Source organism: Ictalurus furcatus, chromosome 14 (genome assembly GCF_023375685.1).
Source record: "Ictalurus furcatus strain D&B chromosome 14, Billie_1.0, whole genome shotgun sequence".
NCBI lineage: Eukaryota > Metazoa > Chordata > Actinopteri > Siluriformes > Ictaluridae > Ictalurus > Ictalurus furcatus.
In genome coordinates, this window is record NC_071268.1 from 9,503,732 (window position 1) to 9,564,679 (window position 60,948).

Here is a 60,948-nt window from a genome sequence, read left to right on the forward strand (position 1 = left end):
AAAAAAAAAAAAAAAAAACAATGAAAAGAAAAACCTTGACAGCCATGTGAATACACGGACAAGGTCAGTATAGTAATACATTACTTGATATGGTAATTATGTGTGTCAGACATTAATACTGGTTTCAAAGAGAAATAGATATATACTAAATATCTAGTATATTCTGTCTTTCACAAATCAGGCAGAACGATCAACACAAACTAATGAAATATTATTGCAGTCCAAAGCTGAAAAAAGGAAATCCATGAATTAAACAACTGAAGAATGTTGACTATAATAGAGTTGATGCACTGACAACCCGGCCTATAAACCTGGCTGTTCTTTAAAAAAAAATATCAATCCATCCAGTACTGTTGAATGGTATGAATGGACATTTATTACAATAAACATAAATCAGAATAATTTTCTATTTTAAAACATATTATATTATAATCAGTAGTTCCTAGGTACAAATCTACAGTATCCAGTGAGATTATTCATTGAAGCAAGGGTGAGACTTTCTTTGAGAGGTGCAAATCATTAGAGTATTTATGTAAGACCATCCACAGCAGCAGAATGTGAGTCACAATAAGTAAAGTGTCAGGATCAGGTAAACCAATAGGTTGAGATGAGTCACAGCAGGGAAAGTGTGTCAGGATCACACACTGCCATCATATCAGGCAGCGTGAGTACATATAATGCAGCTCAATAGAGAGAAAGAGCAGATTATTAAGTGTGCTCTTATATTACAGTGGGTGTACACTGTGATCAGAGTGCAAGTGGCTAGATATAGGTGGTAGATGGATTGCTTACACTAAATTGCCCATAATTGCTATGTGCTAAATTTCCCTGATGTGAATGTGTGAGCAAATGTGTATGTGACTGGTGGTACATGGTTTTTAAAATGGAGGAAGCACAGGTGTCTGTTATTGAAGTGTATAATATCTGTGTATATTATGTCTTATCTGTTTCATCTGTTGGTCTGGCCTCCTGTTTAATTCTAAGTCTCTCTCAGAAGCAAGTGCATCAAAAGGCTTTTCTGAATTCGGGTTGAGAAAATTAGTAATGTCTGTCATGTCAAGCTAAAAAGTAGTCAAGCTGCTTAATCACTAGCTAATTTCACTAAATAGGGTAGGGACCACTATTGAAATACGTTGAGCTGTCAGCCATGTTCATTACTGTTTCAATGACTGGCAAGTGGTGACGAGGTTCAAATATCAAATAAAACCAAATAAGAGATGAGTGCATTGTCCTGTACACATAGGGATTTTTTTTCTATGCAAAACAACCCACACAATGATTATTAATATTTGCTTCATTAAAACAAAGTGCACTTGAATCTGCCATAGAATCCCATTGAAGCCATACACTAATGGAGTTCTATTAATGCTGCTTCTATGGGCTTAAAAGGAGATTTTCCTGCAGGCTGTACTGTCCACCAAAGAAAAAGAAAAAAACAGTCTGCATTAAATAAATGAACAGCATCTTATTCCAGTGAGACATTTATTATGATTCACGGAAATACTGAATTCATCAAGAGTGTTGAATAATATAGACACATTGGTAAACATTGATGCATTTTAATGACATTTTAGGGGGGGTGTCCTTTCCATGTAGTTTTAAAGTCATTGCTTATGGGGTGTGTCTGTGTGTGCATACTGTACTGTGTTGGACTGGTATCTCATATGGGATGTGTTCTTGCACAGCAACACTGAACAAGATAAAGCATATGCAGTACTTTCGATGGAAAACTTATTAAAACTAAATCAACCATTCTGTTATGTAATACAGTGACATCATATGAACTGAATTAGTTTGTAATCTGGTTAAAAATGAAATTTCATATATTCAATAATAATTAAGGTAGAATGTTGCCAGGGAAACAGAATGGAGGTGTACATATGAGTGCCTATGAGTCATTACTCGATTCTGGCTTTGATCAACGCTTGAATAACTCAAAAATCTTTGCAGAAAAAAAATGTGACAATGATGTCTAATGAGAACAGCGAGAATGGTACTAAAGATTTCAGTCAGAAGCCCATACGCTCCAGTGTCTCCCAAGTCTTCTCATCCAGCTAAACCAAGCGTTTAATCTTCAGCCAGACTTTCACATAACAGAAAGGCAGAAATGCTGTAACAGATCATGTGAACACGATCAAATATATAAAACCCAACAATGATTAGTTCCCCCAAAACAGTATAGAAAACAGGATTATTCATCAGCTTGGAGACTATAATAGGGGACCATAAAAGATTCTATTGAACCTTACAAAACAAATTTTTATGTCCAAATCCACCTTTTGTTTACTATTTAAAGAACCCATGAGGAACTATTTTTATTATGAGTGCACTCTATAAAAAGCTTTATCTTGAATATTTGAAAGGATAGAATTAAAATCAACGCAAAGCATGAAGGATTATTCGATACAATACTTATACAAAATGAAACCTGTTCAATGTTTATATCCTGAACATGAACAAGAGATAGAGAGAAAAAGGGAGAGAAAGAGAGAGAGAACTGTTTGCCTCCAGATTATGTAAATGAATTTAGAATGTAAGTAAATTTGAATAAATTCATTTTAATGAATTCATACAGTAGCATGTGGAATTACAGAACATATCATACTTGATCAAATGAGATGAACAAGAAGAACAAGACAAATTAAGACTCATGGCTAATTTGGAAAGACATTAAGCCTATGCTATGTTAGGGCTCTTCAGTTTATCCCTCAGTAGGAATTCAAAGCAGTGCATGAGCAAGAAATGCAAGAGAAAGAAGGACGAGCTCTGAAAGCAGAAATAAGATTGTAAGCATTATGATTGTGTAGCTTCTTAGCCAGAACATTAAAAATAAATCATTCTGAGCAAGATGTGAATGTCATTTAACACATTATTTGGGGAAAAATCAAGAGAGGAAGTAATAAATGAGGGGCATCTCTGAGGAGATAAACAATCATACACATTCTCTCCTTATCTCAAGCATCACATAGTCTTAATTTAGGTTGAGATAAAGTCTGTCAGCTGAAGTTTTGCCTTTTCTAATCACTGCAGAAACAACACAGTAAATGTGCTGTTATCAGTCAATGTGCTGTATTAGTAATGTTTGTAAAACAGCATATTCGTAACATCTTTAAAGTACGTGATATTCTCTCCCCCACAGATCGTGAGAAACTCATACATGCATATGTTACATCTAGAGTCCCCTAGAGCAAGAGTATTTTGGTTGGCTTACCAAAGAGCTCCATTAAACACTTACAAAGCGTTCAGAATGCAGCTGCAAGAATGTGGAAACGTATTAGACTGAAGAATCTTATCACTCTGGCACTTAAATCACTTCACTGGGTACCTGTGTCTTACAGAATGGATTTTAAAATTCTGTTATTCATTTTCAAATGTCTTCATGGTGGCGCTCCTATATACCTTTTGATCACTTAGATCATCCAAGTGCAACCTGCTGGTTGTACACAAAATGTGGCTGAAAAGCGGGGAGTCGACCTTTAGTCACTGTGGGCATAAACCATGGAATGCTCTCCCTGACAACCTACGTGCAGTCGATTAATTTGGCATTTTTAAAAAGTATCTTAAAGCACGTTTGTTCACTGGGGGCTTTCCTCAGACCGGTTAATTTTCCATGCTTGCTTTTATTTGTATTCTTTTATTTATTCTATTTTATTTGCTTAGCCTTTTATTTATTTAATTTTATTTCTTACTACTGATTTTTCCCCCCGTATCTACTGTAAAGCAACATTGTTTTAAAAAGTGCAATATAAATAAAGCTTTACTTACTTACTAGTCTAGGTTACAATATGCATCTGAGAGTTATTCCCACATCCGCGATCATGCACTGCTGTGAAATTAGCCATTATATAAACATCTATCTGTCCATCTCTATCAAATATTGGGCACAACAGTACACTTATTCACACCATCACTTAATTTGGACAACACGGACAAAATGGAAAGTAATTAAACCAGGTATTCATGATAGAAAGGTCACTGACCCTCTGCTGCTCCACTGTGTAATTAGAAAAAAGCAAAATGACCTCTGATTACATATAAACAGCTATTCATCAGCTCATTCTGCATGCTCCTCTTCCTCTTCCCCCCCCCCCCACCGTATATATATAAGTATATATATATATATATATAAATCATGTTGCATTACAAAACATTTGCATATGAATGATGGAAATTGGGACGAAGGGCGCGTCTCGTTATCCATGACATTGTTAAATGTCCGGCTCTCACACACTTACTGAACAGAGCAGACACAGAGAGAGATGAGAGTGCAGTAGGAAAGCAAGACCTCGCGCTTGCAGGACACTACTGGCCACATTTGGAAAGTTGCTAAGGTTTGTCCAAAAAGTCGCTAGATTTGTCGCTAGGCACTTTTTTTGCTAAATACAGTTGCTAAAGGGGTCTGAAAAGTCGCTAAGTTGGCAACACTGGCCTGCACTGACTAGTGATGTGTCGTTTATGAACGGAACAAATCTTTAATGTGACTCGGGAACAACGAGTTGTCTCAGAGAGTGATTAGTTCCTTTTTGACCGCACTGCAGCTCGAGACGTGAATTAATCCTTTCTGTTTCCACAGAACAGACGTGACAAATGTGACGTGACAAAAGAGAACAACTCGGATCGAGCGGTGAGGTAAACAAACAGACTGCATAGCCTGAAGACCTAATGCTAAGCTATTAGTTAATCATTTCTGTTTCTCATAATTTGGACTTGGTTGCATTAGCCTTTAGCCTTGCATTAGCCTTGCATTAGCCTTGCATTAGCCTTGGTTACATTGCATTAGTTGTTTATTTTTTTATTTTTTATTTATATATATATATATATATATATATATATATATATATATATATATATATATATATATATATATATATATAGTTTATTAAGTACTAGTTTTGTTGGGGAATTTAACATGTAACATTTTAATTATATTCTGCTGAAATGAACGAACTGATTCGAAAAAAAGTTTTGTTAATTTTGCTGAACAAGATTCAAAGATCCAGGTCAGTAAAATTATCCAAACTTCTCATCACTAGCACTGAGAGCTAGATAAAAGGCAGGCTAAGCTCTGCCTCTCCCCAGCAAAAAGAAAATACAGAGGGAGAGGGAACGCTGGGTTTTTCTTTTATGCACATTCTATTTGAAAAGGAATAAAATACACTGAGTACCCAAATTATGACCTGTCTGTTTTTTTTTTTTTTTTTCTTGAAAACAATTTGCACCCCCCTTCCGATCTCTCTGGGATCTGCTCTATAACAAACCTGCTTTTAATTTGCATGTGCTACTAGGATACAAAATGCATCCGGTGAATCACTGTGGATGTGATGTTTCAATAAATCCTGAAACTGACAAATTTACAATAAATCGTGATTAATCACAGCCCATGACTGTGATTAACTCGATTAAATTTTTTAATCGATTGACAGCACTAATTAATATACATGTACAGTACATTGTGTGTATGTGACAGAATCTTGACATTCATTGTGTGTATATAAGATAAGGCAAATATGTTTTGCGACTTGGTGTGACTTGAAAAACTAAAAATCCAGCAATACGTTGAATACGTTTGTATGCAAACAGAAAACAATAGGAGATGGCTCAGATCTCAGTGAAGTTCAGGCAACAGCCTGGATCAAGACAGGGAGAGATTCACATAGTGAAACAGAGACTGGGCCAGGAGAAGAGAAAGGAGATAGAACTAGGAACATAGATGGCCTGAGCCAGGGAATAGTGGCTAGATTATTTTACTTGCAAGGCCTTTTGTTAGCTTCTTTACATGAATGAATGCGATGGCACACAACTGTCTAAGAAACAATTCATCAGCCAGCTGTTCATTTATTTTTAGTCCATAAAATTCTGTATTATGTATAGAAAGGAAAAGAAATTATATAGTATTTCTGTAAATTATATACAAGTGCACCTCAAAAAACAGAATATCGCGGGACAGTAAATTTTTTCCTGTAATTTAATTAAAAAAGTGGAACTTTCATATATTCTAGATTCATTACACTGGTTAACGAACACTTGTGTATCGTGACCGATTTCCATGAGCTGTAAGTCGTCATCATCAAGATTAAAACAAAAAAAGGTTTGAAATATTTCAAGTGTGGCTTAGTGGTTAGCAAGTTCGCCTCACATTTCCAGGGTTGGGGGTTTGATTCCCACTGTGGCCCTGTGTATGTGGTGTTTGCATGTTCTCCCCATGCATGGTAGGCTGATTGGCATGTCCAAAGTGTCCATAGTCTTTGAAGGGGTGTGTGAATGTGTGTGTAATAATAATAATAAAATAAATACAATGTGGACTCTGGAATAAAATTTAAAAAATAAAAACATTTTCTCACAGACAAAAAATTGTACGACTGACAAATCACTAATGGATTAAAGTGTATGTTTATACTCACTGCATGCTGATTAACCTCTTGGGGAAAATTTACAAAATTATTTTAGAGTTTTATCTTGTTTTGACTGATTCAAATTACCTGCTAATTTTCAAATCTGTCATGTGTGGAACTGGGTGCTTTAGAGAATGCAAAAAAGGTGCAGTGCAGGGCTTCTCTACAAAAAGGATTGCGCAACACTGGGCTTCACACACACACACACACACACAGACAGAGAGAATAATAATAATTAAAAAAACATTTTACTCTTTATTTAAACTTTTTTTTTTTTTTTTTTTCCATTTTATGACTTGGCCCACTACATTATACTCAAGCTGAGTTAACTACCAGTACAGTGGTAGTTACAATTGTACGTCATTAATACAGCTAAAAAGATATAGACCAATATTTCCGATATTCTCAAACAATTGTATAATCCCATTTATTCCACATCATTTGAATTCTTGATTCAGTCAGAAGATGGACAAATCACAGGTTTATATCAACATGCTCATTCTAATACATGAATCCGAGCATTGTTTTTTATTGAGTAAATAAATTAATTGTATAATTGCTAATATGTTAAAGCTTGTAAAGAGACGGTTAGGTGATATTTATTGATGTTTCTCACCTAGAAAGTTATTTTTTAACTTATTAACTTAGAGAAAAAAACATGAGGGACCCACTATGTATGGCTGCTATAATGAGTGATAACAAGAAATAATTTGTTTTGTGGACATTCCACAACATTAATTGTAACCATAAACTGCTAAAAGTTAGGATGTGTTGTTTTTTGGTAAAATGAAAAGTGTAATTGTTGGCAATCTGCTGTGGTTTAAGAGGAATAAACACTTCATAATGCACTGTTATAAGGAAAATATATATATTTTTTAATCAAGCTATTTAATTCAATTATTTAATCAAGTTTTTTTTTTATTATTATTATTTCCATTTGTTTCTTGTGGATAAAAACACAACAATTTCAAGCCAAAGACAAAACCACAGCACAAACTTAGGTCTCCCAGAGTATTCACGTTATAATCATAATATTAGTTCCCTACATTGTTGATTTCAGTCCATTGGTTCGAAGAATTAGATCCTCATTCATACGGCAAAAGGCATTTAAGTCAACCAAGGCAAGGCCATCGATTTGTATAAACTCAGCTAATTGCATTTTGCAATGTGAAACAGATCAATTGAGGAATAAATAAATCAACCTGTCAGTTTATTATATGAATCAATTCCACAGAAATTTAGAAGATAGAGTGATGGAAATAAGTATTGAACGCGTCAACATTTGTTTCAGTAAATATATTTACAATAAGGCACATCAAATTTTCACCAGACTTGTTATTTAACTCAAGAATCCACACATATAAAGAAATCCAAACATTAATGTCCATAAATAAAGTTATGTGTAGTAAAGAGGAATGACACAGGAAAAAAAGTTTTGAACATGCTAAATGAAATGTATTTAATACTTAGTGGAGAAGCCAATTGAGTAGTCTCAATTGGATTCAAGTCAGGTGATTGACTGGGCCATTCTAACACCTTGATTTATTTCTCTGAAACCAGTTGAGAGTTTCATTTGCTGTATGCTTTGGATCGTTGTCCTGCTGGAAGGTCCACCCACGTCTCAGCTTCATCATCCTGGTGGATGGCAGCAGATTCTTCTCAAGAATCTCCCGGTAAAGGGATCCATTCATCGTTCCTTCAATTATATGAAGTCTGCCAGTACCATGCGATGAAAAACAGCACCACACTATGATGCTTCCACCTCCAAACTTCACTGTAGGTATAGTGCTTTAAGGGTTATGTGCAGTATGACAGCCAAAAAGTTAAATTTTGCTCTCGTCTGACCAGACTACATTCTCCCAGTATTTCATAGGCTTGTCCAAATGAGTTGTAGTAAACTTTAAACGAGCTTTGACATGCCTTTTCTTTAGTAATGGAGTCTGCAGGGTGAGTGTGAGCAGTGGAGTGGATTGCCTATTGTTTTCTCTGTGACGATGGCACCTGCTGCCTCCAAGTGTTTCTGGAGCTCTTTCCGAGTGGTCCTTGGCTCTTGGGCTACTCTTCTGACTATTCTTCTGACTTCCTGGTCAGAAATCTTGCAAGGAGCTCCTGTGCATGGCCAGTTGTTGACGGAGTAATGTTGCTTCCACTTGTGGATAATGGCCCTAATGGTGCTTACTGGAAGATTCGGAAGTTTTGAAATACGTCTGTATCCGATTCCATCAATATGTTTTGCAACAATAAGGTTGTGAAGATCTTGGGAGAGCGCTTTGCTTTTACCCATCATGAGATGTTTCTTTGTGATACATTGGTAATGAAAAGCCTTTTTATAGACCATCAATTTACTAACCCAGCTGATATTAATTTGGTAGGGGGTATAATTACTTACAGATTTCAGTTGGTTCCTTGCCTTACCTTGCCTTGGAGAACTGCGTTTTTCATAACTTCAATACTTTTTCATAACTTCAAAAAGTATTGAACTTTCATGTTCAATACTTTTTTCCTGTGCCATTTCTCTTTATTACACATAACTTTATTCATGGACTTTAATGTTGTGAATTCTTTATATTTCTGGATTTCTTGAGTTAATACTGATGGCGGCGCGTGCATAACGCGAGGCTCAGCATTTTTCCAGATTTCAGATAATAGTGATAATTTACCTGGTTATTACTCACATGCTCGCTAGTTTCAGTTCTGCGAGCTTCATTTACAACAGACAGACACTTTTGGACATCAACTCTCTGTGTTCCAACATAACTTTGGACTATCCTTTTGATTTCAGCGATCTCCCTCCGGACCTACAGAGAACACCACGGTCTAGCATTTCACTCATACCGGGCGGAAGTGCACGTCAGTGGTGTAAAGACAGTAAACAAAGGCAGGGGAAGCGCAGAGGGTTGCATGCTAAGCTAACTCTGCCTCCCTCCTTGATGAGCTCAACCAATTCTATGCTCGCTTCGACAGAGTCAACAAGGAGACCCCCCTCAAAGTGGTTCTCCCACCAGGTAATCGGCCTCTCACACTCTCCATCACAGATGTTTGCACTACTCTGAGCAAGGTGAATGCACGGACGGCAGCTGGCCCAGATGGAATACCTAAGCGAGTGCTCAGAGCCTGTGTGGTGCAGCTGGCTGGGGTCTTTACGGACATTTTCAATCTGTCCCTGGCTCAGGCAACGGTCCCCAACAGTTTGAAGACTGCCACCATTGTGCCAGTACCAAAGCACTCCACTGCCTCGGCCCTCAATGACTTCCGTCCGGTTGCACTCACCTCCATCATTGCAAAGTGCTTCGAGAAACTGGTTCAATCACACTTAAAATCCTGTCTACCTGCCACATTGGATCCACATCAGTTTGCCTATCGCCGCAATAGGTCAACAGAGGACGCCATCTCTACGGCACTCCACTCTGCATTGACCCATATAGACAGTTGGAACTCATGTTCACCCATGAGTGCGCTACTGTTTATGGCTCCAACTCCATAATCAAGTTCGCAGATGACACCACGGTAATAGACCTGATCAAGGACGACAATGAGACAGCCTATAGGGATGAGGTTCAGCACTTATAATAACCTGGAACTTAACATCAAGAAGACAAAAGAGATCATCGTGGACTTCAGGCGGACTGGAAGCCAGGCACTCACCCCCATCTACATCAATGGAGCTGTGGTGGAGCGTGTGCCTGGTTTCAAGTTAATTGGCATCCACATCTCAGATGATCTCACCTGATCCCTTAACACCTCCACCATAGTCAAAAAGGTGCTGCAGCACCTTTACTTCCTAAGGAGCCTCAAGAAAGCACACCTGTGTCCTAGGATCCTGGTGGACTTCAATCGCTGTACCACTGAGAGCATACTCACTAACTGCATCTCAGTCTGGTACGGCAACTGCTCCGCTTCTGATCGCAAAGCGCTCCAGCGGGAAGTTAAAACTGCCAGCTTGACCTTTACAGACCACATCTCAACAACTGCACGGTCCTGTAGATTCATCCTGTACAGCATCAAGAAAATCAGACCCTACCTCACCAAACAGGCTACACAGATACTAGTCCAGGCTCTTGTAATCTCAAAATTGGACTACTGCAACTCACTACTCTCGAGCTTCCCGGCCAGCTCCATCAAACCCCTTTAAATGATTCAGAATGCAGCAACATGCCTCGTCTTCAACCAGCCCAAGAGAACCTATGTCACACCCCTCTTCATCTCCCTCCACTGGCTTCCTGTAGCTGCCCAAATTCAAATTCAAAGCCTTGATGCTCACCTACAAGAACTTGTCTGGAACAGCACCATCCTACCTCAACTCTCTCCTGAAGGCTTACGTTCCCTCACGCAATCTGCGATCAATCAATGACCGACACTTGGTAGCACCTACTCAGCGTGGCTCAAGGTCCCTTTCAAGAACATTTAAACTAACTGTTCCCCAGTGGTGGAATGAACTTCCGACCTCAATCTGGACCACATAATCTCTTACCATCTTCAAAAAAAAGCTAAAGACCCACCTCTTACGTCAACACCTAACCAACCCATAAAAAATAAATTAAAAATAAATAAATAAATAAAAAATTCTACTCTGGCACTTACACCTCTACTCTGCACACTTTGCTTCTTCTGGAACTCAATTAACAGATCTTGTATGGTAGCACTACTTGTATTGTTGTTACGCCACGGCTGGCAGAGGGCACTGCGGCGCAGCTTCCAACAAGACACGTGACACTATTGTTTTGGTTTCGTTCTCTTCCTGCTTGGACATTGGCTGGATGTGCGAGGGTGTAGCTTAATTAGAGCCAGGTGTTTATGTTTAGTGTAATTATGTTGGCTATTTAAAACCCTTGTGTGGCTGTGCACTTCGCGCAGTATTATCAGTTGCATCGTTAGTAACGTTTGTAGTGTTTAGCGCGTGTGTTAGTTCAGTCGTGAATGCGGGTAGCATGCTAGCAGTCTCATGTCTCTGTTTCGTTCCCGAGTAATGCCTAGACCATAGTCCTGTTCAACCTAGACCGCATTTCTTGTGTTTGTTTGTTTGTTTCTTTGTTTATTAATAAAGACAGCGCTCCTGCGCTTACTTCCTGTCCATCCCTGTGTTTCGTTACAGAATACTGCGCCCAGAAATGGAAGTAGCAGGAGAGCCCGGAGTCCGAAAATTTCTTTATTTTTGGAACTTCCCGACAATGGAGGAGTACTATGCCTGGCAGCGCAAGCAGCAGGAGGAACACCAAGCTGCGCTATGGAGGCAGCAGGAAGATTTGCGGCAGAAGCAGCGGTTGGAAGAAGCAGATCGGCTGCTCCGGGGCGTGGAGGAAGCGCTTCGCTCCCGTCTTGAGGAGCAGAACAACGCACCACCATGCTGCCCTGCTAAAGATCCAGTCACGCTGCCCAGTCCAGAATTGAAGGCTGGCCCAGAACTTTTTTTGGGGGGGGGACAACGACGACCGTAGACCACAGAGCTCCAGCCTGAGACCTACGGGGAGGTCTCCAGCCGTGGAGCTCCAGCCAGAGGTTAACATGGCAACCTCTGGGCCCTCGTCTCAAGTCAACATGACAGCTGCAGAGCTCCTGCCTGAGACCTATGGGGATGTCTCAGCTGTGGAGCTCCAGCCGGAGGTTAACATGGCAACCTCTGGGCCCCCATGTCAAGTCAACATGACAGCCGCAGAGCTCCAGCCTGAGACCTACGGGGAGGTCTCAGCCGTGGAGCTCCAGCCAGAGGGTAACATGGCAACCTCTGGCCCCCCGTCTGAGGTCAACTTGGTGGCCTCAGAGCTCCAGCGTGAGACCTGCGGGGAGGTCTCAGCTGTCAAGGAAGCCGTCCTGCTGTCCTGCCCAGGCGAGGAAGCTGTCCCGCTGTCCAGCCCAGCTGAGGAGGCCGTCCTGCTGCCCTGCCCAGCCAAGGAAGCTGTCCTGCTGTCCAGCCCAGCTGAGGAGGCCGTCCTGCTGCCCTGCACGGCCGAGGAAGCTGTCCTGCTGTCCAGCCCGGCCGAGGAGGCCGTCCTGCTGCCCTGCCCGGCCGAGGAAGCTACCCTGAGCTCCAGCCCTGCTGAGGACGCCCCTCAGAGTTCCAGTCCCGCTGGGGACGCCGCCCAGCCTTCCAGTCCTTCCGGGGATGTTGCCCATCGTTCCAGTGCCGTCGGGGGCGGCGCCCAGAGTTCCAGTGCCGTCTGAGGCGGCGCCCAGTGTTCTCATGCCACCCAGGGTGATGCTCTGCCAGTCTGCTGCCCAGCAGAGGCCACCTCGTTTTCTGTGGCAGCGAAAGACAGCTTTCCCAGGGGCCCAGGACCCCCGTTGGAGGGGGGTGTTTGGCGCTCCGGGAGAGGCGACTTTGGAGGGGGGTTCTGTTACACCATGGCCGGCAGAGGGCACTGCAGCGCAGCTTCTAACAAGACACGAGACACTATTGTTTTGGTTTCACTCTCTTCCAGCTTGGACATTGGCTGGATGTGCGAGGGTATAGCTTAATTAGAGCCAGGTGTTTATGTTTAGTGTAATTATGTTGGCTATTTAAACCCCTTGTGTGGCTGTGCACTTCGCACAGTATTATCAGTTGCATCGTTAGTAACGTTTGTAGTGTTTAGCGCGTGTGTTAGTTCAGTAGTGAATGCGGGTAGCATGCTAGCGGTCCCTGTTCCGTTCCCGAGTAATGCCTAGACCATAGTCCTGTTCAACCTAGACCGCGTTTCTTGTGTTTGTCTGTTTGTTTCTTTGTTTATTAATAAAGACAGTGCTCAGTTCCTGTCCATCCATGTGTTTCGTTACAATTGTTCTCTGCTTGATATATCGCTTTGCTTGTATTTTCTCATTTGTAAATCGGTTTGGATAAAAGCGTCTGCTAAATGAATATATGTAAATGCAATGGCATTGAAAAAGCCAGAAATTATACAGTAGATTAATTATCAGCACCACTGCTCCTAGTTTGGTGTCACTTATACAGATGTGTGTGTGTGTGTGTGTTTTTTTTGTGCTCCCTTTTTTGTATCTCAGTTAGTCTTTGCATACAGCATGTTGAGTGTCTATGGTGTCCAAGAACTCTGCTTCAATAATCTTTGGCAGCAAATTGTTCCTAAAAAAGACAAGTGTCATAACGAATCATCATCTCACTGGCACTGTACACAGTACACAGCCTGAGTCACAAAATGAAATATCACACCTTTGCTTTCCTTTGCTGTCCTGTCAAGAATTATTACTTAAACATATTTCCTGGGCATCATAATACAGATTTAATAAAGGGTGACTCATGCAGTCTTGTAAATAATAAACTAAGTAATAAGAAGAGCTGGCTCAAACCTGACAGGAATGAGCAGAATTATTTTCCTCTAAGGCAAAGGAACCTTTCCAAAGGCATATAAAATGATAAGCTGGATCAGCTGTAAGCTTGTGAAGTAGTGAACGTTTCTCTGTGGCCCTTAGCAAATGTAATGTGTGGGTGGATATGACGTCTAGGGAATGAACCAAGGACAGAGAGAGACATGAGATTATTTCTATACATAAATCCTGGCAAATAAAACCTTTTAGATTACACATATAATGGGATTGATAACAGAGAAAGCAAGAGCAAGACCATCTTTACTTAGTAAATATAATTAAGTAAGTGTACACTTCTCACAAGTAAGAAGACAAATAATAGCAAAAAGAAGAGATATCTTACACTCAGAACACTAAATAAGCTCAAGGTTGGACACGTTGAAATTTTGTGGATTCTGCAAAGGATTTATCACTTTACATGCCCTGATGAAGATTTCAGGCAGATCCAATGAGAATAGTGCCTATTTGCTGTTTTTAAAAAATATAGGAGATACAGATTATAAAGAAAAGTGCAGAAATTCTTTGGAAAGCAAAAAGATCTGAAAACAGGATTTCTTATAAGTTTCTTATAATAGTTTTTTCTATCTACAGTACTGTGCAGTAAAGTCTTAGGCACCCTTTTTTTTAGTACAAACTTTGTTAGATTTTTATGAAGATTTTTATTTTATGACGTCTACATTCGTCAGGGGCAGTGGTGGCTTGGGGTTGAGGCTATGAGTTGCTGATTGGAAGGTCGGGGGTTCGGGCCCTAGCACTGCCAAACTGTCACTGCTGGGCCCTTGAGCAAGGCCCTTGACCCTCTCTGCTCCAGGGGCGCTGTATCATGGCTGACCCTGCACTCTGACCCCAGCTTCCTGACATGCTGGGGTATACAAAGAAAAGAATTTCACTGTGCATGTGTATATGTGACCAATAAAGACTCATTATCATTATCATTACATTATCGAATCAGTACAAAACATTTTAGATTTCCAAACATCAGTTTTCCAGCACAAAATTAAATGTTACAGAAAATTTTGTGTATGCCAGTTAAGAAAGCAGCATATTATGTAAGATACACTTTTCAGAGAAAAAAAAAAAAACATAATGAAGACTGCTGGGTTTTGCTGCAAAAATCAGAAGCGAGTGTGACAGTCAAAGTCTCCAGAAGAACCATGGCTGGTTCTGTATGATGAAACTTACATGCTCATTTCCTTATAAAACAGCACAAATTGTACCTGAGACTTCTATATATTTTTTTAATCAAAGTGTCATCACACCAAATATTGACATGTTTTCACTAATGTGTATGAGGATGACATATTTATGGACTTCCTCAAATGTCTGTCAGTTCTTCACTAAACTGCTATTAGCTAGGATATTAGCTTGACATTAACTTGTAGATGTCCCATGGGTTTCCCCACTAAAATATTTGAATGTATAGTGCCACACTGAACATACGTTTATTAACACTTTGGTTGAACTTAAAGACATAGGTTCATGTTATATACTCTAGAATTAGAAAATCTATGTGAGACAGATATGGGTGGATTGGGAATGCATGAGACTTTCTATTATTGTAAAAGAAAAAAATCTAGAAAAGGCCTTTCTGGCTCACTCTGTAGCACACAGAATACTGTATATTTGTGTTACAGCTAATACTATCACTGTCTAATAACAACAAATCTATGATTACTGTAACTTACAGTCTTACTGTAACTGCTCTAATTATTTAGAGTCTGAGCGTGGACAATGAACAAGTCCTTAAAGATTTGGGTATTTGATGAAACAGATTTTAATTTTTTGTCTTTTGTGTCAAAGTAAATGCCTTTGAAAACAGCACTATAAATAAAATCTATAATTATTATTACTTGTATTAAATGATTTGTTTAATATAAATACACACAAATGAAAGAACCAATCTACGCACTGATTTATTAAGTGAAGATGTTATTAGGTTAAAATACTATCTTCCTTGTTCCATGGTCCTGTACTCAGCAAAGATGTGTGCATTTGTTCAGCACTTGGGGCACGGTGAAAAAGAAGGAGGGAACTAGCAAATATTGAGAAATAGAATGGTTTGGATCTGTGTGTTGTTAATGGCAGAGTATTTTGGGAGGAAACCATACACGCATCAACGTCAGCCCAAGATCTGACATCACGATGTTGATAAATGATGTTGATAAACTCAGATAGCATGAGATGGCATATTATTCCTCTAAGCAATCTAAAACCCAAACATACACAGATGCAAAGATACACAAACAGAAATGCAAATTCTGACACTTTACCAGGTATCTCCAGTGTTAAGTAAATTTCCGGATATTTTTAATAAATACTTTATCCTGGTCATTGTATCAGTGAATCCAGAACTGGGAATAATTGGTGCAAGGCATGAGAATTCACCTCGGATGGGACACCAGTCTATAACAGGCACAATGCGCACACATTCACACAGTTATACACAGCTAGGAGAAATGTTAGAGTAGCCAATCTATGCATGTTATTTGACAGTGATCTCCACATATGACCAAAGCTTAGGATCCAACCAGGGAGCCTGGAGCTGTTATTTCTGAACATCCATCCATCCATCCATTTTCTGTACCACTTATCCTACACAAGGTCGCGGGGAGCCTGGAGACTTTCGCAGGGAACTCGGGGCACAAGGTGGGGGACACCCTGGACAGGGTGCCAATCAATCACAGGGCACAATCACACACACACTCACAGACCCATTCACACACTATGGACAATTTAGAGATGCCAATCAGCCTACAACACATGTATTTGGACTGGGGGAGGAAACCGGCATACCCAGAGGAAACCACCAAAGCTCAGGGAGAGCATGCAAACCCTGGAGGTGTGAGGCAAATGTGCTAAGTGCAGCTCTATTTCTGAACATCAAAGATCTATCTATCTATCTATCTATCTATCTATCTATCTATCTATCTATCTATCTGTTGGTTTGTCTGTCTGTCTGTTTATTTGCTATGATGAATATGGAGCCATTGTGGTATTTACACACTGTAAGTGTGAGTCATGAGGGAGGAGGTGAGGATAAAAGATATATGTAACGAAGTAGCACAGATTCAGATTCTCTCATGGCTCGTAGAAGCAGAATGATTTAATAATATGCTTATAATATTAGTTTTGGGAATTACACAGGAGCAGCCAACCTCAGAGAATGCATTATGGGAGAATGAAAAATAGAGAGACATTTAATCGAGTGTCTCTTATGTAATAAGTAAGTACTCAATTTTAGTGTTGGGTCCGAGTACACCTTTGTCGAGTTCAATTCGAGACCAAGTCCTTAACCAATCAAGTATGAGTCCAAGTCCAAAAGGGGCTGAGTCAGACTAAAGCCTGAGTCCTTAATGGCCGAGTCCGAGTCTAGCCCGGCCGAGTCCAGAAAGTATTAAATTGAAAAAAGAGTTGAAGTTGCAATTGTAAACTCAACAGTAAGCTGTTAAATTAATATTTTAATTAAATCAATGGCAATATAAATGTAGCAAAAAATACCACTATTACATCTTCCCATTGCCATTTAATATTTTTATTTCACGCACCTCAACTAGTTTCCTTTTTATTATATTACAAGTTTATGAAAATACAATTTACCTGTTTTGTTATTGTATCACACTATATTGTGTCCTCCAGTTTGTTTAGTTAGGTAGTGACAAACCGCTCCAAGTGGAGAATTATTTGTGGCTAAAGAAAAAATCTTCGGGGCTACAGCTGCCAATGCCCAAGCCAGGTTATGCCCCTGGTATTGACACACCTTCGATTTTTTTCCCAACTCTTTTCGCCACGGGGGAGGGAGAGCGGCACCGAGTGTGAGCAGGCTTGAGTGTTGTCGAGGCTGGGGCTTGAACTTGGGTCAGCGATGTGAGAGCTGAGTGCAGAAGGAGCCACGAGGGAGGCAGGTGGTGCTGGGCGTAGCAGGAAGTGAGCTGAGGGTGAGAAGCCAGAAGCGTGAGTGGTGGACCTGGAACAAGAGGAAAACACAGTGAGGACAGGATAACAAGACAGCGGAAAACACTACACACTAATAGCTGGTGTGTGGTGGGCGTTCTGGCACACTATGGCTGCCGTCGCATCATCCAGGTGGATGCTACACACTAGTGGTGGTTGAGGAGATTCTAAAACCCCCCACCCCATGTCATCCAGTGGATGCTACACACTAGTGGTGGTTGAGGAGATTCTAAAACCCCCCACCCCATGTCATCCAGGTGAATACTACACACTAGTTGTGGTTGAGGGGATTTTAACATCCCCCGCCCCTACATAATCCAGGTGGATACTACACACTAGTGGTGGTTGAGGAGATTCTAACATCTCCCACCCCGCATCATCCAGGTGGATGCTACACACTAGTGGTGTTTGAGGAGATTCCACAGATTGCACTGTGAATGCAAGGTAAGTGTTAATCCCACAAAGCTATAGAAATTTGAAATCTAACACAGTCTACCATATTGAGAACCTATATATGTATTGTTTTTTGGCATGAAGAAATCCTGATATTCAATTTGATTCAAAAGCACTTCCAAAAACAGAGCTCACAAAGCAGCTTTACAGAAATCCTAGAGAAATTCATTTTATAATCATCTCACATTGCATGAGTGGTTCTTGACTCCAATTTGTCAGATGTGAAGAAATGTGAAGAAATGCTGACCTTTGAAGAAACATCCGCAATACATGTAAATTACCATGAGATAATGAATGCTATGGTTAATTACCCTGGAGTTACCTCCTGTTGATGAGGAAAAAAAGTTGCTGGCATGAGCAGCAGGGAGAGGATAGGGTGCTCCCTGGTGCACAGAGTCAGTACTGCAGGCTCATGGTGGTATTTCTGAAAAATATGAGAGAAGGGAGAAAATAAGGAACACCTCTTTTTGCTAGGCAGGTGCACACAGCTGATAAGACACAAAGCAGTGTTATAGTGAATATGTGGTGCTCTCATTTCAGAAATATTGTGTATTAATTGTGATGTGTATTTAAGAATACATTATTATCTAGTAGTAACAAGTATGTAGTAATAGTAGTAGTAGCAGAAGGTGGCTAGACTTGTGATTATAATCCTAAAGTTATTTCATGTCCACTCTGCTTGGTGTCGGGCTGCATCACACCACCCCATAGTTTATCATTTTCCTATAACAGAACACCCTGTTAATATAAGTCAAATAATCTTATGTTTTATCACAATCTTATCATGTGAAACATTAGATAAATTTACTTATATTCAAGATACTTATAAGCATTATTTGTATTTTGTACCTTCTAACACTGATACTGAAACGTTTTCTGCAGAGGCTCCCATAAATATTTGCCACAAATCTCACAAAAGGGATACATATACATATATTTTTCCTTGCTTACATATTACAACTAAGTTAGATGTACATTATTCATACACTAACCTCTTTGACAAAGTTGTACGGTTTAATTACAGGAACACTGTAAATTCTCCATTTTTTTTTTTTGGAATGGCTTCAAAATGTCAACATATGAAAAATACTGCATTATATGCTGTGAATAGGGTGCCATTTCAGACATAGAGTGTTTGTGCTTCGATTCAAGACTAAGAGGCTTGCTGTGATCAGAGCCTGCATTGTTATTAATCCATAAAAGAAGAAGCCAACTATCAGAAAAACATGATTTGAAGTTACTTTTGATGGCTCCTTTTTCATCGCACACAAAAGCAACCAAACCAAACTCTCTTTTCCTCTGTAGAGCTAAACGCTTATAGTACACACACTGATTAATCATATTCTTTCAACAAAGCAGCCAATCACATAAATACATCGCTAGGCACTCAAAGCTCACCGAGAACAGGTATTATGTGAATGACAGAACAGAGTAGATAAAGCTAGAGAGATCCTGTATACAACAGATCAACAAGTGGCTGTCATGGTCCTGGCTGGAGCCCTGTGTGTTCCCCTGTTTTTCCCTACCCCAATTACCAGTGTTTTCTCTCCCACTTGTTTATGTGTGTGCCTGTGTCCTTGGGGTCAGAGTTCCACCTCCCATGCTTCTTTAGACTCACCTGCTTCTCATCTACTCACCTCATCAACAGCGTATATAAACCCCAGTTCTTCAGCCACTCATCACCAGATCGTTCTGGCTTTCAGTCTACTGCTCACGCTTCCTGCTGTTCACTCCCGGCTCAGTTCCTACTACGCCCAGCCCAGCCTTCCCTGGGGCGCTCCTGCTCTGCACTCAGCTCACGGTCAGCCCTGTGCTCCCTTCACAAGGCGTGTCAGCTGTGCACTCAACTCTCATGCTTTGGACCCGAGTTTGAATCCTGACCCCGACTATACATAATCACACTCCTTTCCCCATACACCCCAGTGTTCTTCAATAAATCCTGCTTACCTTCAGTCCTCCTGTGTTCTGCATTTGGGTCCCCTCATCTCTGTGTTCTCCATAACAGTGGTGGTCTGTGCAAACACTTCACATGGTCAAATTGACATTTTCCTTTATATACATATAGGTCATATAGTTCCATACATATACATATAGTTCCGAAAACTACAGACTTTCCTTGAACTGGAACGTTTTTCTTTTGTATGGATCTCAATAAGAAGTTCTAACATTTTAGCAGATGCTTACACCCAGATGTGAAAAGGGGGAACATTGCATTTAAAGATTTCATTCGGACTGAGGCATAGAAACAGACACTGATTATAAATTGAAATGATTAGGCTTATGTCCATTTCACTCTGGCATGTATCCAACACTTAATCAAAGCTTGACATTCAGCGTGTGAGAAAATCACACTTAACTAGCAAAGCTTTATCTTTATGCAGTAGAATTATGTAGACCAACTGTAGAATTCACTATATCACATTGAAAAACCCTCCCCCACTATATAGAGTAACAACAAACTGCTAGATTAACAACTATATAATTTCTAGATTTCCTTCTATGTAATGTATTCTTACTCACCATTTGAAATGCTTCACAAATAAGATGACATTGAAGACTTCATGGAACAAGCTGTTCCAGAGGCAGATGAAAGCGTGAAACATAAAAAAGTATAGTCTAGGCCATCATCATCACAAATACCTTAGATAACTGCAAAGGCAATTAAAAAGCAGAACAACAAACTGATGCAACACTGTAAAGAGATTGATGATGAAGATGATGAAAGGTTCAATGGTAAGAACTTCTGTATAACTACAGGAAAGCCAGCAAACAGGGAATAGATCATGCCTCCTATACCCCAGCCCCAGAATCACAACTCCTATACCCCAGCCCCAGAATCACACCTCATATACCCCAGCCCCACAATCACACCTCCTATACCTCAGCCCCACAATCACACCTCCTATACCTCAGCCCCAGAATCACACCTCCTATACCCCAGCCCCACAAGCACTCCTCCTATACCTCAGCCCCAGAATCACACCTCCTATACCCCAGCCCCACAAGCACTCCTCCTATACCTCAGCCCCAGAATCACACCTCCTATACCCCAGCCCCAGAATCACACCTCCTACACCCCAGCCTAGAATCACATCTTCTATACCCCAGCCCCACACGCACTCGTCCTATACCTCAGCCCCAGACTCACACCTCCTATACCCCAGCCCCAGAATCACACCTCCTTTACCCCAGCCCAGAATCACACCTCCTATATCCCAGCCCCACAATCACACCTCCTATACCCCAGCCCAGAATCACACCTCCTATACCTCAGCCCCACTAGACTCCTCCTATACCCCAGCCCAGAATCACACCTCCTATACCCCAGCCCAGAATCACACCTCCTATACCCCAGCCCAGAATCACACCTCCTGTACTCCAGCCCCACAAGCACTCCTCCTATACCCCAGCCCCAGAATCACACCTCCTATACCCCAGCCCAGAATCACACCTCCTATACCCCAGCCCAGAATCACACCTCCTGTACTCCAGCCCCACAAGCACTCCTCCTATACCCCAGCCCCAGAATCACACCTCCTATACCCCAGCCCAGAATCACACCTCCTATACCCCAGCCCCACAAGCACTCCTCCTATACCTCAGCCCCAGAATCACACCTCCTATACCCCAGCCCCAGAATCATGCCTGCTATACCCCAGCCCCACATGCACACTTCCTATACCCCAGCCCCACAAACACACCTCCTATACTCCAGCCCCACAAGCACTCCTCCTATACTCCAGCCCCACAAGCACACCTCCTATATCTCAGCCCTACAATGGTCTTCTAGACATCTGTGATACAATATTACATGCCACTTTAGAAACAAAATCATATGAAAATTTTATGTAAGAGCTATCTCCAGTCCTGGAGGGCCATAGCACTGCATAGTTGAGCATTCTGCTCTGTTTAATACAGCTGAATCAACATTTCATCTCATTATCAAGAGTTGAATTTGGCTTATTAGAAGAGGGAAAACATTAATCAGTTTTTGGGCTGTAGCCCTGTAGGACATTAGATTAACACCTTTGCTTTAGACAAATGCACACTCAGTGGCAGTTTCACAAATAAACATAGCAGATGAGGTTAAGGATTTTTAAGTTTAACTACTTGTAATTTAAACCTGAATGCAAAAGTTTGGATACCCTTAGGACAAAATGCTGAAGACATACAGTACTGCATATCTTCTCAGGAACATATATCTTTTCAAGAGCACAAAAACCTTTTTAAATATGGAGTATTATACAAAACAAATCCGAACTAACACAATTTAGACACATTTTAGCTTATATACGAAAGATTATATAAAAAAGTTTAGACTGTCATTGTACATTTAAATGTTTCAAATGAACTGATGTGGTTGAGTTTTCTTATGATGGATTCCAAAGCGTTATGGTTAACACAAAGTATATTCATAAACCTTGACAATAAAGTCACAATAGTGCCAGTAAGGACCTATTTTTCTTTTCGGGATTTTGTGTTGTCATGAAAGTTGTGTTTTTGTGCACAGTGAAAGCCATTTAGAAATGTTCCTCTGGTAAATGTTTTAGCATTTGTTCCTGTGGATAGCTGAATTACTTTGCAAATCCTCGACACAGCACTGTATCTTAAAACAATAGAACCTCTTGTCTCCTGAATATGCAATTCAGGGAACCAGCTCTGCTCTCACAGGAAAAAAAATGGATAGATTGTAATAGAGTTTTTCCTACTGAAAGAATACATCTATGCAGCAGGCAAGGGGGTTGTGAATGAAGAGCAAATCAACAGACTTGGCTGAGTTGCTGCAGAGGTGCTCTTAAAAATGCAGCTGCTTGCTATTCCTTTTTTAATGGGTAAAGAACATTATGGAATAAGTATCTTTTGGATTCTATAAGTAAAGAAATCTTGTAGTTATGCTATTGAAGCATCAAATAATCAACATAGTACTCACCAAGGATGAATGAAGCACTTTTTTGGATATAAGGGTAAATGAAAACCATGGTGCTATCTATAGAGCTCTGTCTGACATTGACCCTCACTCACTAAACCATGAGGTTTACTACACTTAAGCACTATTTAAGGAAGCTTAATAGCAGTTACAGTAATATATAATATGTCAATACCTGCCAGAATACATTTCACATTTAACTGTCATTTTGCTGGCAAATTGAAGCCACATAAAATACAATAATGTTAAGTGTGATTTCTTCATAAAATACAGAACTAATAGTAGTCCTCATTAAACAACACTTACAATATAACACAGTGCTGTTGTTCCCCAAGTCTGATTGCTCAGAAAATTTTAACTTTCTATAACATTAAAAGTAGTTCTTTTGCTGTCCTTCTGGGAAAACCCTTTCAGGAACACTTTTGGGAAGCAAAGACCTTTAACCTTAAAAAAAAAAAAAAACTCTCAAACCTCTCTTCTTTTTTGTATGAGCATATGATTGTGAATTCGTTAGTGTCATGACAATACAGTAATTATATTCATTGCACCAACATTGGGAACCAGAATAAACCCAAAATATGCTGTTTATTCTCTGTCTCAATGTTTCAGACCATGTTTTAGGTGTACTGTATAGGCGTATTGTTGTATATGTAATATTTTAATAAAGCATAGTATATAATTGAACACATTTTATATTAAAGATGACTGCCAGAGGTGACCACATACAGGTGGTCATTCAGAACACAAAGCCATGACTGGTGATAGTTCACTCCCCTAACAGAGGATGTGAGGTCCCTGACTCTCTTCTCACTCTGCACTACATGGACACTCTGCACACTGCACTTTGCCTTTGTATCTTTACTACACTTAACATACTGCATATTTTGTCCATCCATTTTTGGTACATTCCCTGCTTATTTTGTACATCCCTTTTTTGCACATTCCTGTATATATAGTTCTTATTTCTTATCTTATTTATTATTTTTTTTACTATTTTTTATTTCTATTTATTCTGATCTTTTTAAAAATTATTTTCAGTACAATTCAGTATCTAATGCACAGTCTAAAGAAGAGTAGGACAGGTTTTCATTTCATTGCAAGTTATATACTGTATATAATTGTGCACGTGACAAATAAAATCTTGAATCTTGGTCTTAAATCTTGAATGGTCTGGTTGAGATATGTATGAGATACAGAAGGAGTGTAAACCAGCAAGCACACACAAGCTACTGTGGAGTATGCAAGAAGTAACAATCCATTTAAAAAGAAATATCCCTCTTAACAAAATCAATTTAACCCATGAGTGATCCTTAATTGAAATCCATTTAATTCTTTTAAAAGTCTGTCTGAGCTTCCATTAACAAACCCCAAATCAAATGTTGAGAGGTAATAGTATGTTTTGGCACAGCTTTTTTTCAGCCTTTGCTTAATATTACAAGTTGCTTGGCCTGCCCCTCAGCATTAGTGAACAAACTTCCTGTGACCGCATACTGATTGCAGATGCCTTGGCCATCATGGACTATATGCTCCAACGTGCTTCAGAACCTTGTCCAGGCAAACAGCCTTCTTGTACAGCAGGATTCTGGCCTGTGCAAGGAAGATGTCCACATCCACATAGGCTTGAACCGCCTCCTGAAAATTCTATATTGAAGGGAGAGCATTTACAATAAAAAAAAATCAATGCCTGAATTAGATATGTACTGTATACATGTAAACATCACTTATTTGGAATGAATAGATAATCGACACAAATACAGATACAGTATTATTATTTAGAAAGCTTGACAGTTGAGGCTAAACTAGAGGTGTGCATTGAGATTAGGATGGTTCAAGTTGGCATGAACCAAAAAAACTTAATTACCAATTCAAATAACCACTCTTTACAACTGTGGTGAGCAGAAAAGCATCTCAGAATGCACATAAACCTTGAGGTGAATGGGCTACAACAGCAGGAGACCACATCAGTCTCCAGTCCTGTCAACCAAGGACAGGAATCTGAGGCTACAGTGGGCACAGGCTCACTGAAACTGGATGTGATGTTTTTGTTCCAAGTTTCCACTGTCCAGTTGAAGATTGTCTAGTTCACTTATATATTACTGCATATATTTCTTTCTGAGCCCAGAATACATCGGAAACTGTCAGATCATCGAACCATAGCATATCCAGTTGAAGTGCTATGTTTCTCACATTTGCCCAATGCTAGGAGTGCCCTTCACTGTGTTTTTCTGGTTATAAATAGTCAGTAGCTCATCAAGTGCCAGAACTATAAACAACAAGCTCACAGGAATCCCTCACCTCTGACCCTTTTCTTGTTTTGCAGGTCTGCTCAGAGTTTACTCAGGGACATGCTGCACTCCAATTACTGTAAACATACCTTCCTAAATATAAGAACAATCACAGTGGTTCTGGGGGCTGAATCTGAAACAGAGAATTTCTGGCAGATCCTGAGAGTTCAGAGGAGGTCTAGGTGTTGCTTGTCGGAAAGAAAGTGTTGCCAGGATGGCAGGATGTGTGGGTGGTATACTATTGGGGTTCCCTGAATACTTCAGGCGATAATCACAACTTCACACTCATACCTGAAATGGTGAACTGAGTGGGAGGCTTATAGACATGCCTGTCCTCTGTGTTTGTTGTGAGTGAGGATGGTGTTGTCTCCTCCATGCCCTCCTCTCCCTGTTCCCTGTCCTGCATGTCTGAAACAGTGCCACAGAGGCTCTCACATATATTTTATTCCAGGTATAGCAGTTATTTGGTTATTCTAATCTCATTCCAGCTGCCTGTGTTTGCTTCATGACATTTCACAACTTTTCATATCAAAATTTGGCATTTAAAGAGGCGAACACAGCACCATCGCATCCACTTCAGGGGATCAGAGATCACAAGTGAATCATGGTTATTTTCCATCTCAAGGCCAGATATTGTATATGAGTGTCACAAATATGTGCCATCTGGTTGAGAGTGCACAGCCATGTTTAGAGCCAATAAAAAAATCCACTCAAACTCAGGCATTAGGCAATATAAGAGTAAACAGTCTTAATAAGTTCTTTCTTTGCATGAAGGAGCATAAGCACAAAGTGAGGTTATGTACTAGTAGTAAGTAGTAAGACATTTGGTCATGCGGAATATTTCTGCATTACATAATTATTTGCATTAAAGCTGACATTATCGTTAGACTTGCTCTTGCAGAAAATTAATCAACAACTTCTGAATTCAACAGTGTTGTGCCATGTTTTCTATTACATCAAACCCTTTTGTCCACAACCTACCTACTGACCCATTTCTGATTTAAACATCCCTGTTTAACCAGTCAGCATTTGCTCAATTCAAAGCACTGAGCAGACATTTTGGTGGTGTGCATCTCTGTGAGGATCTGGAATTATGTTTACCCATGAACCCTTTTTCAAAGAATCTAAATCTTCACAAAATGTCCAGGAACATAATGAAAAAGTTCAAGAAGGTCCTGATTGCCAGTCCCTAAACCTATCAGCATTAATGTTCAGCAATAGTTCTAAGACCAGTTTTACTAGTGGTACAAAACCAGATATACACACATAGTCTTCTTTGTGAATTGTTAATTCTCTGATAAGGAGGTCTCTGTGGAGACAAAATAAAGAAATAAAACATTTAAATTGAATTATTTCAGCTTAAGATGATTACAAATATAGTTTTCAGTTTCTCAGCAGGCTGGTCAATACCTCACAAGATGAAACCGAATTTGCATTCTGTATTTAGCAAAGCTAAATCACATTTGTGTTAAATATCTGCATCTCAATAATAAGTGCTAACTGAATTTTTACACAGATAATATAGGCAGGCATTTATAGTAAATGGTAGTGAAAATCTCTTGAGATGGAGAAAAGCAGGCTTGGTGGTCAGTCTGGTAGTGTCTAATATCAATGCACAATTCCTCGTAACAGCACAAGCTCAGCTGCAAATTCAGTGCCATCAACAAGACTAGAGTTTAAAGGGAAATTTTCATCTCTGTAATTTATACAATGTACGTAAATCTTGACATTCGGAAGCCTGAAAGACTTAATGTCCTTAAATATTCTTCACGGTAGAAGAAAGTGATTAAAAGTCACTGAAACATTGTACAGATGCGGCCTTTAAGAATGCGCGTTTTTTCATGCAATATCACACGATTCATCACGTGTGATCACGCAGTATACTGCAGGCACAGCTCAAAGAATTGAAATTAATTTGTTGTGCTTCGCACAATAACCACCAGGTGGCACATGGAGCAACATACTGTACACAGTACAATGAACATGGAACGTGTGGTTGAATGGTTCACATAAAAATATTACGTTTCTCATAAAAACTTATGATAAACCTAATTTAAACAAGTTTCTAATTACAATATTATGTTAAATATAAAGTGAGCATGACCGAGTCTTGTAGTATAGGTACTTAAAGTGGCTACTGTATGTGTGCTAAATTAGTGCAGTGTTAATATGCAGATTTACTATACCCGTGACCAGGGTTTGAGCCTAAGCTCAACTTTTTTTTTTTAAATTAGCGGGGGGTTCACTGTAGAAAGTTCATCGAGGTAACATTGAATGAATTCCGCGTGAACAACACTAACTGGAGGCCCATGCCAATTAGAAAGATCCAGGTGATGGACTATTAGCAAGTAATTGTCATTCATTTATATAATTCCAACCATTATTAAGTATTTTTCACTATTCAACTGTCTTTTTATTTTAAGGATCTAATAAATTGCATATATAAAGGTGTCATTTTTGTGATTTTTAGGTTATTCGTCATTTAGTACAGCTTCTGACCATCAAATCAAAACAGAGTTGTTATTTGATGACATAATGCTTATTTATTCAGAAACAGAAGTAACTAAATACAAAAATGCTATTTCGTGCTTTCAGTTAATGGATGCCCCATTTATATTTTTGATGAGCTGCAAAGATATTCAAGACAACTATATTATATATTGTTTTATTTAATATATAAAATAGTTTTATTCACAAGTGTCATGTTTGTGATTTTTATTCATTATGTAGAATATTTAAATCAAGCAATGTTTTTATAATAGGTCTTATTGAGCAATTGATAATTTCTTACTGACCTATTCACTGTCCCACCAGTTACAATTTTTAAGTTAGGGAAATTATCCAGGTCAAGTAATTTGTACGTATTTGCAGTCTATGACATCGTAATGGAGGCAAAAGCATTTTAGAGAAGTGCTGCTGAGTGGTGATAATAGTTGGGGGGAAGAGAAGATCCACATGTCAATAAGTAACTAGCAAAAGAGTTGCAGTATTCATCCTCTTCAAAAACACAAAGAACTTCTTTGTTGCTGAACCCAATCCTACAGAAGCCCTAAGTGGCCATGTATTATGATTATTTTTCTTTGCCTTTATCCTTCCCGCAGCGAGTGTCCCGCAACTTGTACACATGGTATAATTTTTGGGTATAAAAAGAGTATCTTAGATAGGAAGCGTCTCTCAGAAGTAATGATTGGCAGAAGTTCACCAATTTTTTTTGAGACATGTTGCTGCCATCAAATTGAAAATTACCTAATTTTTCCCTTAAAATTGTACATTTCCTCAGTTTAAACATGTGATATGTTTTCTACGTTCTATTGTGAATAAAATACATGTTTATGAGATTTTTAAATCATTGCATTCTGTTTTTATGTACGTTTTACACATTCTTTATATGTTGATGTATGTTGATGTGTGTTGATATGTTGAATGTGCTTTTTTTTGTTTTTTATTTTTAATAAATTTGCAAAGATTTCAAACAAATTTCTTTCATGTTGTCATTGTGGGGTATTGTTTATAGAATTTTGAAGAAAATAATTAATTTAATCCATTTCGGAATAAGGCTGTAACATAACAAAATGTGGAAAAAGTGAAGCGCTGTGAATACTTTCCGGATGCACTGTAAATATACTCGCAAAATCCAGTATGTTTTTATTTCAAAACATTTGATCTACGGCTGTAAGTCTCAGGGGTAAGGGTAATATTTAGGACATGGGGAAGCTCTACTTCTTTCCTGCCTCCAAGAACGTGGGGAACAGTGCTGTAAACTGCATGTTTTATTAAATGCATATCTTCAAACTGATATCATGGAAATGTGATTAAAACTATTTCATTGCACATGTTTCTGTTCCAAGGGTTTCATCCAAAAACTAGTTATTGGTTAGGTTCATTGGTCAAACCTTAGATGTTTAATGTTCCATATAGGTCAGTTTGAGCATCAGAATCATGCTGAAAAAATTCATTCAGTCATCTATATATTTGTCCTGGTCAGAGTCACGGTAGTCTCACAAGTCAGACTTTTAGCTAAACCATTAACTGGCATCTTTTCAAGAGGTGGGAGAAAACTGGAGAACCTGTAGGAAACCTGCACAGGCCCAGGAAGAACCGTGAAACTCTGCAAAAGTGACCACAGTTCAACACTGAACCTACAACTCTTGGAACATGAAGTAATAACACTAACCATTATGCCAACTTACCACTGCAGTCCTTCATCAAGCCTGAGGTTTTTACTCTTCCTTATATGTCAGTTTGAGCATCTGAATCGCGCTGAAACACTTAATTCATCCAATTTATTCATCCTGGTCAGAGTTGCACGAGCCAGTTTATCTAGCTTACCCTACGGATTAATTAACCAAGCAATGTTTACCTAATTTATTAATACATAGAAGTCTTTAAGCAAAGAAACATGAAAGTAGAAACCAGTGAGAATATATACAAATACTAAACAATAATTATGCAAAATATGTATGCTTTAAAAAAAAAAAAAAAGTTGTACACAAAATAAGTATGGACACAAAGTTTATATGCATACTTAAAAAATAATTATGCATACTAGAATTTTAAGTATGCATGCAAAAATTTAAATATACATACTTAAAAATCAGTTTGCAAAATAAATACAGTATGTCCCTTATTCACCTGCATTTCCCTCCTCCAAAATCCAAAGACTATTTTTAACCTTTGAGGATCACCAAAACTACGGAAGCTCTAAAGTGGTCAAGGTTTATAACTTCTTGAATTTGGTATGACGTACATATGTATACAATAAAACAGTAACCTATTGTCCATTTATATATATATATATATATATATACCATGGTGACTCAGAAAAAGAAGAAAATGTGAACAGTGTGTGTGTGTGTGTGTGTGTATGTTTATATATATATATATATATATATATATATATATATATATATATATATATATATATATATAACATACACACACACACACACTGTCCACATTTTCTTCTTTTTCTGAGTCACCATGGTATTTCGGATTTAAGGACACTACTGACTTCATTTCCCCTCTCCCAATCTTTGCAATAGAAATGATTCTGTAAACCATAGACACATTGTCTGCATTTACACATTTCCATATGTTTTGCGGAAATTTAATAGAACTATTTCCAAGTTTCTGAGTACTTGGGGTACACAGAGTATTTCTAAACTAGCCCAGTTTGTGTCAAAATCACGACCCTGGCAACTGCTGCTGCTGCTCCACTGAAAATGTTCTTAAAGTGAGCATGGGGCAGTATGATTCCTGCACCAATGGGCCTCAGTTGGTGCCTGAGGTGTGAATAAACATGTGCATTGTGGTAAGACGTGTTAATTACCTGTATTTACTCACAGCTGATCACTTCAATGACAGACATTGTAATACTGCATGACCGAGTTATGCAGTATGTCAGGGGTCTCATATGCCCTGAATATTAATCCCTTAAGCTTAAATGGGGAGCATGAATTAGGGGATAAATATAGCTCTTATTCTTCTTATTGTGTTGTATGACACTGAATACATTAAATAGTGTGTTCAAGTAGTTAAAATGATAAAGTACTTCACAGCTCTGGAGCTTGAGCCTGAACTCTATGTTACAAGTTACTGTCTTTGCAGATTTTGGCATGTTATTCATGTGTGTGTGTGTGTGAGAGTGAGAGAGAGTTTCCTGTGTACTCTAGCTGTCTCCTCCACTCACAAACCTTCCCTTAGGTATGAATGAGTTTGTAAATGTACATGTGATGCCATGCGATGGACTGCTGCATAGTCGATAGTGTATCCCAGCCCTGTGGCCAGCGTTGTGGTTACTGAAAATAAAATGAAATGAAAATTCATTTTATGCTTTGCTAAACAAATTTCACACTCACACAGCAACCTATTACTCCAACTGAATACCTGACCATTGGGAGCTCTATTAGGATTACATTAATATGGAGGATAAATCTTCTGCAGGCTAAGTCCAAATCTTCATTAGCGTTGGGATTCTTCAGCCACTACATGGTTGCTATACAATACTGATGATACGAACATTGTATCTTCATTGGTTTTTGGAACTTCCGCCTCGTTCTCAACTACGATTCTGGATTTACGTTTTGGTTTATTGTGTTTGCCTCGGACTTTGTGCTCCACACTTCATAACTCGCCCTCCTATCTGCTTATCCTCGGCCCGCGCTCGCCTCCTACCAGGTAACGTGACAACTGAATTCATCAACCTTGGAACTTAAATTCATTTAAGGGGTATACTGATGTTTTCTGCTTAGATAGGATCAGGATCGGTTATTGCCAAAGCAGCAGTTAATATCTGTGTTGTAAGGCACGGACAGGTTGGATTACTGTAATCACATTTCACACACATTCACACTTTTTAGGCTAAATCTAATGTTTTTTTTGTTGTTTTTTTTCTGTAGTACCAACACATTCACAGTATGGCAGATGCTCCACATAATCTAAGATTAATATTAAACAGGTTAAAACAGGTTAACAAAACAAAAATATATAATTCTATACAGTGAAGTTTTCTGCTAGGAGATGTTTATTTAACATTTATGGAAGGAGTCTCCAGTGTCAGCACTTTGTAAGAGTTAGCAGGTTTTCAGCCCCAGGAAAGTCTTCAGACTAGCTTCTCACTAGCTGCCTTTTACTCCTATTAACTTCAAGACAAATAAAATAACCTAAGCCCTCCCCAGCACTGAGACTCCCATCTAACCCTGAATGTGTCACCTCGGGACTCCAAATAGCCTTATAATCTTTGAAGGGTCACACTGATGTTTTCTATTTTGAACAAATCAGGATCAGTTATTTCCAAAGCAGCCCTTAATATCTGTTTTACAACACAGACAGGTTGGATTACTGTAATTAAATTACACACACATTCACTCTATTTTTTTTTATCCCTAAGCTCTTTAAAACCTCCTGAGGTGAAATAATTAGAAAGTGCTGCATGTTCCGAAAGGCTGTAGATGACACAACATCTCATACTTCCACTTCAAGTGTCATTAGAATCTAAAAACAAATCTTCCCTTGAAAGTCTGCAGTTTGCACAAGGCTTATTAAGATTGCACCAACTTCTACTATAATATATTTCTAGTATACTTTAACATACTGTATGAGAAATACACTGCAATGAACTTGAACAAGATTATTTACTCTAGCATACTTTTCTAGAATTCTAGCATATGTTTAGTGTTTTTTTGGTTTGAATGAGAGTTACACATTATATGATGCTCCACATCATAATTATTATGCCATTGATGTGACCTTGTGATAATTCACTGCTCAACCCTCATACATTTATTGTCAATCTGATGATAGATATAAAATTTTAGTCTTCATTTAATGTCACAAGTAGCCCTCACTGAGTTAGTACTGTTAAGTGCTACAGCAATAAAGTACGTGGCACTTTATATTATTAATATGTGCTGATATACATCACACCACCAATCATATTTTCACTGATCCTATTTCTTTGTAGTCATGTAAGGCAGAATATTCAGTGAATGCATAAAATCCATAGATTTGGTTGCAATAGATCAAAAAGATATAGCATCCAAACAATAAATATCCAGCCATTAATCTATCTATCTTTGAAGACTAGAAAAATTAGTTATTATAAAGATATGAATTTTTGAATACTTTTATGTCTAACTGAGTTGAACTATGCCTAGAAAAGACATGTGACTAGTATTCCAATGAAGTTGAATCTGGTATGAAACCACCAAAAGGAAAAAGCTTGCAAAATTGTGAGCTCACTCATGAGTTGAACTCATGAGTTATAGCAGTAAATCTAATGGTTGGCGAAATAGCTAAAGTTCACAACCACCTTCTTTCCAGTGAGACCCTTCATCATACTTGCTTGGTTTACTAGTTGCTACTTCATTTCCAAAATGAAAGCAAATATTCTTTCACACAGCTACATTTGACAGTCTTCATTGATGTTTTAAAAAACATTTGTTTACGCTATATCGTACTTTGTTGAAGGGATGACACGGCACACTGAAACAGAGCTTGAAATTAAGAAGAAGAAAAAAAAACATGCAGAAAAAAATAAGGTTGTCTCTCAAGTGCTTTCTTTTCATTATGAGAGAAAGAAAAATGAAAGGCAAGAGGAAAAAGTAAGTCTGAAATTAATAGCAAACAAACTTTCCTTGCATATCCCACATGTGAGCATATGGCAGGAGCACACTCCACACACCAGGTCTCAAAAACTCTATCTCACACACACACACACACACACACACACAGAACTTGCCAACTGGCACCAAATTTAACTTTAGACCCATTGGTTTCTCAGCTTTTCAAGTGTGAGATGTACTGGGATCAACCCATTATGTTTCGGAGCCTTTGTACTATCACCTTTAGCAGTTTGTGTTCACACACTCTACACACTGTCTACACACGTCAGCATGCACAGCAGCATGACTCTAACCAATCTCTACCACACCGGGGAACAGCAAGAAGAGCGGCTGCTGGGCCACTGTGCAGATCTCTAAAAGAGCCACAGGTGAAATCACAGTGAAAGAGCCAAGCTTACAGCGCCTTCCCTAACCTCTAAAAGTATCAACTCATCATCCAGTTCATCATAAAGCATATTAATAAGGATCTACAATGAATCATTCAGTAATTTCATTGTACCTAATAGCAGAAGGTATTAAGTTATAGTAGTTATACTGTATGTTAAATACTTGCATGTTATATTGTTTGATGCACAGCATTGCCAGATTCTCGATTCCGATTGGTCAGAATAACGTGCTTGTTACTAGCAGATAACAGCAGATTTGACAGTGGTGCCAGCTATAAATAAAATCACAGGTTTATATTAACGTGCTTGTTCTAATACAGTATGTTACGGTTTCCATAGTAGCAGCTCATTCACAGGGATTTCTATAAGAGACACTCCACATGAACTAAGACTAATATTAAACAGAGTATATCTGATATCCAACAGGATATCAGAGGCAGGACAATCTCGGAAAACACTAGGTGAGATATAAGCAGGCTTAGTATCATCACAAACACAAGAAATGGAGCGTATACTTCACAGTGAGTGAGTGGAATGAAAGTCCTTTTGTACTGTGGTTGTGATTGTGCTTTGAATGGGATGCAGGTAGGCGTGATCAAAATGAAGGTGAGAGTGGGCGTGTCAACATGTGTGTGTGTGTGGGTGTGTGGGTGTTTGTATGTTTGTAGGCCGCAGTACAGGATGAGAAATGGAGTTTGTGGCGTGAGTAGACCTAGCAACCTTAACCTTTATATCTTTCAGAATAGAAGCTTCACATAATCTCTGTAACACAAAAATGATTTACAAATATTGCACCTTTAAAAATAAAAAAAATCTATTTCTCTTTTTTAAAAAAATGTCAATGATCAGATCAATGAGATCTGAAACAAGTCTGAGAAATGAAGAAGCTCTGAGCCAAAGGGAAACTGTTATAAATTTATTAGGATTGTGGCAGCAGCTGTTAGACTGGTAGACAGACGCTCTTGTCCAACATCTGTCAGATCTATAATGTAATAGTATAAAATGCTGAAGCTGCTCGGAATACACTGGCATACAGACCTAAAGTGAAAACTGTCAGACAATAAATAATTAAATAATCACTACTGAGGCATTAAACAATCTCCTTGCCTCTGAGCAGAATTTAAAGAGCAGTAATATGAATATGAAATTAATGAATGCAGAATAAGTCACAGTAAAGTCAAATGCTAATTAAATTATGCTGTTGGGTTAATGTCACTGATCCACTGAGAGTTATACATGCATAAATATATAATAATTCAAACCTGCTCAATTTCACAAATCTACTCTAAGGGACGTGCAAATATTTCACACGATATGTTTCAGTGTTTTAACCCATGGTTAACTATTAAACACAAGTCATCAATAAATATGAGCCAGCTCATTAAAATGATTTATCACTCACCAGAGGTGGATTTAGTGATTTGGGGGAACTAGGCAAAATATAGGAATGGGGCCTTATTCAGTGTTGTAACATTGATATTAAAAGGTTATTATTATGATTATGATTATATAATAATAATAATAATAATAATAATAATAATAATAATAATAATAATAATAATAAATATGTTAATATTTGGATGGAGCTCAAATCTTCTCTAATTCCAGACTGCTGGGACTACGGCTGCTCCTAAGGCCATACAGACTTCATATAAATCCATAATGAACTTTTTCACACTATCTGTTGTTACCCAGATGAGGATGGGTTCCCTTCTGAGTCGGGTTCCTCTCAAGGTTTCTTCCTCTTAAAACATCTTAGGGAGTTTTTCCTTGCAACCGTCGCCACTCAGTGGCTTGCTCAGTTGGGATAAATTCACACCTTTAATATCTGTATACCATGTTGATATTTCTGTAAAGCTGCTTTGAGACAATGTCTATTGTAAAAAGCGCTATACAAATAAAATTGAATTGAATTGAATTAATAATTAAATACATATATAATTTGCATTTTTAGGGGGTCCTTGGCTTCTGGGGGCCTAAGGCAATTGCCTAACTTTACCTAAGTCCGCCCCATCACTCACACACATTTTAAATGATTTAAAATGATTTCAATTTAAAAAGAAGACATTTTATCATACCTTAAACTTCTGTCTTGGTTTTACTCATGTACAGTAAAATCAGTGAGACAAATAAGGAAATGGATAACACATAAATACACAGTTATCTAAACTGCCTCCTTACCCAACATCAACTTTGCAGGCAAAATTTAAAAACTAAACAAAGCATTTCCATTTCATTTTGGTAGAATATATCCATCCATCCACCCATTTTCTGTACCGCTTATCCTACACAGGGTCATGGGGAACCTGGAGCCTATCCCAGGGAACTCGCGGCACAAGGTACGGGACACCTTGGACGGGGTGCCAATCCACAATCACACACACACTACAGACCATATGGAAAAGCCAATCAGCCTACCGTGCATGTCTTTGGACTAGGGAAGGAAACCAGAGTACCAGGAGGAAACCCCTGAAGCACAGGGAGAACATGTGAACTCCATGCATATTATATATATAATATACAGTTGGGGAAATAAGTATTGAACGCGTCAACATTTTTTTCAGTAGATATATTTCTAATGAGGCTATTCACATGAAATTTTCACCAGACATCAGTATTAACTCAAGAAATCTGGAAATATAAAGAATTCACAAAATTAAAGTCCATAAATAAAGATATGTATAATAAACTGGAATGACACAGGAAAAAAATATTGGACATGCTAAGAAAAAGCAGTTCTCCAAGGCAATGTAAGGCAAGGAACCAGCTGAAATCTGTAAGTAATTATACCTCCTATCTGTGCAAATTAATATCAGCTGGGTTAGTAAATTGATGGTGTAAAAGGGCTTTTGGTTACCAAGGTGTCATACAAGAAACATCTCATGATGGGTAAAAGCAAAGAGCTTTCCCAAGACCTTCACAACCTTATTGCTGCGAAACATATTGATGCAACATCACTCCGTCATCAACCGGCCACACACAGGAGCTCATTGCAAGATTTGACCAGGGAGTCAGAAGAATAGTCAGAAGAGTATCCCAAGAGCCAAGGACCACTTGGAAAGAGCTCCAGAAACACTTGGAGGCAGCAGGTGCCATCGTCACAGAGAAAACAATAGGCAATGCACTCCACTGCTCATGCTCACCCCGCAAGACTCCATTACTAAAGAAAAGGTATGTCAAAGCTCGTTTAAAGTTTACTACACGCATTTGTACAAGCCTATGAAATACTGGGACAGTGTAGTCTGGTCAGACGAGAGCAAAATTGAACTTTTTGGCTGTCATACTACACACCATGTCTGGAGAAGAAATGGCACTGCACATCACCCTAAAAACACTATACCAACAGTGAAGTTTGGAGGTGGAAGCATCATGGTGTGGAGCTGTTCTTCATCACATGGTACTGGCAGACTTCATATATGATTAAAGGAACGATGAATGGAGCCCTTTACCGGGAGACTCTTGAGAAGAATCTGCAGCCATCCACCAGGATGATGAAGATGAGACGTGGGTGGACCTTCCAGCAGGACAATGATCCAAAGCATACAGCAAAGGAAACTCTCAACTGATTTTAGAGAAAAAAAAAAATCAAGGCATTAGAATGGCCCAGTCAATCACCTGACTTGAATCCAATTGAACAAGATTTAAAGACAATATGTTTAGAAGAATGGGCCAAAATCATACCTGGATACTGCTGCCCATTAATTTCTTTATACAGGAATTATCTTGAATTATCTGTCATTACAAACAAAGTCCTCTCCACTAAGTATTAAATACATTTCAGTTAGCGCTCAACGCTTTTTTCCTGTGTCAATTCCTATATATTATACATAACTTCATTTATGGAGTTTATTGATGTGAATTCTTTATATTTCCATATTTCTTGAGTTAATAATGATGTCTGGTGAAAATTTCATGTGAATAGCCTCATTGGAAACATATTTACTGAAAAAAAAAATGTTGACACATCCAATACTTATTTCCATCCATCCATCTTCTACCGCTTACTCCTTCTTCAGGGTCACAGGGGAACCTGGAGCCAATCCCAGGGAGCATGGGGCACAAGGCAGGGTACACCCTGGATAAGGTGCCAGTCCATCACAGGGCACACTCACACACCCATTCATACACTACACACACTTTAGACACGCCAATCAGCCTACATTGCATGTCTTTGGACTGGGGGAGGAAACCGGAGTACCCAGAGGAAACCCCCACAGCACAAGGAGAACATCCAAACTCTGCACATACATGGCCCCGGTGGGAATCGAACCCCAGACCCTGGAGGTGTGAGGCAAACGTGCTAACCACTAAGCCACTGTGCACCTCTAGACTTATTTCCCCCACTGAATATGCATTAAAATAGAGGTTAGTGTTTCATTTTGTTAAGTCCCCGATTTTGCCCAAAACCTTTTTCTGGCTGTTTGCCAAATGTCAGCCACAGATTTTCCCAGGCTAATACACAAATGTCCAATATAATTAACACTTTGTGACATTTTTTGCAACCTGTAAGCATTTAACACCTTAACCTCTCAGGAGCTCGTTTTCTACACTGTAGTTAATAATTTATACTAATTACTGAATTAAATCCTTTGCAAAACTTGCAAACAGAACATTCTATGTATCCACATCATTGCTATCTACATTTTTTAAAATTCACACTTATTGTACTACTGCATATTATCCACTTTTCCCCTTTAGGCAATTCTTGTTTGCTTTCCTCCTCCTCCCTCATAGACATCTTCCACAGAATCCCTGCATAATAATACAATGATTCAAGGCATTTCTGCTAATTATTTTTTTTAGAAAACAGATGCCTTGTAAAACTTTGTAACATCAAATGGTGCTTTCATGAAACACTCCAGGCACTCTGTTAGATGTTCATCTTAATGTGTCCAAGGCAGTTTTGAACGCCACTTGGAATATGTGAGGAAAACAAGGCGTGTTGTAGTGAAAGCTCAAGCTTGTTTGATTAGGCTTTTGGTGTGTTGATAGAGAATGATAGACGTTACATCAGCACTAGAGGGCAGCAGACACAAAGATCAAGCATAAAGGTCCTTTATCTAGGAGTTGAGTAAATGGGGAGATGAGTGCAGTGCATTTTGCAGTGACTCACTACATTTGTTGTCTCTCTCTTTTTTTTTTTTTTTTTTGCACCAAACACTCAATCCGTACTTAAAAGTCAATGGAGAAATTAAAAGAGTAAAAGGCACCATCATGAAAAATGAAGTCTAAGACTTAACAGTCTAATGGCAAAAGGCGTACAGTGCATAAAACCTCTAATGTTAGCTCACAAATTTGAAATAAATCTTTCATAATTACATTCATAACTCCTTTTAACTCCTAAGATTTATCCGGTACTTATGGATGTATCATGAAGGCCCAATGTTCATAATTCACGTAGATGTTATCTGTCTTACCTTATCTACTAAGGGTAGTGTTAATAGTGTTACATGGCACCTAAAGTACATAAACCCTTTATGACTTAAATCTACATAAACATTCATTAAAGCTCATTCCAACAGGTTTCAGATTTGTTCACAGGTCCTTATTAATTATACAGGTTATGCACTACACCACATTATTATGATAAATTGACACATTGTATATAAATTGGTATATTTGTATATGTTTAGAAAATATTTATAATGTGTCATTACGAAAATACAAAGCATTATAAGCACCATTTTGCATGTTTTGTCTCGTTGTTAATTAAAGTGACTTTCATATTGGTGCTTATAAGATTTACGACAGTTATGTATATTTTCCTTCACCATAAGTTGGGTGGATTTGGATGTTTGATGTGTTATCTTATCACCATTATGTGAATCTGGAATAGAAAAAGTGCACTGAGCTCCAAAGTCAGTTCTAAAGGTGTTCTGTCAACTCCATATCAAGTCTTCAAGACAGCTGACGTCTGTTGGAATAGGCATCCCTCCATTTCCTGTGTCACTTATCCTACACAGGGTCGCAGGGAACCTGAAGCTTATCTGTGGGTGACACCCTGGACAGGATACCAACACATATCAGGGCATAATCGCACACACACACCATGGATAATTTGGAAATGCCAATCAGCCAACAACACATGTCTTTGGACTGGAGTAGGAAACCCTCAAAGCACGGGGAGAACATGCAAACGTCGCGAACACAGGGCAGAGGCAGGATTCGAACCCCTTATCCCAGAGGAGTGAGGCAAACATGCTAACCACTAAGCCACTGTGCCCAGTAAAAATATATTTTTTTAAGTTATTTTAGTTATAAGATTGGGATTATGTAGGTTTTACATGATCACTATTCTGAAAACTGTTATAACAGAATTTTATGGCAAAAATATACAGTATGTCACTTTAGGTGTTATGTCAATTAATTACCAGAAGTGACAAAAGCAGTTTTTATGATAGCTGATGCCTGCTTTTAAGCCTTTTTCTGAATGTTTATGTCATTTTATGTCAGTTGTCATACACTGTTCTTAAGTAAAGGGTTACTCCTTCTCTTTAGGTGCAACAAATGCCAATAATATGAACTTATTCACTTAAGAGCATATTGAAAAAAAAACATTTTAAACCAGAAGACACCTACTGTATATTACAGAAGCCAAACATTCCTGATCTATATGAAAATTTCATAACATAATATCTATGAGACGAGACACAGGTTTCTGCACAAGCAGTTTCCTTCTACAGTGTTTTATCAAATGACAGCAGTGCCCTCCACTGGCCAGAGAAGTAATTGCGGCATATCGAGTACCAACATGCTTAGCATAACTTAACAAGGTAATTTGGATGTGTCTTATTGGAATTTGCAGTCACGTCTTTCTGGATGGTTTTGTCTGGGTTTAAATACAGTGCTCAGATGTAATCCCATCAGCCATGACACTACAGGCTGAAAGATAAGCTTAAGCACATCTTCTCCCATTGCTCCAGGTGCAATTGTTGATTGGATTGCTGCTGAATGGGGATGCATACAGAGGGGAAAAATTGGAGAAAAAAATTAAAAGAAACATTGCTGTGAAAAAAGTAAACACTTAGCTTTCTTTTTTTTTGTCATGAGATAGAAATGGCAATGACCTTATAAGTAGAGCAGGTTAATCGAATGTACTGAGTATTATTAACAGCTGTAAAAACTAGTTTTACGAGTAAAACATGAGTGAGGGTTTTTGAGATATTTACCAAAAAATGCAATATAGATTGCATCTGCAGTAGGATCACAGTTGCAGTACAGTTTCTCTTTTCTTCTTTTGTTAATGGTCAACAAATCAGTATAACATCCTGTGAACTAATTAAAAATAAATAAGTACATAAAAATCATAATTAAAAATAAATAAATAAATAAAACTCACAGCACATTCTAACCTTCAGTCTACTCATGGGATTCTCAAAAGACATTGAACACACAGTAATAAGGCTAAACCTTATGTTCAGTGTGAATATCTTAATTTCTAAACTACACTACCATGTCTTTGTGTTAATACAGCTAGAATGATGCCAATACATTTCCCAGATAGGATAAAAATTCGGGTCAAACTTGTATATATACATGTACAGTGCCCTCCACTAATATTGGCACCCTTGGTAAATATGAGCAAAGACAGCTGTGAAAAATTGTCTTTATTGTTTAACCTTTTGATATTCTGTTAAAGAAATTCACCAAACAATACACTGCTCTCTTGGATATCAAACAATTGCAAACACAGCTTTGTAAAAAAGTATATATTTTTTAATTATATGTGTGCCACAATTATTGGCACCCATATGAACTCATATGAGAAAAATATATTTGAAGTATATTCCCACTGATATTTCACATTTTTTAGTTCACCTGTGTGACTAGTAACAGGAAATTGTTCAACCATGACTCCCTGTTTCACAGGGGTATAAATATGAGGTAACACATAGGCTAAATTCCCTTAGTCATTCATGACAATGGGTTAGACCTAGGAATATAGCTGTGATGAGAGTAGGTTGTTGAGAAGGTTGTTGAGCTTCACAAAATGGGACGTGGCTATAAGAAAATAGCAGAAGCATTGAAAATGCCCATTTCCACCATCAGGGCAATAATTAAGAAGTTCTAGTCAATTGGAAATGTTATGACTCAACCTGGAATTGGACATGTGTCTATATCGCCTCAACACACTGTGAAGAGGACGGTTCGAGTGGCCAAAAAATCTCCAAGGATCACAGCTGGAGAACTGCAGAACTTAGTTATGTCTTGGGGTCAGAAAATCTCCAAAACTACAATCCGAAGTCACCTACATCACTACAAGCTGTTTGGAAGGGTTCCAAGAAAAAAAACAAAATAGAACTTTTTGGCAATAAACACCAGAGGTGGTTTTCGTGCACACGGAGAGGTAGCCATATGGAAAAGTACCTCATGCCCACGGTTAAATATGGTGGTGACTCTTTAATATTTTGGGGCTGTTTTTCTGCCAGAGGACCTGGACATTTTATTAGGATACATGACATCATGGACTCCGTCAAATATATCAACAGATATTAAATGAAAACCTGACTGCCTCTGCCAGAAAGGTTCAAATAGGCCATGGTTGGATCTTCCAGCAGGACAATGATCCAAAACATACATCAAAATCAACACAAAAATGGTTTACTGACCACAAAATCAAGGTCCTGCCATGGCCATCCCAGTCCCCTGACTTGCAACCCATAGAAAACCTGTGGGGTGAACTGAAGAGGAGAGTCCACCAGCGTGGACCTCGAAATTTGAAGGATGTGGAGAGATTCTGTATGGAGGAACGGTCTCAGATCCCTTCCCATGTTTAACAAATATATTTTTTGATGAACCTGAATTGTTTGATATCCATGAAAGCAGGGTAGTTTTGTGAATTTTTTTAACAAAAAAATATATATATATTTTTTGATCTGGCTTTATATTAAGTGTCTCAAATATTTCTCTAGTTGAACATGAAAGATGTATGCAACTACAATGGAACTACTGAGGATTGATGCACAGATACAGATGGAGTTTATCAGTATCTCTAACAGATATCATAAATGTAACACTATAAAATAAGTGGACCATTCCAGAGTCATTAGTATGTTTGTAATAAGGATACAACACAATGATACTATCTGAATCTGTATCTGTTAAGCACTCAAAATATTCTTATATGTATTTATTTTTGGATTTAACCCCAAAGTGTGTGTGTGGTCTAAAGTGGAACACACTGGGAGAACAGAAATACAGAGGATTATGTATTCTGACTCTGACAGTTCCTTATTACTTGAACTTATAATTGAAGTCTCAACTAGAGATATACACAGGGCTGGGTTTTAAAAATGTATTTTTATTTGAACCTGCTCATGATATTTTCATGAATTTTCACAAATTTAGTATGTTCTATTTCCAAAAATATAAGTTAAGTAGTATACTAATTTAAAGTAGCCTCATTTAAAGCACCAAAACCTAATAATTTACTTTCATGTGCCTGCATGAAAGTAAAAACCTACCACAACTTTTTGGGTGCGTCCTAATGAACACCTCTAGTCTCAACCAGGTGCTCTTTGAATCTTTCTGGCAAGCTTTCTAAAAAAAAATAGTCTGCCTCTTTTTATATGTGTACTTTTTTCTTAGAACAAGTTATCTGTTCAATACTAATAATGTTTTATGCTGAGAAATGTCAGGTCTTAATCCATCTGATTGTTGGGTTAATCTGACACAGCAAATATTGCACAAGAATTATGTAAATTTGACATTTTAAAACAAGTTAAAATACTCTAAGGGACGATACATGATTGCATTTACATAAAGTTTATTACGATAATTAATCTACTACATTGCACAAATCTTCATTTGGAAATTATATTATAGCTGCATGATTAATCCATGTGTAACTATGCAGGCATAATGAAAGATACTTAATATAATGTGGGACTGCAGAATTTTGTTTACTCTCTCACCTGCGGACTAAGGACAAATGGTTATATTGTCTAAGACAGAAGTCTGATCTGGTCAGCATATCATCTAGGAATTTTTTTTTATTGCATATTTTGAATGACATCTAATCTCAGATTGTTACAAGAAGTTCTAAAGCATGTATGTACTGTAGAATACATACACTGGTTTGTGTTTTAGACATTCAGCATTTCTTGTTTGTTTGTTTTTAAACTTCTGTTTCACTGCATAAAATACTGATAAATAGTTCACTAAAGGCAGGTAAGGTTGTGTTGTCTCTTCAAACTTAAACTCCACTGAAAACTCTTGTACCCTGTGCACTTGAAGCCTTCTGCAAATCCTTATAAGAGTTTTGCAAATAAATAAATAAATAAATAAATTATCTTACTTTCTGTAAAGTGGTTCACAGTGACTCATGCCATGTCATCTCTCACCTCCTGCCTGGTCTTTGTGCTCGATTATAGGACTGTGGTGCCATTTAGTCACAAATTGCTCAGAGCAGTGGTTGAGAATGAGGGCATGAAATGGATTTGGAGTGGCGAGTCAGGCCCGGGTAGCTGTCTGAAGGACAACAAAACATCCCACGGGTCAACACACTGCACTTTGAAGCCCATAACACAGGCGGACACACTCGCAGATAATAAACACAGATGTTCTGATGAAAGAGTAGGGAAAGAGGGGTAGAGAAAGTTAAGCAGTATGTTGGACAGTCAGTCATACCAAAGAAGCAGTGCATGCACAGCATTGGCAATTAAATTATGAGGACAAATCAGTAATACTATACGAACGGACACTGATTATAAGACTACATGAGCTGCATAAAACCTAAGCCTATCCCAGGAACACTGGGCATGATGCCAGTACATTTCAGGATGCCATGCAGGCATACTGTACATCCACACTCATTCATGCCTCGGGCAATTTAGAGTGATCAATCCATCTAGGTACATGTTTTTTGGAGGGGTCAAACCAGGAACCCTGGAGTGAGGCAGCAATGCTATGACAACTGAAATAAATCTACAGTACTGTGTGTAGATTTTTATTTTATGTCTTCTACAAAAACATTTTAGATTTCCAAACATTAATTTTCCAGCACAAAATGAAATGTTACAGAAAAATGTTTGTATGTCAGTAAAGAAAGCAGCATATTAAGTGGTAACAGACCATTTTTTAAACAAAAAACAAAAACAAAACATAATGTCTGCTGCATTTTGCTGCAAAAATAAGAAGCAAGCGCGACAGTCAAAGTCTCCAGAAGAACCGTGGCTGGTTCTGCAAGATGCTCACTAAAACCTGCAGCTCATTTCCTTATAAAACTGCACTAATTGTACCTGAGACTACTTTTTTTTTTCTAAGCAAAGGGCTGTCACAACAAATATTGCCTTTGTTTCATTTATTACTTTTTAGTGCTATTTATAGTATTTTTTTTTAAATGGAGAAACATTAAATTTATTTATTTTTGAAATAATAATAATAATTATTATTATTATTGAAGGCATATATGCTCTACATCATTTGTTTGCATGTGCCTAACACTTTTGCACAGTACTGTACATAAACATTTATAAAGGCCTATTCCAATAAGTATGACCTGTCATAAATGCTGATCTCAATATACAAGAGCTTAGTTAAACAGACAGATTGTTATTGAAGTAAGCATAGGTTATGTTAAAATATTATGACAGCTGAATTTGCTGCTCAGTACACTTCTAGTAGGATCTGATACTGTATAATTCAGTTTATAAGATATTTGTTAGAATTATATGCTCTGCATTTTGTGTAATTTTACTATTTATACATTTTGTGACTCTGATATACAGTACAAATTCATAGACAGAAATAAATAAAAGTCAACCTAAGGTCAACCAAAAGTCTCATAAAACTTAGGTGTTCTGCCAGCTCAACATCCAAACTGAGAAACAGCAGTCTTTGAAAGTTGACGCCTGTTGGAATGATATTTATGAATGTTTATGCAGGTTTATGCCAATTGTCAGGAAGGGCATATGTAGGTTTTATGTAGCCTTATGATCATTGCCATTAAGTGATACTGAGAAATCTTATGTATAGTCATAAATAAGTCAGCAATGCAGGTCATTGAGGTCATAAGTGGTGCATGATTGTAGAAGGAAATGTGTTTCTGTAAAGCTACTTTGAGACAATGTCCACTGTTAAACGCACTATACAAATAAAAATGAATTGAATTAAATCGAAAAAAACGAAACTGGACCTGGTTGGCGGGTAGTACTGAGGTACTGAATAACACAGTTTGTGCAGGTGAATGTTCAATGATTTAAAAAAAAAAATTGTTCCAATATAAGCCATGTTAATTTTGAAAAAGACCAGTAATATAAAAAGACCAAAGATTATCTATCCATTAATTTTCCATACCACATATCCTACACAGGGTTGCAGGGAGCCTGGAGCCTATCACAGGGGATCCTGGATGGGGTGCTAACCCATCACAGGGCACAATTGCACACACACTCACACATCCATGCACACACTACAAACAATTTAGAGATGCCAGTCAACCTACAATGCATGTCTTTGGCTTGGGAGAGGAATGGTTTGTGGCCTTGTTCAACAGGGATGTCCTAAAATGTCATGTTGTAGAGATTGTTGTGGGTGCCTTACTCAGTTTTCTTGCTTAGTAGACATGCTTGATGGGGCTCGTACAACCAGTACTGACCATCCTACTGACCCAATAGTGGTGGCTTTCTACTTTTTTGTGAGTCCTTGTATACAGCACAGTGTGTCATCCTAATTAGCAAAACATTGTGAATGGTTGGAAGTCAAGTGCTTGAGTCTGTTTTTGTTTTCGAGTCCCAAAATGTATGTCACAACAAATCTCGTTGCATGTTTATGACAAGTTTCAGGCCAACTAGTTTGGTGCCTAAAAGAAAAAAGCATGATGCCAGCCTTGTAATTCAATGCAACCTTGAAAGTTATTATGTGACATCCTTATGATGACCATATGCCAGGTGTGGGTTAGTGCTTTGGAAGCAGTGTTTCACCTTCATGCATCTACTCCTTGTAATACAGTGAAGGAAATGTGCATCATGAGTGTCAAAAAAGATTTATATTCACACTGTTCAGTTCATGGAGTTCTCTGATGGCCTCCTGGTGTCCCCCACTGCTGTAACTTTCCCCTCATGTTCCAGTATCTGATGCTTTGTAGTATTTTTAGGGCTGTCATTCCCTGGATCTGCCAGAGTTACACACCCCAGGCCAGGGCATAGAGGATATATAACAGGCAGTCTCTAGTAGGTGGGAGCTAAATGATCAACTTAATGACAAAGAAGAACAGCAGACAAATAAGCACACCATCAAAGAAAAAGATGGCCCATGAGGTAAGAGCTTAATTTCCTGTGCAAAGCAAGACATGGATTTATACAGGTGGCAAAAATGAGTTAGGCATTTCCACTGCTCTGACTCTAGCTCTTTGGCTACATGTTTAATGCTGAGAGAAAGACTAGAAATGTTCCTGTTCTTTTTTTTGTGCCTTATCTTGTCAGCCTTGAGTGTTCCAGAGATTTTTTTTTTTAAAAATCAAGTAATTCAAAGAATTAAATTAGCTGTACAAATTTGTTTTGAAGGATGTTAGACAACTATGTCTGCTTCTTGAATAATAATAATAATAATAATAATAATAATAATAATAATAATAATGATGATGATGATGATGATGATGATGTTTTATAGATGGAATAAATGTAGAAATGTATGCAATGTGCTATTTTGATCCATTTTTGCCCTAGAACCTTTACGCATCTGGCTCCTGGTAAGTGCCTTATTTAGCACTGATTGAATCAGAATTACCCACGTTCTCATGTGTAAAGCCATAATGGCCCAGTGCTGAGAAAGTAATAAGATTGTACTTGCCAAAAATGTTGGATCAATGCTGCATATGTACTCTTTTTCAGACTTCTACAATGAAGCGCAGCCAGAAAATGCATGACACATCTGAAAAATGATTTTTTGTATGATTTTGTATGAATGCTGTAGAGCTTTAAGATTCTAGGTAATGGGTTAATTAAGGTAATGGGTTAATTAAGCTGATACTTGGCCATGTGAAATACTCGATTACAATTGGTTGGCAGGCATGTATTCATTTCTTAAAACACCAGTAATGTAAATCCAGTTAAAAAAATAGAATGACATGTATAAATCAATGTACTTCATCCTATATAAGAACAACTGGAATGTAACCATGATGAGGAACATAAATTATAGATTAGGCTTGGCTTGGGTTATTGATAATCAACAGTAAGGAAACTAAATCACATGGCCATTAACATTTAATTCAGTTTTAATTCATTTGGACATCACAAAGCTTTGGAAGAATGAAAAGCAGCAGAGTTAACACTAAAGAATTTTGACAGACACTCCATCTGAATCACCCTCTACACGCAGCAAAAAAAAAAAAAAACAACCTCTTCTCCCAGGAATGTAGACTAGACATAAGAATGTGTTTTCTTTTTTCACGTCAGTCAGTTACGGCTAAGCAGAACTTACAAAAATTCAGTTTTATAAGAATGTTAAGAGTTCATGCTATACTCTTTCAAAGTGTCCTGTACAAAGACCCTATTGGGAATTTTTTTTGACTGACACATCTGGAGCAAAGGATGCTAAGCCTTTCCCAAACTTTCTGAAGCCTGGAGATTGTGAGTTCAAATCCCGATGATGCAACAACTAACCATGGCTGGGAGTCAAGGGAGCGAAACTAGCTGTCGGAGGGGTGTCATTCTCCCTTTCTCCAATGTCAATCACAATAACACTAGCCAATCTTGAATGTCTGTGAGTTCATGCATGTGGGAAATGGTTGATAGCACTTTCCTCGGAGCGTGTGAAGCACTTAGAAATGGATGGGTTAGCCTTCACCTTCCCTGGTTGGTAGTTCTAGTCATATATGATTGGGAAAAGCTGGCTGGTTGGTGGGAATTGACAGGTTACCAAACTGGGGGTAAAATGGGGGGAAAATACATATTAAAAAATCACACTTTACACTTGTAACATTACAGAGAAATACTGCACATAATTTCTCAGATAATGTTTTGATTCTCCCTACAGTTTTCACAAATATAAATGTCCATGATGGCTGCTGACCAAAACTTTTCACATATTCTACAAGAGCTCTGTCATCCCCCCTGTAATGCCAATCAAATGTGCTGTAAAAATGAGGACAACAACAACATCAATAATGCAGGGATAGCAGAGGAGCCATGGATTCCCACCAGTATGGTGACTAAGATCCAAGAACAAGAGTGTACACATGAACACAGAAGTGAGAGGAGTTTCAAGAGTCAAGGTAAAGATGATGACACAAAAGACCCCCAAGGAGATCCATGTAACTCACCAGTCTCTCCTAAAAACTCAAACAATAAGAACCAGACAGACCAGGCGACAAGAAAGCTTAACATTTCCACTAAGAGTTCTGTGTTTGAAAAGTGGGCTGCTATGGAGGATAAGGCCAATCAGAGACCCCTTGCCAAGAGGCAGCTTTCAGACATCAGTAAAGCTATCACTTTCAGGGCTGTGAAGAAGACTCTGGTGAAAGAGGAAGATCAGACAAGAGAGAAGGTGCAGAATGGTGCTACTCAACATGACAGGAGGAATGATCAGATTATCTTGAACCAGCATGGGTCCAGAAGGAAATTGCAGAAGGAGCTGATCTCCGGCACGAAGGATTTCTGCAGAGTGGACACACACACAATCAGTGCTGGCCAAGAGGTGAGAAATATGTGCCATCTTATATGTAGCTATTCAAGGTGTCAAGTATTTGATATGTTTATGTGCTTGCAAAGTAATCAAAGGTGCTGTGCTTTTAATCATGTGATCACATATGTTGTGCAGCTAAAGAGTAAGAAGATCTTCTCTGTACCGACTATTGCAAGAACCATCACCAAGGGAACATGTACTGATTTAGAAAGGCTCCGTGCAATCTGGATCTGGCTCTGTCATAACATTGGTCAGTCTTTTTCGCATTCACTCCTGCAACATAAACAATATCTCTATGAATTTTCTGACAGCGATGAAGTACTGAAACCCTTGATAAATAATTATCTACTCAAAGAAAACTTCACTGCGTCAAATGTTATTTTTTAAATCCATCCATATGGAATGTCCACCATACATTTCACAAGTCCGTGTGAAAATTGTCATTATATAAACTAAAACAGTACAATGAGTACAATCACAGTCACATTCTGACCAATCAGAATCGATAAATCAACAGCACTGTGACATAAGAGAGTTAAGCAATATATTAAATAGACCCTCATTAGAGCATGGAAGATGAGACTAATAAATGGGCATTATCTGATTGTGCCATAAACATTATTAAAGGAATTATGCTGTTTACCTGCCCAGTTCCACTACATGTAGAACTTGACAGTGTTTGCATTTGCAGTTCTGGACTGTGAGACATGATGGATATGTTTGCTCTTTGGTTTGAAAATCATTTGTATCAGTTTACAGCTTATTTTTAAAACCTGGCTAGAGAGAGAGTGTGTGTTTGTGTATGTGTGTATCTTTGGAGTGTGTACGTGTGTATCTTTGGAGTCAGTTATGATAACCACATAAATGTGATTTATTCTTCTGTTATATATGTATCACTAACTAATTTCTTAAAACATATAATCCAATGCAGATGTGTGGTGTGTAATTTTACTGTTCTGATGGCCAAATCCCAAACTTTTGCACATACAGTGGCACTTGAAAGTTCCTGAAACCTTTAGAATATTTTTTTAAAGTAGACAGAAAAAAAAAAAAAGAATTAAACAAATGAGACAAAAATATTTTCATTTATTTATTGAGGAAAATGGTCCAATATTACATATCTGAACATTAACTGAAAATCTGATGTTTTAGATGATATTTATGCAAATAAATAGAAAATTCTAAAGGATTCACAAACTTTCAAGCACCATTGTATGCATTGGTTAATCAGTACCCAGTTACCAAAAAAGTCTTTGATAGACAGAACCTTAAAAAATATGCTTCTATTGATAACTTGATAACTTCTATTGTTGTTCTGTATAGAGTATGATTTGGATGGGTACCTGGGTCTGACTGAGAAAGTGTGTTCTCCTGAACGGGTTATTGAAACAGGACGAGGAGTTTGCTGTGGATACTCCAGCCTCTGCTTACAACTGTGCAAGTAAGAGCATCACATATTAATTTGACCTTTGATTACATTTTTGGTTAATATATTAATAATTTTGAACACTGATTAACAATGCAGCATGACCATGCCTACTATCTACACCTGAGGCAATAATTGCAGAAACAGCCAACTTATAGTATGTTTGCCATGCAAATAAGTGATGGAGGAAATGTGATAGATAATATTTCTACTTAATATTACAACCCCAATTTTGAAAAAGTTGGGACAGCATGGAAAATGCTAATAAAAACAAAGAATAGTGATTTGTAAATGTACTTCGACTTGTATTTAAACAAAAAACAAATAAAGACATGGTATTTGACGTTTTACCTAATCAACTGCATAGTTTTTTGAAGATAAACATTTATTTTTGAAACTGATGCATGCAACACATTACAAAAAAAGTTGGGACAGGGGCAATTTAGGACTAATAGTCATGTGACAAGTTGAAATAAGGAGGTGATACGAAACAGGTGAGGCAATCGTCTAATCACAGTATATAAGGAGCCTCCAAAAAATGCCTAGTCCTTCATCAGCAAGGATGGGTCGAGGCTCGTCAATCTGCCAACAGATGCATTAGTGAATAATCCAACACGTTGAGAATAACATTCTCCAAAGACAAATCGGTAGGGTTTTGGGCATTTCACCTTCTACAGTGCACAATATAATTAAAGATTCAAGGAATCCGGTCAAATCTCGGTGTGTAAAGGACAAGGCCGAAAACCACTTCTGAATGCACGTGAGCTCTGATCCCTCAGACATCACTGTTTTAAAATCGTCATGAGTCTGTAACGGATATCCTGACATGGGCTCAGGAATACTTTGGTGAACCTTTGTCGGTCAACACCATTCGCCGCTGCATCCAGAGATGCAAGTTAAGGCTTTACTATACAAAGCAGAAGCCATACATCAACACTGTCCAGAAGCGCCGCTGACTTCTCTGGACTCGGTCTCATCTGAGAAGGACAGTAGCACGGTGGAATCGTGATTTGTGGTCAGACGATACAACATTTCAAATTGTTTTTGGACAAAACAGCCATCATATTCTGCAGGCCAAAGAGGAAAAGGACCGTCCAAGCTGTTATCAGCATCAGGTCCAAAAGCCAGCATCTGTCATGGTACACAGTAAAATCCCTAATGTTGAATTAACACCCAGAGTGTTTATTTGAGTCCAATGGACTTATATAAATACTGTAGGGTGTAAATTCAACACTGTGGGTGTTAAATCAACACTGGTGATTTTGCTGTGTATGGGGGTGTGTCAGTGCCCATGGCATGGGTAACTTGCACATCTGTGAGGGCTTCATTAATGCAGAAAGATATAAACATTTTAGAGCAACATACGCTGCCATCCAGAGCAGGACAACGCCAAACCACATTCTGCCCAAATTACAGGTGCATGGTCGCGTATGCAGAGAGTCCGGGTGCTAGCATGACCTGCCTGCAGCTGAAGCTGAAGAAATGCACAATGGATAAATGGTAGGAAAATCCAGGACACTGTTAAAAGCAACAACTGAGGGACTGAACAAATGATAAATAAAATTGGTCATTCAAGAGTGACAATTTGTTTTCATTTATTTAAAATATCACTGAATTCGATGATTTTGGAATATATATTTACAAAGTATATTTCTGGAGAGCATTTTAATAGTATTTTTAGCATAAAAATGATTATTAATGTTTAGCAAAATGTTAAATAAGTTCATTTTAAGTGTTCAATGCCGCCACTAATAAACATGCTACATTTAATAATAAACCTATATTCTAAATAGCAGTAACTCTGCTCTTTCTGCAGAGAGGTTGGCATTGAGTGCAGGGAGGTGGGTGGCCATGGAAAAGGTATTGGATACAAATTGGGTCAGAGCTACCAGAACACCAAGGCAAATCATATGTGGAATGCAGTGCTTTTGGAGGATCACTGGTATCTGCTGGATGCCTGCTGGGGAGCTGGGAAAGTGGATATGGACAAGAAAGCCTTTATAAAGAGGTACCAAATACACAATCATGTACAGTTATATCATGTCAGTATATACACTACAAGGCCAAAAGTTTGTGAACATCTGGCCATACCTGATTGTTGAATATCCAATACTGAAACCACTGCCATTAATATAGAGTTGCCCCCTCCACTCTTCTGGGAAGGCTTTCTACTAAATTTTGGAATGTGGATGTGGGGATTTGTGCTTATTCAGCCAGAAGAGTCGGGCACTGGCGTCAAGCGAGAAGGTCTAATACGCAGTCGACATTCTAGCTCTAATTAGTTTCAGTGAAGGGGAAACTTAATGCTACAGCGTACAAAGTTATTCTAAGACAACTGTGTGCTTGCACCTTTGTGGCAACAGTTTGGAGAAAGCCTACATATGGGTGTGATTGTCAGATGTCTAAATACAACATATGGCCAAAGGTTTGTAGACATTTGACCATAACACTCATATGTGCTTGTTGAACTCCCCATTCCAGATTTATTCCCCTATTTGCTGTTTTAATAACCTTCACTCTTCTGAGAAGGCTTACCACTAGATTAGAAGCATGGCTATTGGGATTTGTCCATTCAGCCACAAGAGCATTAATGAAGTCAGGTACTGATGTTGGGTGAGGAAGCCTGGAGCACAATCCTCATTCCAGTTCATTGAGGTCAAAACTCTGTGCAGGACACTTGAGTTCTTCCACATCAATCTTGGCACACTAAGTTTCGGGCACCTCACTTTTGCGCAGGGACATTGTCATGCTGGAACAGGTTGAGCCTTTTACTTCCAGTGAAGGGAAATTGTATTGCTACAGAATACAAAGACATTCTCTATAATTGTGTGCTTCCAACTTTGTGGTAACAGTTTGGGGAAAAACATTATATTGAAGTGATGGTCATGAGTCCACATAATTTTGGTCATAGTGTACTTTTGGCCATGTAGAGTATAACCAGTAAGGTCATGCTGTATCACAGATTTGTTAGTTATTTAATACTCAAGTATTGCTAATTTGGTTTGGGGTAAGCTATTTCCTTTCCCTGGATGTTGCTTAGGTTCTATATTCATAGTCCGAAACGAACAGACATGCCCTGACATGTGTGGCACAATTATGGGTGTTAGTTTCAAAAATCCAGCACTGCAGTATGATTTTCCTCTTTGTCTTGACTTAAAATTTAAGTCTTAAATTAAAGTTAAATCTTACAACAGTACATTATTTCAGTGTAGAATTTTACCAGTCTTGTATCTGACAAACCGAGGACATGCTTTTAGTTAGCTATTTGTTTAACCATTCGTTTTCCTCCAAAACTAAATGAGCCCCCCCCCCCCCCCAAAAAAAAAAAAAAATCAGTCAACACCAAAAACACAGACGCTTAATGATTCTTCTCTCCCTCTGCTAGATACAATGACTTCTACTTCTTGACTGATCCAGAGGACTTCATCAATTCACACTGGCCTGATGAAGAGGAGTGGCAGCTGCTGGACAACCCGATTAAGCTAGAGGAGTTTGAGAAGAATGTGCTGAAAACCTCTGAGTTTTACAAGCTTGGGTTAACACTCATCCACCCCAAACAATCCTTACTCATTACAGGTTGGTCCCTGGTCTATCCTCTGACTCTTGCACAGATTTAAATGTGTCTCTACTACTGAGTTTTATCTTGTGCTATATTTAAAAATATATATTCTATGCAAATCAGAAAATGATCCTCAATCCATAACATTTTTCTTTTTCTTTTTAAAAATAAATAAATAAATAAATCTATGGTTCCCTGATGGTTTGGTATTTTATACTTTGGAAATTGATTGATAATCCTGTTGGGAAGGAAAAAAAAAACATGACCTGATATAATTTTTGAGTTTATATAATATAATGAGTTTAACAGTTTCAAACAGTAAATTAATTTGATTACAGATGTAAGTTATATTTATTGTGTTATTAATATAATAGGAATGAATATTTACCAGTTCTAGATAACTGATGACTGTTATATTTCAGTATTTAATTGTTTCCTTATTGTTTCCTTCTTCAGACAATTTAAGGTGCAAATATTATTAAATGCCATTAGATCTGTAATCTAAAGTATACGATAAAACATGACAGGGTGTGCTTTTACAGGAAAAGACAGAGCGGTATGATGCAGCTTGTTATGAAACAGAGTTACTATTCCCACTCTGAAGTTGATTATTTCCCACATTTTGAAGTGCTCTGTTTATACCACAGCAATTTGCCAATGCTAACAGTTTTTATATGCCTTTTTATTTGTTTATACAGTAGTTACACTTAATGTTGTGAAATGTCAACAACAATTTACATTATTGCAGCTCTAATGCCATTCCATCATCAGAAGCTCTTTTTTCCTCTCTATTGAAGTACAGTAAATAAGACAAGAATCACAGCTTTGTAGTGGAAAGTGTTTCTTCCTGAAGACTTTCCATTAGTGGACAATCTTAAATTACAGCTTTACTTTTGACTGTTACAAAGCACTAACTCTGGAGACTCCTTCCAAAGATGCTAAATAAAGGTCTTGCTACAGAAAAAAAAGATTGCCCATATCAACAATTACACATTTGTAATCCATTTATGTCAAGCATCCACCATATAAGTCTCCGTGTTTCTGTTATTATGGAAATGACAACATATGACAAAGAGTGCATTAATATCAACCTGTGATGTTGTCTTGCAACCTCAAATACTGCCTGAGCTGTTATTACAGACAGTTAAATCAACACCTTCTGACTAATCAGAACTGAGAATTTAACAGTGCTGTGATTTAAATAACTATGAAACCACAGCTCATTGACATGAGTTGACCATCAGACATCACCAGACTCGTAGATAACTTTGAAGCCAATAGATATCCATTAAATGTGTATGTTTACAATCAATAACAGGTCATCTTTTAACCTAAAACATCATTATTAACCATTACAAAAACATTGATGGGTTCCTAATGGGATTAAAAAGTGCCTTAGTAGTGATTAGTGGTCTCTGATAGAGACCTTGTGATAAAAGGCTGTGGAAATAGAACATTAATTATATATAGTATTCATGTTCATAGAGAAGGTAAATATACCACTGGTACAATTAACAATACTGAATATATTATGGATATAACTGAATAACTGAATGAGTAGACTCAACAACACTAGACCCATTCTCAATAGGAAATGAAGCAAAATATTACACTGTATTATAATTATTATCCTATATTTGTGTTCAGAGGATGGTGAAGCTTCCATATCAATGAGATTCTCTCAGCCTGTGGACTTCACATATGAGATTTCCCAGCAACACAGTGGTGAACAGAAGGAGCTGAGCACCTCTATGGGTCTACTCACTGTCACACAGAACAGCATGAAGCTCCATCTGATGCCTCCGGCTTCAGGAACATTCGACATCATGCTGTTTGCACGACCCGGACATACTTCTGGAAAGTACAGCTGGGTGTGTTCCTTTCAACTGGAGTGCTATGAGCCTAAGACATCACAGAATCTCCCTGAGAACCCTTACTTGTACTGGGGAATGACACAAAATGCTGAAGATCTGGGATTGAAACCATGCATATATGGTAGTGAGGCCATTTTAATCAAATCAGGGTCATCTGAACTTGTGCTGCACACTAGCAGGCCACTCATGATGCTGTGTGAAATAAGCCATAAGGATTTGGATGACAGTCTGGCTATGAGATGTCTGGCCACCCAAATTGAAGCGGACAAACTTACCTGTAGCATTCTTTGTCCATACATTGGTTATTACAGACTGTCTGTATTTGTCAGTGACTATGAGAGTGATAGGAACAGCTTCCACAACGTGGGAAACTTTCTTCTTCACTGCATTGCCAACCCAATCAACTTGAATCAGCTTTTGCCTCCAGATCTCAGCTACTTTTGCGGGCCTGGAATCCGGACTGACGACGCTGGTCTAATAAAATTCAGCCACACAGCGGCAATAGTGAGCACACAGCAAGGAAAGTGCAACATCACCTTCCAGAACCAGCGTGATCTGGACCTTCAAGCCATTTTAAAACATAGCAAAGAACAGTCTGGACACCCCCTTTCTCAGCATGTCTTCTTCACCTACAATGGCAGTAAGGTCACGCTCAGTGTGGCCCTGCCGAAGCCGGGAGTTTACAAATTGAGTCTTTATGGAAAGACTACATCCAACCAGGAATTTAACCTGCTGTGTGATTTCATCCTTAAGAACAGCTCAGAGAGCTCATGTCCCCCATTCCCATACACCTACATGGCCTGGAGGAAGGGCTGCATGCTGTTTGAGCCATGCTCAGGCCTGCTTGAGCCACTGTGTTGGGTTCAGTTCCGTATTTGTGTCCCTGGGGCTCGCAGAGTCTCTGTGCTGGGCGAGCACAGAGTGGATCTGCAAATTAATAAAAGTCACATTTGGGAAGGAGAAGTGTTCACAGGGAATGTGGAACAGATAAAACTTGCAGCCAGCCAGGACGAAACATCTGATCAGATGGACATATTGATGTCCTTTGATGTGCTGAGGCCACAAAATGAGATTAAATGAGAAAATTACAAATGAGAAAAAAAAAACTGGGAAAGTGGGATAGTTCAGACATGGCAAGGTATGTCCAGGGTCCCCGATTCAATCCTGATGGTACCCTTAGATAGACTGGTCTCCCATCCAGAGTGTATTCCCAGATTGTGCCTAGATTCCTGGGATAGGCTCTGACCAATTCTGATCAGGATGAAGTAATTACTAAAGATGAATTAATGAATGCTGTCTGGATACAAAAAAAGAACATAATACACATCGCTGATAACTATGAACACAATTTGTAAGAATACCTGGCAGCTTTCATGCTCGTTTTGAATTTCCATGAATCCTTTGTCATATTATAGATCATTTGCATTTGTCTTTGTTTTCTTCAGGGTGCTAAAGAGCTACATTTCACAAAAGGTGTTTATTCAGAATTGGCACAATTAAAGGTTGCCTGATTTCTACCAATTATAATTCTGAATGCACCATGACATTCTAAAGGCGTAAAATGTATGCACTTTGGTACACTGGAATCAGAATGAAGCTTGGAAAACTATTCATTCTTAGAAACTCTGAAAAAGAGCATATTTAGCTTTCAAGTATTATCATCTTGTCTTACTTGGGTTCTGTTTTAAAATAAAGTACTTTCCCCCCAAAAAATACAGTTTTTATTCTATAATGGTTCGACATAAAAATCCATGTACCAAACTACACTTTAGTTCGAGATTAAATAGCATTTTAATCATTAGCTTTTAGCATTAACATTTAAGAATGATAGTTTTGCCGGTGTTTCATTTTACCTTCAAGTGTTATGCATAATTATATATATATATAATATAAAAACTTTGCATCAGCATTCAGCACTTGATGGAATCTGCAAATCAGCTCTCAGTTGCTCTGGTAATCAGTTTAAGAGCCACAGCACAGAAGCAAGGCCATACTCTCCTACACACCATATATCAGATGTCACAGCAGCACATGAACTGAGCCGCTTAAAAACGGCAGCAAATGCAATCTGTTCTCACTGTCTTTGACACACGCTATTTTTACACTGCCAAGAATGATAATGATTGTTTAGTCCCCCTGAAGTTACAAAGACAGCACAGCCAGGTTTATGTTTGGCTAAGACATTGACATTAGCTCTGTTGTTTTTTTCTTGACATGCTTTCTTGGCTGATTAGCATCAGTCCTCTCATTCTGTGAGGGGCTGATAACAAGGGGGCACCTTATGCTCGTGAAAGAAAGGGTTGCCATGTCTCAGAAAAATATCCAGCCCATTGAAATCTAAAAAACAACAATAACAACAACAACAACAACTGAAACTGGCCTGAAAATGTTGGTGATGTATAACAGAACAGTGAAAATATAAATTATATTTTGTTCATTCATTGGTTGGGAAAAAAGACTGATTATTTGATTTAAAGGCTGATTATTTGATTTAAAATAAAATCTTAGTGGCTGTTAATTTGGTGTAAATAATGACCCTGGCAACCCTGGTATATGTATACCTGTTCAATGTAAAATATACTTGCACTATGCAGAGCTTAGGTCACTTGATAATAGGTCAGATACCCAACTGAGTTGTTTTTATCACTTTCTAATGAACTGAACTAAAAACTTTTCTTGTTTCTGTGTGGCTAGGTCATAAGGACACTGGATATTCATTCATTTTGCTTTTTTCTCTAATAAACAGACAACCTGAGCATCAAAGCATGAATCATCTTTGTGCAAAATTGATTTACAATGCAAATCCAACACACCTGACTCTAATATTCAAATGCTGCTAGAGAGCTTGATTAGCTGGATCAGACACACACAGATGTCACGTTGCCTGTGGACTACTGAAATTGGGCAACTGCTACCAGTAACTGTCACCCCTGTTGAACACAGACTGCAAATTCACACTGCAGTATGTTTCCATCCTTTCTAATCTGTTTACATACATTCTAGGTATGAAAAATACATGTGCATTTCAGGTAAGCTGCAAATACAGATGTAGGTGCAGGTTGATGTTTAATTAAATAATCAGGAAACAATCCCAAACACAATCCATTTTATGGAGCTATTTATGGAGTGTGTGTGATTTGTGACAAATGAATGCAATCAGAAGTCTGGCAATGCAGAGAGGGTGAATGAGTCAGGTGACTGCATTTCTGCAATGTTGTTCAGCAGCAGTGGATTCTGGGACATGGAGTTTGTGGCTATTACAGAATAAGATGTCTCATTTGCCTGCAAAATAAAATGAATGACCAGCCTTTAAAATTCACCATTAAATCTAAAGAAATATGACAAGTTACCTGTATGTTTGGTAAAATAACAAGTTAAGTTTTATTATATATAAACAAAACAAAACAAAAAGCTTTTTACATAGGTTAGGTAGCTAGTTAAGTTTTGTAAATTACTTTATTAGATTACTTTGCTTTTGTTTTGTTTTCTTTGGTAATGTGCCTTAGCATTCATTCAGAAAAGATTAGCAAACTAGTGAGCCAAAAACTAGGTTTGACTGAGCAGTCCCTCCAGTATTTCACGATGCATATGCAATCGTATGCAAAAGAAATGCAACATCAAGCAAACTCTGCCATTTTCAGAGAAGCTTGCAAAAATTATCACAGATTTGGGCCAAGATGCAACATGTGACATCATCACAACGCGCAGTCAGTCAAAGCCCTCTTCGATTCATGTGCGTCAAACATGAGTACAGCTAAAAGGTATCATTTACCAACAAACATCACTGCACAAGACCGTGCAAAACAATCTCATGCAATTGAAATTTCGCCAATTCAATAGTTTACTATGAAAAGAAAGCACAAAAAAGCTCCGGTTGCATCCTGTATGGACTGACTGAGTTAGCAGAATATTTTCAGGATCAGGCATGAGGAACTTGTGGTGAGTTCAGTCAAAATTTTTCCATTTTTACTCTTAAATACTTTAGCATTTTTAAACATAGATACTTTTTTTCCTTCTCTAAAGTAGATTTTTGCCTCCATACGTTTAATGGAGGAAGATTTTGACAGCTTCTCTGTACTTTTTCCACCCCTGTTCAAATCAGACCTCCAACCGTGTCAGATTACTGTAGTTCAGTAAGTGTAGTTTGTAATTTCATTAATTTAAAAAAAAAAAAAAATCAGACCTCAACATAAGCAATGTCTTTGTTCAGGATGTTCGCTCCTCTAATGTCCTTCATGAGGGAAAAAAATATTCAGAGGACTTTAAAGTGTGTGTAACTCTTGTGTAACAATACGAACAGTGCTGTAGTTATGTTTGAGGTCTGAACAGCAATGAGTGCAATTTATTAAATCTGGGCCACAGTCCAACTGTACTCAATGAGGCAGGACAGTGCCTGTCTTTTCTACTGAGTTTGAGCTGACACTAGAGGTCACTTCATATTCTAGTGTAAGGACAAGCCATATGGCAGACTCTGTATAGCGCTTCCAGCCTGTAACATGCAAACAAAGCATATTAAATCTTTCAGTTAGGTATAAAACTACACCATGTTTTACCTCCTGGGGTCATTCTGGGAGAATGGAGACTGAGGGCTAGAAAAGGGTCAGCTATGTGTTTTTGTGTGCAGATTGAACTTTTTATATTTAATTGTA

General features: G+C 38.3%; 1 protein-coding gene across 1 annotated transcript; it reads left to right on the forward strand.

Annotated features, from left to right (window-relative positions):
* The first annotated feature begins 47,839 nt into the window (after positions 1-47,839).
* LOC128618409 (kyphoscoliosis peptidase-like) lies at positions 47,840-57,379 on the forward strand. The gene is made up of 6 exons (XM_053641987.1): positions 47,840-49,452; positions 49,576-49,690; positions 50,764-50,881; positions 52,683-52,874; positions 54,252-54,442; positions 56,073-57,379. The coding sequence occupies exons 1-6, from the start codon at positions 48,808-48,810 to the stop codon at positions 57,377-57,379; spliced, it is 2,568 nt and encodes an 855-aa protein (XP_053497962.1). The 5' UTR covers positions 47,840-48,807.
* The last annotated feature ends 3,569 nt before the right edge of the window (positions 57,380-60,948 follow it).

What these genes read in the sequence shown, in the direction of transcription:
- LOC128618409 (XM_053641987.1), top strand. Translation starts at nt 48,808, where the DNA reads ATGTCCATGATGGCTGCTGACCAAAACTTTTCACATATTCTACAAGAG. An exon ending in CTGGCTCTGTCATAACATTG is followed by an intron (nt 49,691 to 50,763) that starts GTCAGTCTTTTT and finishes TGTTCTGTATAG; the next exon opens with AGTATGATTTGGATGGGTAC. An exon ending in ACAATCCTTACTCATTACAG is followed by an intron (nt 54,443 to 56,072) that starts GTTGGTCCCTGG and finishes ATTTGTGTTCAG; the next exon opens with AGGATGGTGAAGCTTCCATA.